The sequence below is a fragment of the Phyllobates terribilis genome, unplaced genomic scaffold (assembly GCF_046119375.1).
Source record: "Phyllobates terribilis strain yellow unplaced genomic scaffold, ASM4611937v1 Scaffold_9__5_contigs__length_417890890, whole genome shotgun sequence".
NCBI classification, from domain to species: Eukaryota; Metazoa; Chordata; class Amphibia; order Anura; family Dendrobatidae; genus Phyllobates; species Phyllobates terribilis.
In genome coordinates this window covers 360,201,566-360,273,654 of record NW_027362769.1, presented here as the reverse complement: position 1 = coordinate 360,273,654, position 72,089 = coordinate 360,201,566, and the positions used below count along the sequence as shown (strand labels likewise).

Here is a 72,089-nt window from a genome sequence, read left to right as displayed (position 1 = left end):
TGTACAGGCAGCTCTATATACTGTACACACAGCTCTATATACTGTACAGGCAGCTCTATATACTGTACAGGCTGCTCTATATACTGTACACTCTGCTCTATATACTGTACAGGCTGCTATATATACTGTATAGGCTGCTCTATATACTGTACACCCTGCTCTATATACTGCACACGCTGCTCTATATACTGTACAGGCTGCTCTATATACTGTACAGGCTGCTCTATGTACTGTACATACTGCTCTATATAATGTACAGGCTGCTCTATATACTGTACACACTGCTCTATATACTGTACACACTGCTCTATATACTGTACAGGCTGCTCTATAAACTATACACACTGCTCTATATACTGTACACACTGCTCTATATACTGAACAGGCTGCTCTATATACTGTACATGTGTAGCACCCTGAGGATTCGGCTGCTACAGGGGTATTGCACCTCAAGCCAGAGGTGTGATATTCCACTCCCGGGTAAGGATGGAGTGTGGAACTGAGCTCAGTAGGCTGCATGCACTACATACATCCCATTTCCGGGGGACAGATCGACGGTACTCCCACTAGTTTATGTGCAGGTACGATAGTGTCTGTCCCTGGCTGGAGTGGGAGGGGGGGTTGAACATCCCAGTAGTGTAGGGGCAGATAGGGGGAGCAGTCTGGGTAAGGCTAGGAGCTCATTGGGTGCTGGTCACCTGAGCTCACACATAGAGGGAGTATATAAGGTGGGCACCATCTTAGGACAGGGTCTTTTGTAGAGTCAGAGGAGCAGAGCAGAGAAGCTCAGCCAGAAGGGCTGACAGGGAGTTGTGGTTCCGGCTGGGCCCAGCTCCAAGGCCAAGAGAGAGAGAGGAGTCAGAAGGACCCAGAGAGAAGGAGAAGGAACCCCAAGACCCCAGAATACAAGCAACAGGGTGAAGGGTTGGCACCTAGGGTACCGGATCCCAAGCTGGCAGAGAGAAAAGCACACCTTAGCCAGAGACCGGAGGTCGTGGGCAGGATCTGCCACGACCCTCACCAAATCCACCAGGAAGGCAGACCAAGTATAGGGTCAGGGAACCCAGAAGAGGTGTACCCACCAAGAGACCCGAGGGAGCCGGACATAGGTGGATCCCTGGTGAGAACGGCCAGAAGAGAGGGAAAGTCAGACAGGAGCTCAGGACCACGCTCCAGAATTACTTGGGGGTTGGCCGAGTCCAGGACCTGGTGGACGCAGCACGGCTCGGGTGGTCGCTTCAGGCCAGAGTGACCATAAGAACACCCGTAAGTAAAAACCCCTGAACTGCACAGCCCGACTCTGAGTCTTCTTGCTGATTCATCCTGCACCTGCACAACCACCATCCTCTACACCTGACCCGCTGAGGCAATACCCCTCCCGTTGGGGGTTATACTACCAGAGCTGCACACACACCACCAGCCTCAGCGGACCCTTCTGCAGCGGCGGCCTTGTGACCGCAAATCAACGGGTGGCGTAGTCGACATTAAGGACCTTTAACAACATCTGTAAAGACTGCCACACACTGAGTTTGACACCCTGGGCACGGACCGGGTCACCGCCACTCGGAGACTACAATCCCCATCTGATCCGGCTCCGGGTAATCCCCAAACAGCACTGGCCCAGGGGGCGCGTCACATGCTGCTCTATATACTGTACACATTGCTCTATATACTGTACATGCTGCTCTATATACTGTACACACTGCTCTATATAATGTACAGGCTGCTCTATATACTGTACACACTGCTCTATATACTGCACACGCTGCTCTATATACTGTACAGGCTGCTCTATATACTGTACAGGCAGCTCTATATAGTATACACACTGCTCTATATACTGTACACACTGCTCTATATACTGTACAGGCTGCTCTATATACTATACACACTGCTCTATATACTGTACACTCTGCTCTATATACTGTACAGGCAGCTCTATATACTATACACACTGCTTTATATACTGTACAGGCAGCTCTATATACTGTACACACTGCTATATATACTGTACAGGCTGCTCTATATACAGTACACCCTGCTCTACAAACTGTACAGGCTGCTCTATATACTGTACACACTGCTCTATATACCGTACAGGCAGCTCTATATACTATACACACTGCTCTATATACTATACACACTGCTCTATATACTGTACAGGCAGCTCTATATACTATACACACTGCTCTATATACTGTACACACTGCTCTATATACTGTACACGCTGCTCTATATACTGTACAGGCTGCTCTATATACTGTACAGGCAGCTCTATATAGTATACACACTGTTCTATATACTGTACACACTGCTCTATATACTGTACAGGCTGCTCTATATACTATACACACTGCTCTATATACTGTAGACTCTGCTCTATATACTGTACAGGCAGCTCTATATACTATACACATTGCTCTATATACTGTACACGCTGCTCTATATACTGTACACACTGCTCTATATAATGTACAGGCTGCTCTATATACTGTACACACTGCTCTATATACTGCACACGCTGCTCTATATACTGTACAGGCTGCTCTATATACTGTACAGGCAGCTCTATATAGTATACACACTGCTCTATATACTGTACACACTGCTCTATATACTGTACAGGCTGCTCTATATACTATACACACTGCTCTATATACTGTACACTCTGCTCTATATACTGTACAGGCAGCTCTATATACTATACACACTGCTCTATATACTGTACAGGCAGCTCTATATACTGTACACACTGCTGTATATACTGTACAGGCTGCTCTATATACAGTACACCCTGCTCTACAAACTGTACAGGCTGCTCTATATACTGTACACACTGCTCTATATACTGTACAGGCAGCTCTATATACTATACACACTGCTCTATATACTATACACACTGCTCTATATACTGTACAGGCAGCTCTATATACTATACACACTGCTCTATATACTGTACACGCTGCTCTATATACTGTACAGGCTGCTCTATATACTGTACAGGCAGCTCTATATAGTATACACACTGCTCTATATACTGTACACACTGCTCTATATACTGTAAAGGCTGCTCTATATACTATACACACTGCTCTATATACTGTACACTCTGCTCTATATACTGTACAGGCAGCTCTATATACTATACACACTGCTCTATATACTGTACAGGCAGCTCTATATACTGTACACACTGCTGTATATACTGTACAGGCTGCTCTATATACAGTACACCCTGCTCTACAAACTGTACAGGCTGCTCTATATACTGTACACACTGCTCTATATACTGTACAGGCAGCTCTATATACTATACACACTGCTCTATATACTATACACACTGCTCTATATACTGTACAGGCAGCTCTATATACTATACACACTGCTCTATATACTGTACACACTGCTCTATATACTGTACACACTGCTCTATATAATGTACACACTGCTCTATATACTGTACAGGCTGCTCTATATACTGTACACTCTGCTCTATATTCTGTACAGGCTGCTCTATATACTGTACAGGCTGCTCTATATACTGTACACACTGCTCTATATAATGTACAGGCTGCTCTATATACTGTACACACTGCTCTATACACAGTACAGACTGCTCTATATACTGTACACACTGCTCCATATACTGTACAGGCTGCTCTATATACTGTACACACTGCTCTATATACTGTACAGGCAGCTCTTTATACTGTACACACTGCTCTATATACTGTACAGGCTGCTCTATATACTGTACATGCAGCTCTATATACTGTACAGGCTGCTCTATATACTGTACACACTGCTCTATACACTGTATATACTGCTCTATATACTGTACACACTGCTCTATATACTGTACAGGCAGCTCAATATTCTATACACACTGCTCTATATACTGCACACGCTGCTCTATATACTGTACAGGCTGCTCTATATACTGTACAGGCAGCTCTATATAGTATACACACTGCTCTATATACTGTATACACTGCTCTATATACTGTACAGGCTGCTCTATATACTATACACACTGCTCTATATACTGTACAGGCTGCTCTATATACTGTACACACTGCTCTATATAATGTACAGGCTGCTCTATATACTGTACACACTGCTCTATATACTGTACAAACTGCTCTATATACTGTACAAACTGCTTTATATACTGTATACACTGCGCTATATACTGTACACACTGCTCTATATACTGTACAGGCTGCTCTATATACTATACACACTGCTCTATATACTGTACACTCTGCTCTATATACTGTACAGGCTGCTCTATATACTGTACACACTGCTCTATATAATGTACAGGCTGCTATATATACTGTACACACTGCTCTATATACTGTACAAACTGCTCTATATACTGTACACACTGCTCTATATACTGTACAAACTGCTCTATATACGGTACACACTGCTCTATATACTGTACAGGCTGCTCTATATACTGTACAAACTGCTCTATATACTGTACACACTGCTCTATATACTGTACCTGCAGCTCTATATAATATACACACTGCTCTATATACTGTACACACTGCTCTATATAATGTACAGGCTGCTCTATATACTGTACACACTGCTCTATATACTGTACAAACTGCTCTATATACTGTACACACTGCTCTATATACTGTACAGGCAGCTCTATATACTATACACACTGCTCTATATACTGTACACACTGCTCTATATACTGTACACACTGCTCTATATACTGTACAAACTGCTTTATATACTGTGCACACTGCTCTATATACTGTACAGGCAGCTCTATATACTATACACACTGCTCTATATACTGTACACACTGCTCTATATACTGTACACACTGCTCTATATAATGTACAGGCTGCTCTATATACTGTACACACTGCTCTATATACTGTACAGGCAGCTCTATATACTGGACAGGCTGCTCTATATACTGTACAGGCAGCTCTATATACTGTACAGGCTGCTCTATATACTGTACAAACTGCTCTATATACTGTACACACTGCTCTATATAATGTACACACTGCTCTATATAATGTACAGGCTGCTCTATATACTGTACACACTGCTCTATATACTGTACAGGCTGCTCTATATACTGTAAACACTGCTCTATATACTGTACAGGCAGCTCTATATACTGTACAGGCTGCTCTATATACTGTACAGGCTGCTCTATATACTGTACACACTGCTCTATATAATGTACAGGCTGCTCTATATACTGTACAGGCTGCTCTATATACTGTACACACTGCTCTATATACTGTACAGGCTGCTCTATATACTGTACAGGCAGCTCTATATACTGTACACACAGCTTTATATACTGTACAGGCAGCTCTATATACTGTACACTCTGCTCTATATACTGTACAGGCTGCTCTATATACTGTATAGGCTGCTCTATATACTGTACACACTGCTCTATATACTGTACAGGCTGCTCTATATACTGTACATGCTGCTCTATATACTGTACACACTGCTCTATATACTGTACACGCTGCTCTATATACTGTACACACTGCTCTATATAATGTACAGGCTGCTCTATATACTGTACACACTGCTCTATATACTGTACAGGCTGCTCTATATACTGTACATGCTGTTCTATATTCTGTACACACTGCTCTATATACTGTACACGCTGCTCTATATACTGTACACACTGCTCTATATAATGTACACGCTGCTCTATATACTGTACAGGCTGCTCTATATACTGTACAGGCAGCTCTATATAGTATACACACTGCTCTATATACTGTACACACTGCTCTATATACTGTACAGGCAGCTCTATATACTATACACACTGCTCTATATACTGTACAGGCAGCTCTATATACTGTACACACTGCTGTATATACTGTACACACTGCTCTATATACTGTACAGGCTGCTCTATATACTGTACACCCTGCTCTACATACTGTACAGGCTGCTCTATATACTGTACACACTGCTCTATATACTGTACAGGCAGCTCTATATACTATACACACTGCTCTATATACTGTACACACTGCTCTATATACTGTACACGCTGCTCTATATACTGTACAGGCTGCTCTATATACTGTACACTCTGCTCTATATACTGTACATGCTGCTCTATATACTGTACAGGCTGCTCTATATACTGTACACACTGCTCTATATAATGTACAGGCTGCTCTATATACTGTACACACTGCTCTATACACAGTACATACTGCTCTATATACTGTACACACTGCTCCAGATACTGTACAGGCTGCTCTATATACTGTACACACTGCTCTATATACTGTACAGGCAGCTCTTTATACTGTACACACTGCTCTATATACTGTACAGGCTGCTCTATATACTGTACATGCAGCTCTATATACTGTACAGGCTGCTCTATATACTGTAAACACTGCTCTATACACTGTATATACTGCTCTATATACTGTACACACTGCTTTATATACTGTACAGGCAGCTCAATATACTATACACACTGCTCTATATACTGTACACACTGCTCTATATACTGAAAAAGCTGCTCTATATACTGTGCACACTGCTCTATATACTGTACATGCAGCTCTATATACTGTACAGGCTGCTCTATATACTGTACACACTGCTCTATATACTGTACAGGCAGCTCTATATACTATACACACTGCTCTATATACTGTACACTCTGCTCTATATACTGTACAGGCTGCTCTATATACTATACACACTGCTCTATATACTGTACACGCTGCTCTATATACTGTACACACTGCTCTATATACTGTACAGGCTGCTCTATATATTATACACACTGCTCTATATACTGTACAGGCTGCTCTATATACTGTACACGCTGCTCTATAAACTGTACACACCGCTCTATATACTGTACAGGCAGCTCTATATACTGTAAACACTGCTCTATATACTGTACAGGCTGCTCTATATACTGTACACACTGCTCTATATACTGTACAGGCAGGTCTATATACTGTACACACTGCTCTATATACTGTACAGGCAGCTCTATATACTGTACACACTGCTCTATATACTATACAGGCTGCTCTATATACTGTACACCCTGCTCTATATACTGTACAGGCTGCTCTATATAATGTACAGGCTGCTCTATATACTGTACAGGCAGCTCTATATACTGTACACACAGCTCTATATACTGTACACACTGCTCTATATACTGTACACTCTGCTCTATATACTGTACAGGCTGCTCTATATACTGTACAGGCTGCTCTATATACTGTACACACTGCTCTATATAATGTACAGGCTGCTCTATATACTGTACACACTGCTCTATACACAGTACATACTGCTCTATATACTGTACACACTGCTCCAGATACTGTACAGGCTGCTCTATATACTGTACAGGCAGCTCTATATACTGTACACACAGCTCTATATACTGTACACACTGCTCTATATACTGTACACTCTGCTCTATATACTGTACAGGCTGCTCTATATACTGTACACACTGCTCTATATAATGTACAGGCTGCTCTATATACTGTACACACTGCTCTATATACTGTACAAACTGCTCTATATACTGTACACACTGCTCTATATACTGTACAAACTGCTCTATATACTGTACACACTGCTCTATATACTGTACAGGCTGCTCTATATACTGTACAAACTGCTCTATATACTGTACACACTGCTCTATATACTGTACAGGCAGCTCTATATAATATACACACTGCTCTATATACTGTACACACTGCTCTATATAATGTACAGGCTGCTCTATATACTGTACACACTGCTCTATATACTGTACAAACTGCTCTATATACTGTACACACTGCTCTATATACTGTACAGGCAGCTCTATATACTATACACACTGCTCTATATACTGTACACACTGCTCTATATAATGTACAGGCTGCTCTATATACTGTACACACTGCTCTATATACTGTACAGGCAGCTCTATATACTGTACAGGCTGCTCTATATACTGTACAGGCAGCTCTATATACTGTACAGGCTGCTCTATATACTGTACAAACTGCTCTATATACTGTACACACTGCTCTATATAATGTACACACTGCTCTATATAATGTACAGGCTGCTCTATATACTGTACACACTGCTCTATATACTGTACAGGCTGCTCTATATACTGTACACACTGCTCTATATACTGTACAGGCAGCTCTATATACTGTACAGGCTGCTCTATATACTGTACAGGCAGCTCTATATACTGTACACACAGCTCTATATACTGTACAGGCAGCTCTATATACTGTACAGGCTGCTCTATATACTGTACACACTGCTCTATATAATGTACAGGCTGCTCTATATACTGTACAGGCTGCTCTATATACTGTACACACTGCTCTATACACTGTACAGGCTGCTCTATATACTGTACAGGCAGCTCTATATACTGTACACACAGCTTTATATACTGTACAGGCAGCTCTATATACTGTACACTCTGCTCTATATACTGTACAGGCTGCTCTATATACTGTATAGGCTGCTCTATATACTGTACACCCTGCTCTATATACTGCACACGCTGCTCTATATACTGTACAGGCTGCTCTATATACTGTACAGGATGCTCTATATACTGTACACACTGCTCTATATAATGTACAGGCTGCTCTATATACTGTACAGGCTGCTCTATATACTGTACACACTGCTCTATATACTGTACAGGCTGCTCTATATACTGTACAGGCAGCTCTATATACTGTACACACAGCTTTATATACTGTACAGGCAGCTCTATATACTGTACACTCTGCTCTATATACTGTACAGGCTGCTCTATATACTGTATAGGCTGCTCTATATACTGTACACCCTGCTCTATATACTGCACACGCTGCTCTATATACTGTACAGGCTGCTCTATATACTGTACAGGCTGCTCTATATACTGTACACACTGCTCTATATAATGTACAGGCTGCTCTATATACTGTACACACTGCTCTATATACTGTACAGGCTGCTCTATATACTATACACACTGCTCTATATACTGTACACACTGCTCTATATACTGTACAGGCTGCTCTATATACTGTACATGCTGCTCTATATACTGTACACACTGCTCTATATACTGTACACGCTGCTCTATATACTGTACACACTGCTCTATATAATGTACAGGCTGCTCTATATACTGTACACACTGCTCTATATACTGCACACGCTGCTCTATATACTGTACAGGCTGCTCTATATACTGTACAGGCAGCTCTATATAGTATACACACTGCTCTATATACTGTACACACTGCTCTATATACTGTACAGGCTGCTATATACTATACACACTGCTCTATATACTGTACACTCTGCTCTATATACTGTACAGGCAGCTCTATATACTATACACACTGCTCTATATACTGTACAGGCAGCTCTATATACTGTACACACTGCTCTATATACTGTACAGGCTGCTCTATATACTGTACACCCTGCTCTACATACTGTACAGGCTGCTCTATATACTGTACACACTGCTCTATATACTGGACAGGCAGCTCTATATACTATACACACTGCTCTATATACTATACACACTGCTCTATATACTGTACAGGCAGCTCTATATACTATACACACTGCTCTATATACTGTACACACTGCTCTATATACTGTACACGCTGCTCTATATACTGTACAGGCTGCTCTATATACTGTACACTCTGCTCTATATACTGTACAGGCTGCTCTATATACTGTACAGGCTGCTCTATATACTGTACACACTGCTCTATATAATGTACAGGCTGCTCTATATACTGTACACACTGCTCTATACACAGTACAGACTGCTCTATATACTGTACACACTGCTCCAGATACTGTACAGGCTGCTCTATATACTGTACACACTGCTCTATATACTGTACAGGCACCTCTTTATACTGTACACACTGCTCTATATACTGTACAGGCTGCTCTATATACTGTACATGCAGCTCTATATACTGTACAGGCTGCTCTATATACTGTAAACACTGCTCTATACACTGTATATAGTGCTTTATATACTGTACACACTGCTTTATATACTGTACAGGCAGCTCAATATACTATACACACTGCTCTATATACTTTACACACTGCTCTATATACTGTACAAGCTGCTCTATATACTGTGCACACTGCTCTATATACTGTACATGCAGCTCTATATACTGTACAGGCTGCTCTATATACTGTACACACTGCTCTATATACTGTACACACTGCTCTATATACTGTACAGGCTGCTCTATATACTGTACATGCTGCTCTATATACTGTACACACTGCTCTATATACTGTACACGCTGCTCTATATACTGTACACACTGCTCTATATAATGTACAGGCTGCTCTATATACTGTACACACTGCTCTATATACTGCACACGCTGCTCTATATACTGTACAGGCTGCTCTATATACTGTACAGGCAGCTCTATATAGTATACACACTGCTCTATATACTGTACACACTGCTCTATATACTGTACAGGCTGCTCTATATACTATACACACTGCTCTATATACTGTACACTCTGCTCTATATACTGTACAGGCTGCTCTATATACTGTACACACTGCTCTATATACTGTACAGGCAGCTCTATATACTATACACACTGCTCTATATACTGTACACACTGCTCTATATACTGTACACGCTGCTCTATATACTGTACAGGCTGCTCTATATACTGTACACTCTGCTCTATATACTGTACAGGCTGCTCTATATACTGTACAGGCTGCTCTATATACTGTACACTCTGCTCTATATACTGTACAGGCAGCTCTATATACTGTACACCCTGCTCTACATACTGTACAGGCTGCTCTATATACTGTACACACTGCTCTATATACTGTACAGGCAGCTCTATATACTGTACAGGCTGCTCTATATACTGTACACACTGCTCTATATACTGTACAGGCAGCTCTATATACTGCACAGGCTGCTCTATATACTGTACACACTGCTCTATATACTGTACAGGCAGCTCTATATACTGTACACCCTGCTCTACATACTGTACAGGCTGCTCTATATACTGTACACACTGCTCTATATACTGTACAAACTGCTCTATATACTGTACACACTGCTCTATATACTGTACAGGCAGCTCTATATACTGTACACCCTGCTCTACATACTTTACAGGCTGCTCTATATACTGTACACACTGCTCTATATACTGTACAGGCAGCTCTATATACTGTACAGGCTGCTCTATATACTGTACACACTGCTCTATATACTGTACAGGCAGCTCTATATACTGCACAGGCTGCTCTATATACTGTACACCCTGCTCTACATACTGTACAAACTGCTCTATATACTGTAAACACTGCTCTATATACTGTACACACTGCTCTATATACTGTACAGGCTGCTCTGTATACTGTACACACTGCTCTATATACTGTACAGGCAGCTCTATATACTGTACAGGCTGCTCTATATACTGTACAGGCAGCTCTATATACTGTACACACAGCTCTATATACTGTACAGGCAGCTCTATATACTGTACAGGCTGCTCTATATACTGTACACACTGCTCTATATACTGTACACACTGATCTATATAATGTACAGGCTGCTCTATATACTGTACAGGCTGCTCTATATACTGTACACACTGCTCTATATACTGTACAGGCAGCTCTATATACTGTTCACACTGCTCTATATACTGTACACACTGCTCTATATACTGTACAGGCTGCTCTATATACTGTACAGGCAGCTCTATATACTGTACACACTGCTCTATATACTGTACAGGCAGCTCTATATACTGTACACACTGCTCTATATACTGTACACCCTGCTCTATATACTGTACACACTGCTCTATATACTGTACAGGCTGCTCTATATACTGTACAGGCAGCTCTATATACTGTACACACAGCTCTATATACTGTACAGGCAGCTCTATATACTGTACACACTGCTCTATATACTGTACAGGCTGCTCTATATACTGTACAGGCAGCTCTATATACTGTACACACAGCTCTATATACTGTACAGGCAGCTCTATATACTGTACAGGCTGCTCTATATACTGTACACTCTGCTCTATATACTGTACAGGCTGCTATATATACTGTATAGGCTGCTCTATATACTGTACACCCTGCTCTATATACTGCACACGCTGCTCTATATACTGTACAGGCTGCTCTATATACTGTACAGGCTGCTCTATGTACTGTACATACTGCTCTATATAATGTACAGGCTGCTCTATATACTGTACACACTGCTCTATATACTGTACACACTGCTCTATATACTGTACAGGCTGCTCTATAAACTATACACACTGCTCTATATACTGTACACACTGCTCTATATACTGAACAGGCTGCTCTATATACTATACACACTGCTCTATATACTGTACAGGCTGCTATATATACTGTATAGGCTGCTCTATATACTGTACACCCTGCTCTATATACTGCACACGCTGCTCTATATACTGTACAGGCTGCTCTATATACTGTACAGGCTGCCCTATGTACTGTACATACTGCTCTATATAATGTACAGGCTGCTCTATATACTGTACACACTGCTCTATATACTGTACACACTGCTCTATATACTGTACAGGCTGCTCTATAAACTATACACACTGCTCTATATACTGTACACACTGCTCTATATACTGAACAGGCTGCTCTATATACTGTACATGTGTAGCACCCTGAGGATTCGGCTGCTACAGGGGTATTGCACCTCAAGCCAGAGGTGTGATATTCCACTCCCGGGTAAGGATGGAGTGTGGAACTGAGCTCAGTAGGCTGCATGCACTACATACATCCCATTTCCGGGGGACAGATCGACGGTACTCCCACTAGTTTATGTGCAGGTACGATAGTGTCTGTCCCTGGCTGGAGTGGGAGGGGGGGTTGAACATCCCAGTAGTGTAGGGGCAGATAGGGGGAGCAGTCTGGGTAAGGCTAGGAGCTCATTGGGTGCTGGTCACCTGAGCTCACACATAGAGGGAGTATATAAGGTGGGCACCATCTTAGGACAGGGTCTTTTGTAGAGTCAGAGGAGCAGAGCAGAGAAGCTCAGCCAGAAGGGCTGACAGGGAGTTGTGGTTCCGGCTGGGCCCAGCTCCAAGGCCAAGAGAGAGAGAGGAGTCAGAAGGACCCAGAGAGAAGGAGAAGGAACCCCAAGACCCCAGAATACAAGCAACAGGGTGAAGGGTTGGCACCTAGGGTACCGGATCCCAAGCTGGCAGAGAGAAAAGCACACCTTAGCCAGAGACCGGAGGTCGTGGGCAGGATCTGCCACGACCCTCACCAAATCCACCAGGAAGGCAGACCAAGTATAGGGTCAGGGAACCCAGAAGAGGTGTACCCACCAAGAGACCCGAGGGAGCCGGACATAGGTGGATCCCTGGTGAGAACGGCCAGAAGAGAGGGAAAGTCAGACAGGAGCTCAGGACCACGCTCCAGAATTACTTGGGGGTTGGCCGAGTCCAGGACCTGGTGGACGCAGCACGGCTCGGGTGGTCGCTTCAGGCCAGAGTGACCATAAGAACACCCGTAAGTAAAAACCCCTGAACTGCACAGCCCGACTCTGAGTCTTCTTGCTGATTCATCCTGCACCTGCACAACCACCATCCTCTACACCTGACCCCCTGAGGCTATACCCCTCCCGTTGGGGGTTATACTACCAGAGATGCACACACACCACCAGCCTCAGCGGACCCTTCTGCAGCGGCGGCCTTGTGACCGCAAATCAACGGGTGGCGTAGTCGACATTAAGGACCTTTAACAACATCTGTAAAGACTGCCACACACTGAGTTTGACACCCTGGGCACGGACCGGGTCACCGCCACTCGGAGACTACAACCCCCATCTGATCCGGCTCCGGATAATCCCCAAACAGCACTGGCCCAGGGGGCGCGTCACATGCTGCTCTATATACTGTACACATTGCTCTATATACTGTACACGCTGCTCTATATACTGTACACACTGCTCTATATAATGTACAGGCTGCTCTATATACTGTACACACTGTTCTATATACTGCACACGCTGCTCTATATACTGTACAGGCTGCTCTATATACTGTACAGGCAGCTCTATATAGTATGCACACTGCTCTATATACTGTACACACTGCTCTATATACTGTACAGGCTGCTCTATATACTATACACACTGCTCTATATACTGTACACTCTGCTCTATATACTGTACAGGCAGCTCTATATACTATACACACTGCTCTATATACTGTACAGGCAGCTCTATATACTGTACACACTGCTGTATATACTGTACAGGCTGCTCTATATACAGTACACCCTGCTCTACAAACTGTACAGGCTGCTCTATATACTGTACACACTGCTCTATATACCGTACAGGCAGCTCTATATACTATACACACTGCTCTATATACTATACACACTGCTCTATATACTGTACAGGCAGCTCTATATACTATACACACTGCTCTATATACTGTACACACTGCTCTATATACTGTACACGCTGCTCTATATACTGTACAGGCTGCTCTATATAATGTACAGGCAGCTCTATATAGTATACACACTGCTCTATATACTGTACACACTGCTCTATATACTGTACAGGCTGCTCTATATACTATACACACTGCTCTATATACTGTACACTCTGCTCTATATACTGTACAGGCAGCTCTATATACTATACACATTGCTCTATATACTGTACACGCTGCTCTATATACTGTACACACTGCTCTATATAATGTACAGGCTGCTCTATATACTGTACACACTGCTCTATATACTGCACACGCTGCTCTATATACTGTACAGGCTGCTCTATATACTGTACAGGCAGCTCTATATAGTATACACACTGCTCTATATACTGTACACACTGCTCTATATACTGTACAGGCTGCTCTATATACTATACACACTGCTCTATATACTGTACACTCTGCTCTATATACTGTACAGGCAGCTCTACATACTATACACACTGCTCTATATACTGTACAGGCAGCTCTATATACTGTACACACTGCTGTATATACTGTACAGGCTGCTCTATATACAGTACACCCTGCTCTACAAACTGTACAGGCTGCTCTATATACTGTACACACTGCTCTATATACTGTACAGGCAGCTCTATATACTATACACACTGCTCTATATACTATACACACTGCTCTATATACTGTACAGGCAGCTCTATATACTATACACACTGCTCTATATACTGTACACGCTGCTCTATAAACTGTACAGGCTGCTCTATATACTGTACAGGCAGCTCTATATAGTATACACACTGCTCTATATACTGTACACACTGCTCTATATACTGTACAGGCTGCTCTATATACTATACACACTTCTCTATATACTGTACACTCTGCTCTATATACTGTACAGGCAGCTCTATATACTATACACACTGCTCTATATACTGTACAGGCAGCTCTATATACTGTACACACTGCTGTATATACTGTACAGGCTGCTCTATATACAGTACACCCTGCTCTACAAACTGTACAGGCTGCTCTATATACTGTACACACTGCTCTATATACTGTACAGGCAGCTCTATATACTATACACACTGCTCTATATACTATACACACTGCTCTATATACTGTACAGGCAGCTCTATATACTATACACACTGCTCTATATACTGTACACACTGCTCTATATACTGTACACGCTGCTCTATATACTGTACAGGCTGCTCTATATACTGTACACTCTGCTCTATATTCTGTACAGGCTGCTCTATATACTGTACAGGCTGCTCTATATACTGTACACACTGCTCTATATAATGTACAGGCTGCTCTATATACTGTACACACTGCTCTATACACAGTACAGACTGCTCTATATACTGTACACACTGCTCCATATACTGTACAGGCTGCTCTATATACTGTACACACTGCTCTATATACTGTACAGGCAGCTCATTATACTGTACACACTGCTCTATATACTGTACAGGCTGCTCTATATACTGTACATGCAGCTCTATATACTGTACAGGCTGCTCTATATACTGTACACACTGCTCTATACACTGTATATACTGCTCTATATACTGTACACACTGCTCTATATACTGTACAGGCAGCTCAATATTCTATACACACTGCTCTATATACTGCACACGCTGCTCTATATACTGTACAGGCTGCTCTATATACTGTACAGGCAGCTCTATATAGTATACACACTGCTCTATATACTTTATACACTGCTCTATATACTGTACAGGCTGCTCTATATACTATACACAATGCTCTATATACTGTACAGGCTGCTCTATATACTGTACACACTGCTCTATATAATGTACAGGCTGCTCTATATACTGTACACACTGCTCTATATACTGTACAAACTGCTCTATATACTGTACAAACTGCTTTATATACTGTATACACTGCGCTATATACTGTACACACTGCTCTATATACTGTACAGGCTGCTCTATATACTATACACACTGCTCTATATACTGTACACTCTGCTCTATATACTGTACAGGCTGCTCTATATACTGTACACACTGCTCTATATAATGTACAGGCTGCTCTATATACTGTACACACTGCTCTATATACTGTACAAACTGCTCTATATACTGTACACACTGCTCTATATACTGTACAAACTGCTCTATATACGGTACACACTGCTCTATATACTGTACAGGCTGCTCTATATACTGTACAAACTGCTCTATATACTGTACACACTGCTCTATATACTGTACCTGCAGCTCTATATAATATACACACTGCTCTATATACTGTACACACTGCTCTATATAATGTACAGGCTGCTCTATATACTGTACACACTGCTCTATATACTGTACAAACTGCTCTATATACTGTACACACTGCTCTATATACTGTACAGGCAGCTCTATATACTATACACACTGCTCTATATACTGTACACACTGCTCTATATACTGTACAAACTGCTCTATATACTGTGCACACTGCTCTATATACTGTACAGGCAGCTCTGTATACTATACACACTGCTCTATATACTGTACACACTGCTCTATATACTGTACACACTGCTCTATATACTGTACAGGCAGCTCTATATACTGGACAGGCTGCTCTATATACTGTACAGGCAGCTCTATATACTGTACAGGCTGCTCTATATACTGTACAAACTGCTCTATATACTGTACACACTGCTCTATATAATGTACACACTGCTCTATATAATGTACAGGCTGCTCTATATACTGTACACACTGCTCTATATACTGTACAGGCTGCTCTATATACTGTAAACACTGCTCTATATACTGTACAGGCAGCTCTATATACTGTACAGGCTGCTCTATATACTGTACAGGCAGCTCTATATACTGTACACACAGCTCTATATACTGTACAGGCAGCTCTATATACTGTACAGGCTGCTCTATATACTGTACACACTGCTCTATATAATGTACAGGCTGCTCTATATACTGTACAGGCTGCTCTATATACTGTACACACTGCTCTATATACTGTACAGGCTGCTCTATATACTGTACAGGCAGCTCTATATACTGTACACACAGCTTTATATACTGTACAGGCAGCTCTATATACTGTACACTCTGCTCTATATACTGTACAGGCTGCTCTATATACTGTATAGGCTGCTCTATATACTGTACACACTGCTCTATATACTGTACAGGCTGCTCTATATACTGTACATGCTGCTCTATATACTGTACACACTGCTCTATATACTGTACACGCTGCTCTATATACTGTACACACTGCTCTATATAATGTACAGGCTGCTCTATATACTGTACACACTGCTCTATATACTGTACAGGCTGCTCTATATACTGTACATGCTGCTCTATATACTGTACACACTGCTCTATATACTGTACACGCTGCTCTATATACTGTACACACTGCTCTATATAATGTACATGCTGCTCTATATACTGTACAGGCTGCTCTATATACTGTACAGGCAGCTCTATATAGTATACACACTGCTCTATATACTGTACACACTGCTCTATATACTGTACAGGCTGCTCTATATACTATACACACTGCTCTATATACTGTACACTCTGCTCTATATACTGTACAGGCAGCTCTATATACTATACACACTGCTCTATATACTGTACAGGCAGCTCTATATACTGTACACACTGCTGTATATACTGTACACACTGCTCTATATACTGTACAGGCTGCTCTATATACTGTACACCCTGCTCTACATACTGTACAGGCTGCTCTATATACTGTACACACTGCTCTATATACTGTACAGGCAGCTCTATATACTATACACACTGCTCTATATACTATACACACTGCTCTATATACTGTACAGGCAGCTCTATATACTATACACACTGCTCTATATACTGTACATACTGCTCTATATACTGTACACGCTGCTCTATATACTGTACAGGCTGCTCTATATACTGTACACTCTGCTCTATATACTGTACAGGCTGCTCTATATACTGTACAGGCTGCTCTATATACTGTACACACTGCTCTATATAATGTACAGGCTGCTCTATATACTGTACACACTGCTCTATACACAGTACATACTGCTCTATATACTGTACACACTGCTCCAGATACTGTACAGGCTGCTCTATATACTGTACACACTGCTCTATATACTGTACAGGCAGCTCTTTATACTGTACACACTGCTCTATATACTGTACAGGCTGCTCTATATACTGTACATGCAGCTCTATATACTGTACAGGCTGCTCTATATACTGTAAACACTGCTCTATACACTGTATATACTGCTCTATATACTGTACACACTGCTTTATATACTGTACAGGAAGCTCAATATACTATACACACTGCTCTATATACTGTACACACTGCTCTATATACTGAAAAAGCTGCTCTATATACTGTGCACACTGCTCTATATACTGTACATGCAGCTCTATATACTGTACAGGCTGCTCTATATACTGTACACACTGCTCTATATACTGTACAGGCAGCTCTATATACTATACACACTGCTCTATATACTGTACACACTTCCCTATATACTGTACACTCTGCTCTATATACTGTACAGGCTGCTCTATATACTATACACACTGCTCTATATACTGTACACGCTGCTCTATATACTGTACACACTGCTCTATATACTGTACAGGCTGCTCTATATATTATACACACTGCTCTATATACTGTACAGGCTGCTCTATATACTGTACACGCTGCTCTATAAACTGTACACACTGCTCTATATACTGTACAGGCAGCTCTATATACTGTACACACTGCTCTATATACTGTACAGGCTGCTCTATATACTGTACACACTGCTCTATATACTGTACAGGCAGCTCTATATACTATACACACTGCTCTATATACTATACACACTGCTCTATATACTGTACAGGCAGCTCTATATACTATACACACTGCTCTATATACTGTACACACTGCTCTATATACTGTACACGCTGCTCTATATACTGTACAGGCTGCTCTATATACTGTACACTCTGCTCTATATTCTGTACAGGCTGCTCTATATACTGTACAGGCTGCTCTATATACTGTACACACTGCTCTATATAATGTACAGGCTGCTCTATATACTGTACACACTGCTCTATACACAGTACAGACTGCTCTATATACTGTACACACTGCTCCATATACTGTACAGGCTGCTCTATATACTGTACACACTGCTCTATATACTGTACAGGCAGCTCATTATACTGTACACACTGCTCTATATACTGTACAGGCTGCTCTATATACTGTACATGCAGCTCTATATACTGTACAGGCTGCTCTATATACTGTACACACTGCTCTATACACTGTATATACTGCTCTATATACTGTACACACTGCTCTATATACTGTACAGGCAGCTCAATATTCTATACACACTGCTCTATATACTCCACACGCTGCTCTATATACTGTACAGGCTGCTCTATATACTGTACAGGCAGCTCTATATAGTATACACACTGCTCTATATACTTTATACACTGCTCTATATACTGTACAGGCTGCTCTATATACTATACACAATGCTCTATATACTGTACAGGCTGCTCTATATACTGTACACACTGCTCTATATAATGTACAGGCTGCTCTATATACTGTACACACTGCTCTATATACTGTACAAACTGCTCTATATACTGTACAAACTGCTTTATATACTGTATACACTGCGCTATATACTGTACACACTGCTCTATATACTGTACAGGCTGCTCTATATACTATACACACTGCTCTATATACTGTACACTCTGCTCTATATACTGTACAGGCTGCTCTATATACTGTACACACTGCTCTATATAATGTACAGGCTGCTCTATATACTGTACACACTGCTCTATATACTGTACAAACTGCTCTATATACTGTACACACTGCTCTATATACTGTACAAACTGCTCTATATACGGTACACACTGCTCTATATACTGTACAGGCTGCTCTATATACTGTACAAACTGCTCTATATACTGTACACACTGCTCTATATACTGTACCTGCAGCTCTATATAATATACACACTGCTCTATATACTGTACACACTGCTCTATATAATGTACAGGCTGCTCTATATACTGTACACACTGCTCTATATACTGTACAAACTGCTCTATATACTGTACACACTGCTCTATATACTGTACAGGCAGCTCTATATACTATACACACTGCTCTATATACTGTACACACTGCTCTATATACTGTACACACTGCTCTATATACTGTACAAACTGCTCTATATACTGTGCACACTGCTCTATATACTGTACAGGCAGCTCTGTATACTATACACACTGCTCTATATACTGTACACACTGCTCTATATACTGTACACACTGCTCTATATAATGTACAGGCTGCTCTATATACTGTACACACTGCTCTATATACTGTACAGGCAGCTCTATATACTGGACAGGCTGCTCTATATACTGTACAGGCAGCTCTATATACTGTACAGGCTGCTCTATATACTGTACAAACTGCTCTATATACTGTACACACTGCTCTATATAATGTACACACTGCTCTATATAATGTACAGGCTGCTCTATATACTGTACACACTGCTCTATATACTGTACAGGCTGCTCTATATACTGTAAACACTGCTCTATATACTGTACAGGCAGCTCTATATACTGTACAGGCTGCTCTATATACTGTACAGGCAGCTCTATATACTGTACACACAGCTCTATATACTGTACAGGCAGCTCTATATACTGTACAGGCTGCTCTATATACTGTACACACTGCTCTATATAATGTACAGGCTGCTCTATATACTGTACAGGCTGCTCTATATACTGTACACACTGCTCTATATACTGTACAGGCTGCTCTATATACTGTACAGGCAGCTCTATATACTGTACACACAGCTTTATATACTGTACAGGCAGCTCTATATACTGTACACTCTGCTCTATATACTGTACAGGCTGCTCTATATACTGTATAGGCTGCTCTATATACTGTACACACTGCTCTATATACTGTACAGGCTGCTCTATATACTGTACATGCTGCTCTATATACTGTACACACTGCTCTATATACTGTACACGCTGCTCTATATACTGTACACACTGCTCTATATAATGTACAGGCTGCTCTATATACTGTACAGGCAGCTCTATATACTGTACACACAGCTTTATATACTGTACAGGCAGCTCTATATACTGTACACTCTGCTCTATATACTGTACAGGCTGCTCTATATACTGTATAGGCTGCTCTATATACTGTACACACTGCTCTATATACTGTACAGGCTGCTCTATATACTGTACATGCTGCTCTATATACTGTACACACTGCTCTATATACTGTACACGCTGCTCTATATACTGTACACACTGCTCTATGTAATGTACAGGCTGCTCTATATACTGTACACACTGCTCTATATACTGTACAGGCTGCTCTATATACTGTACATGCTGCTCTATATACTGTACACACTGCTCTATATACTGTACACGCTGCTCTATATACTGTACACACTGCTCTATATAATGTACATGCTGCTCTATATACTGTACAGGCTGCTCTATATACTGTACAGGCAGCTCTATATAGTATACACACTGCTCTATATACTGTACACACTGCTCTATATACTGTACAGGCTGCTCTATATACTATACACACTGCTCTATATACTGTACACTCTGCTCTATATACTGTACAGGCAGCTCTATATACTATACACACTGCTCTATATACTGTACAGGCAGCTCTATATACTGTACACACTGCTGTATATACTGTACACACTGCTCTATATACTGTACAGGCTGCTCTATATACTGTACACCCTGCTCTACATACTGTACAGGCTGCTCTATATACTGTACACACTGCTCTATATACTGTACAGGCAGCTCTATATACTATACACACTGCTCTATATACTATACACACTGCTCTATATACTGTACAGGCAGCTCTATATACTATACACACTGCTCTATATACTGTACATACTGCTCTATATACTGTACACGCTGCTCTATATACTGTACAGGCTGCTCTATATACTGTACACTCTGCTCTATATACTGTACAGGCTGCTCTATATACTGTACAGGCTGCTCTATATACTGTACACACTGCTCTATATAATGTACAGGCTGCTCTATATACTGTACACACTGCTCTATACACAGTACATACTGCTCTATATACTGTACACACTGCTCCAGATACTGTACAGGCTGCTCTATATACTGTACACACTGCTCTATATACTGTACAGGCAGCTCTTTATACTGTACACACTGCTCTATATACTGTACAGGCTGCTCTATATACTGTACATGCAGCTCTATATACTGTACAGGCTGCTCTATATACTGTAAACACTGCTCTATACACTGTATATACTGCTCTATATACTGTACACACTGCTTTATATACTGTACAGGAAGCTCAATATACTATACACACTGCTCTATATACTGTACACACTGCTCTATATACTGAAAAAGCTGCTCTATATACTGTGCACACTGCTCTATATACTGTACATGCAGCTCTATATACTGTACAGGCTGCTCTATATACTGTACACACTGCTCTATATACTGTACAGGCAGCTCTATATACTATACACACTGCTCTATATACTGTACACACTTCCCTATATACTGTACACTCTGCTCTATATACTGTACAGGCTGCTCTATATACTATACACACTGCTCTATATACTGTACACGCTGCTCTATATACTGTACACACTGCTCTATATACTGTACAGGCTGCTCTATATATTATACACACTGCTCTATATACTGTACAGGCTGCTCTATATACTGTACACGCTGCTCTATAAACTGTACACACTGCTCTATATACTGTACAGGCAGCTCTATATACTGTACACACTGCTCTATATACTGTACAGGCTGCTCTATATACTGTACACACTGCTCTATATACTGTACAGGCAGCTCTATATACTATACACACTGCTCTATATACTATACACACTGCTCTATATACTGTACAGGCAGCTCTATATACTATACACACTGCTCTATATACTGTACACACTGCTCTATATACTGTACACGCTGCTCTATATACTGTACAGGCTGCTCTATATACTGTACACTCTGCTCTATATTCTGTACAGGCTGCTCTATATACTGTACAGGCTGCTCTATATACTGTACACACTGCTCTATATAATGTACAGGCTGCTCTATATACTGTACACACTGCTCTATACACAGTACAGACTGCTCTATATACTGTACACACTGCTCCATATACTGTACAGGCTGCTCTATATACTGTACACACTGCTCTATATACTGTACAGGCAGCTCATTATACTGTACACACTGCTCTATATACTGTACAGGCTGCTCTATATACTGTACATGCAGCTCTATATACTGTACAGGCTGCTCTATATACTGTACACACTGCTCTATACACTGTATATACTGCTCTATATACTGTACACACTGCTCTATATACTGTACAGGCAGCTCAATATTCTATACACACTGCTCTATATACTCCACACGCTGCTCTATATACTGTACAGGCTGCTCTATATACTGTACAGGCAGCTCTATATAGTATACACACTGCTCTATATACTTTATACACTGCTCTATATACTGTACAGGCTGCTCTATATACTATACACAATGCTCTATATACTGTACAGGCTGCTCTATATACTGTACACACTGCTCTATATAATGTACAGGCTGCTCTATATACTGTACACACTGCTCTATATACTGTACAAACTGCTCTATATACTGTACAAACTGCTTTATATACTGTATACACTGCGCTATATACTGTACACACTGCTCTATATACTGTACAGGCTGCTCTATATACTATACACACTGCTCTATATACTGTACACTCTGCTCTATATACTGTACAGGCTGCTCTATATACTGTACACACTGCTCTATATAATGTACAGGCTGCTCTATATACTGTACACACTGCTCTATATACTGTACAAACTGCTCTATATACTGTACACACTGCTCTATATACTGTACAAACTGCTCTATATACGGTACACACTGCTCTATATACTGTACAGGCTGCTCTATATACTGTACAAACTGCTCTATATACTGTACACACTGCTCTATATACTGTACCTGCAGCTCTATATAATATACACACTGCTCTATATACTGTACACACTGCTCTATATAATGTACAGGCTGCTCTATATACTGTACACACTGCTCTATATACTGTACAAACTGCTCTATATACTGTACACACTGCTCTATATACTGTACAGGCAGCTCTATATACTATACACACTGCTCTATATACTGTACACACTGCTCTATATACTGTACACACTGCTCTATATACTGTACAAACTGCTCTATATACTGTGCACACTGCTCTATATACTGTACAGGCAGCTCTGTATACTATACACACTGCTCTATATACTGTACACACTGCTCTATATACTGTACACACTGCTCTATATAATGTACAGGCTGCTCTATATACTGTACACACTGCTCTATATACTGTACAGGCAGCTCTATATACTGGACAGGCTGCTCTATATACTGTACAGGCAGCTCTATATACTGTACAGGCTGCTCTATATACTGTACAAACTGCTCTATATACTGTACACACTGCTCTATATAATGTACACACTGCTCTATATAATGTACAGGCTGCTCTATATACTGTACACACTGCTCTATATACTGTACAGGCTGCTCTATATACTGTAAACACTGCTCTATATACTGTACAGGCAGCTCTATATACTGTACAGGCTGCTCTATATACTGTACAGGCAGCTCTATATACTGTACACACAGCTCTATATACTGTACAGGCAGCTCTATATACTGTACAGGCTGCTCTATATACTGTACACACTGCTCTATATAATGTACAGGCTGCTCTATATACTGTACAGGCTGCTCTATATACTGTACACACTGCTCTATATACTGTACAGGCTGCTCTATATACTGTACAGGCAGCTCTATATACTGTACACACAGCTTTATATACTGTACAGGCAGCTCTATATACTGTACACTCTGCTCTATATACTGTACAGGCTGCTCTATATACTGTATAGGCTGCTCTATATACTGTACACACTGCTCTATATACTGTACAGGCTGCTCTATATACTGTACATGCTGCTCTATATACTGTACACACTGCTCTATATACTGTACACGCTGCTCTATATACTGTACACACTGCTCTATATAATGTACAGGCTGCTCTATATACTGTACACACTGCTCTATATACTGTACAGGCTGCTCTATATACTGTACATGCTGCTCTATATACTGTACACACTGCTCTATATACTGTACACGCTGCTCTATATACTGTACATACTGCTCTATATAATGTACATGCTGCTCTATATACTGTACAGGCTGCTCTATATACTGTACAGGCAGCTCTATATAGTATACACACTGCTCTATATACTGTACACACTGCTCTATATACTGTACAGGCTGCTCTATATACTATACACACTGCTCTATATACTGTACACTCTGCTCTATATACTGTACAGGCAGCTCTATATACTATACACACTGCTCTATATACTGTACAGGCAGCTCTATATACTGTACACACTGCTGTATATACTGTACACACTGCTCTATATACTGTACAGGCTGCTCTATATACTGTACACCCTGCTCTACATACTGTACAGGCTGCTCTATATACTGTACACACTGCTCTATATACTGTACAGGCAGCTCTATATACTATACACACTGCTCTATATACTATACACACTGCTCTATATACTGTACAGGCAGCTCTATATACTATACACACTGCTCTATATACTGTACATACTGCTCTATATACTGTACACGCTGCTCTATATACTGTACAGGCTGCTCTATATACTGTACACTCTGCTCTATATACTGTACAGGCTGCTCTATATACTGTACAGGCTGCTCTATATACTGTACACACTGCTCTATATAATGTACAGGCTGCTCTATATACTGTACACACTGCTCTATACACAGTACATACTGCTCTATATACTGTACACACTGCTCCAGATACTGTACAGGCTGCTCTATATACTGTACACACTGCTCTATATACTGTACAGGCAGCTCTTTATACTGTACACACTGCTCTATATACTGTACAGGCTGCTCTATATACTGTACATGCAGCTCTATATACTGTACAGGCTGCTCTATATACTGTAAACACTGCTCTATACACTGTATATACTGCTCTATATACTGTAAACACTGCTCTATACACTGTATATACTGCTCTATATACTGTACACACTGCTTTATATACTGTACAGGAAGCTCAATATACTATACACACTGCTCTATATACTGTACACACTGCTCTATATACTGAAAAAGCTGCTCTATATACTGTGCACACTGCTCTATATACTGTACATGCAGCTCTATATACTGTACAGGCTGCTCTATATACTGTACACACTGCTCTATATACTGTACAGGCAGCTCTATATACTATACACACTGCTCTATATACTGTACACACTTCCCTATATACTGTACACTCTGCTCTATATACTGTACAGGCTGCTCTATATACTATACACACTGCTCTATATACTGTACACGCTGCTCTATATACTGTACACACTGCTCTATATACTGTACAGGCTGCTCTATATATTATACACACTGCTCTATATACTGTACAGGCTGCTCTATATACTGTACACGCTGCTCTATAAACTGTACACACTGCTCTATATACTGTACAGGCAGCTCTATATACTGTACACACTGCTCTATATACTGTACAGGCTGCTCTATATACTGTACACACTGCTCTACATACTGTACAGGCAGGTCTATATACTGTACACACTGCTCTATATACTGTACAGGCAGCTCTATATACTGTACACACTGCTCTATATACTGTACAGGCTGCTCTATATACTGTACACCCTGCTCTATATACTGTACAGGCTGCTCTATATACTGTACAGGCTGCTCTATATAATGTACAGGCTGCTCTATATACTGTACAGGCAGCTCTATATACTGTACACACAGCTCTATATACTGTACACACTGCTCTATATACTGTACAGGCTGCTCTATATACTGTAAACACTGCTCTATATAATGTACAGGCTGCTCTATATACTGTACAGGCAGCTCTATATACTGTACACACAGCTCTATATACTGTACACACTGCTCTATATACTGTACAGGCTGCTCTATGTACTGTACACACTGCTCTATATAATGTACAGGCTGCTCTATATACTGTACACACTGCTCTATATACTGTACAAACTGCTCTATATACTGTACACACTGCTCTATATACTGTACAAACTGCTCTATATACTGTACACACTGCTCTATATACTGTACAGGCTGCTCTATATACTGTACAAACTGCTCTATATACTGTACACACTGCTCTATATACTGTACAGGCAGCTCTATATAATATACACACTGCTCTATATACTGTACACACTGCTCTATATAATGTACAGGCTGCTCTATATACTGTACACACTGCTCTATATACTGTACAAACTGCTCTATATACTGTACACACTGCTCTATATACTGTACAGGCAGCTCTATATACTATACACACTGCTCTATATACTGTACACACTGCTCTATATAATGTACAGGCTGCTCTATATACTGTACACACTGCTCTATATACTGTACAGGCAGCTCTATATACTGTACAGGCTGCTCTATATACTGTACAGGCAGCTCTATATACTGTACAGGCTGCTCTATATACTGTACAAACTGCTCTATATACTGTACACACTGCTCTATATAATGTACACACTGCTCTATATAATGTACAGGCTGCTCTATATACTGTACACACTGCTCTATATACTGTACAGGCTGCTCTATATACTGTACACACTGCTCTATATACTGTACAGGCAGCTCTATATACTGTACAGGCTGCTCTATATACTGTACAGGCAGCTCTATATACTGTACACACAGCTCTATATACTGTACAGGCAGCTCTATATACTGTACAGGCTGCTCTATATACTGTACACACTGCTCTATATAATGTACAGGCTGCTCTATATACTGTACAGGCTGCTCTATATACTGTACACACTGCTCTATATACTGTACAGGCTGCTCTATATACTGTACAGGCAGCTCTATATACTGTACACACAGCTTTATATACTGTACAGGCAACTCTATATACTGTACACTCTGCTCTATATACTGTACAGGCTGCTCTATATACTGTATAGGCTGCTCTATATACTGTACACCCTGCTCTATATACTGCACACGCTGCTCTATATACTGTACAGGCTGCTCTATATACTGTACAGGATGCTCTATATACTGTACACACTGCTCTATATAATGTACAGGCTGCTCTATATACTGTACAGGCTGCTCTATATACTGTACACACTGCTCTATATACTGAACAGGCTGCTCTATATACTGTACAGGCAGCTCTATATACTGTACACACAGCTTTATATACTGTACAGGCAGCTCTATATACTGTACACTCTGCTCTATATACTGTACAGGCTGCTCTATATACTGTATAGGCTGCTCTATATACTGTACACCCTGCTCTATATACTGCACACGCTGCTCTATATACTGTACAGGCTGCTCTATATACTGTACAGGCTGCTCTATATACTGTACACACTGCTCTATATAATGTACAGGCTGCTCTATATACTGTACACACTGCTCTATATACTGTACAGGCTGCTCTATATACTATACACACTGCTCTATATACTGTACACACTGCTCTATATACTGTACAGGCTGCTCTATATACTGTACATGCTGCTCTATATACTGTACACACTGCTCTATATACTGTACACGCTGCTCTATATACTGTACACACTGCTCTATATAATGTACAGGCTGCTCTATATACTGTACACACTGCTCTATATACTGAACACGCTGCTCTATATACTGTACAGGCTGCTCTATATACTGTACAGGCAGCTCTATATAGCATACACACTGCTCTATATACTGTACACACTGCTCTATATACTGTACAGGCTGCTCTATATACTATACACACTGCTCTATATACTGTACACTCTGCTCTATATACTGTACAGGCAGCTCTATATACTATACACACTGCTCTATATACTGTACAGGCAGCTCTATATACTGTACACACTGCTGTGTATACTGTACACACTGCTCTATATACTGTACAGGCTGCTCTATATACTGTACACCCTGCTCTACATACTGTACAGGCTGCTCTATATACTGTACACACTGCTCTATATACTGTACAGGCTGCTCTATATACTATACACACTGCTCTATATACTGTACACTCTGCTCTATATACTGTACAGGCAGCTCTATATACTATACACACTGCTCTATATACTGTACAGGCAGCTCTATATACTGTACACACTGCTGTATATACTGTACACACTGCTCTATATACTGTACAGGCTGCTCTATATACTGTACACCCTGCTCTACATACTGTACACGCTGCTCTATATACTGTACAGGCTGCTCTATATACTGTACACTCTGCTCTATATACTGTACAGGCTGCTCTATATATTGTACACACTGCTCTATATAATGTACAGGCTGCTCTATATACTGTACACACTGCTCTATACACAGTACAGACTGCTCTATATACTGTACACACTGCTCCAGATACTGTACAGGCTGCTCTATATACTGTACACACTGCTCTATATACTGTACAGGCAGCTCTTTATACTGTACACACTGCTCTATATACTGTACAGGCTGCTCTATATACTGTACATGCAGCTCTATATACTGTACAGGCTGCTCTATATACTGTAAACACTGCTCTATACACTGTATATACTGCTCTATATACTGTACACACTGCTTTATATACTGTACAGGCAGCTCAATATACTATACACACTGCTCTATATACTGTACACACTGCTCTATATACTGTACAAGCTGCTCTATATACTGTGCACACTGCTCTATATACTGTACATGCAGCTCTATATACTGTACAGGCTGCTCTATATACTGTACACACTGCTCTATATACTGTACACACTGCTCTATATACTGTACAGGCTGCTCTATATACTGTACATGCTGCTCTATATACTGTACACACTGCTCTATATACTGTACAAGCTGCTCTATATACTGTACACACTGCTCTATATAATGTACAGGCTGCTCTATATACTGTACACACTGCTCTATATACTGCACACGCTGCTCTATATACTGTACAGGCTGCTCTATATACTGTACAGGCAGCTCTATATAGTATACACACTGCTCTATATACTGTACACACTGCTCTATATACTGTACAGGCTGCTCTATATACTATACACACTGCTCTATATACTGTACACTCTGCTCTATATACTGTACAGGCAGCTCTATATACTATACACACTGCTCTATATACTGTACAGGCAGCTCTATATACTGTACACACTGCTGTATATACTGTACACACTGCTCTATATACTGTACAGGCTGCTCTATATACTGTACACCCTGCTCTACATACTGTACAGGCTGCTCTATATACTGTACACACTGCTCTATATACTGTACAGGCAGCTCTATATACTATACACACTGCTCTATATACTATACACACTGCTCTATATACTGTACAGGCAGCTCTATATACTATACACACTGCTCTATATACTGTACACACTGCTCTATATACTGTACACGCTGCTCTATATACTGTACAGGCTGCTCTATATACTGTACACTCTGCTCTATATACTGTACAGGCTGCTCTATATACTGTACAGGCTGCTCTATATACTGTACACACTGCTCTATATAATGTACAGGCTGCTCTATATACTGTACACACTGCTCTATACACAGTACAGACTGCTCTATATACTGTACACACTGCTCCAGATACTGTACAGGCTGCTCTATATACTGTACACACTGCTCTATATACTGTACAGGCAGCTCTTTATACTGTACACACTGCTCTATATACTGTACAGGCTGCTCTATATACTGTACATGCAGCTCTATATACTGTACAGGCTGCTCTATATACTGTAAACACTGCTCTATACACTGTATATACTGCTCTATATACTGTACACACTGCTTTATATACTGTACAGGCAGCTCAATATACTATACACACTGCTCTATATACTGTACACACTGCTCTATATACTGTACAAGCTGCTCTATATACTGTGCACACTGCTCTATATACTGTACATGCAGCTCTATATACTGTACAGGCTGCTCTATATACTGTACACACTGCTCTATATACTGTACAGGCAGCTCTATATACTATACACACTGCTCTATATACTGTACACACTGCTCTATATACTGTACACTCTGCTCTATATACTGTACAGGCTGCTCTATATACTATACACACTGCTCTATATACTGTACACGCTGCTCTATATACTGTACACACTGCTCTATATACTGTACAGGCTGCTCTATATATTATACACACTGCTCTATATACTGTACAGGCTGCTCTATATACTGTACACGCTGCTCTATAAACTGTACACACTGCTCTATATACTGTACAGGCAGCTCTATATACTGTACACACTGCTCTATATACTGTACAGGCTGCTCTATATACTGTACACACTGCTCTATATTCTGTACAGGCAGGTCTATATACTGTACACACTGCTCTATATACTGTACAGGCAGCTCTATATACTGTACACACTGCTCTATATACTGTACAGGCTGCTCTATATACTGTACACCCTGCTCTATATACTGTACAGGCTGCTCTATATAATGTACAGGCTGCTCTATATACTGTACAGGCAGCTCTATATACTGTACACACTGCTCTATATACTGTACAGGCTGCTCTATATACTGTACACACTGCTCTATATAATGTACAGGCTGCTCTATAGACTGTACAGGTAGCTCTATATACTGTACACAGAGCTCTATATACTGTACACACTGCTCTATATACTGTACAGGCTGCTCTATATACTGTACACACTGCTCTATATAATGTACAGGCTGCTCTATATACTGTACAGGCTGCTCTATATACTGTACAGGCAGCTCTATATACTGTACACACTGCTCTATATACTGTACAGGCTGCTCTATATACTGTACACACTGCTCTATATAATGTACAGGCTGCTCTATATACTGTACAGGCAGCTCTATATACTGTACAGGCTGCTCTATATACTGTACACACTGCTCTATATACTGTACAGGCTGCTCTATATACTGTACAAACTGCTCTATATACTGTACACACTGCTCTATATAATGTACAGGCTGCTCTATATACTGTACACACTGCTCTATATACTGTACACTCTGCTCTATATACTGTACACCCTGCTCTATATACTGTACAGGCTGCTCTATATACTGTAGAGGCTGCTCTATATACTGTACACCCTGCTCTATATTCTGCACACGCTGCTCTATATAGTGTACAGGCTGCTCTATATACTGTACAGGCAGCTCTATATACTGTACAGGCTGCTCTATATACTGTACACACTGCTCTATATACTGTACAGGCAGCTCTTTATACTGTACACACTGCTCTATATACTGTACAGGCTGCTCTATATACTGTATAGGCAGCTCTATATAGTATACACATTGCTCTATATACTGTACACACTGCTCTATATACTGTACAGGCTGCTCTATATACTGTACACACTGCTCTATATAATGTACAGGCTGCTCTATATACTGTACACCCTGCTCTATATACTGTACAGGCTGCTCTATATACTGTACAGGCAGCTCTATATAGTATACACACTGCTCTATATACTGTACACACTGCTCTATATACTGTACAGGCTGCTCTATATACTATACACACTGCTCTATATACTGTACACTCTGCTCTATATACTGTACAGGCTGCTCTATATACTGTACACACTGCTCTATATAATGTACAGGCTGCTCTATATACTGTACGCACTGCTCTATATACTGTACAAACTGCTCTATATACTGTACACACTGCTCTATATACTGTACAGGCTGCTCTATATACTGTACAAACTGCTCTATATACTGTACACACTGCTCTATATACTGTACAGGCAGCTCTATATACTGTACACACTGCTCTATATAATGTACAGGCTGCTCTATAAACTGTACACACTGCTCTATATACTGTACACACTGCTCTATATACTGTACAGGCTGCTCTATATACTGTACAAACTGCTCTATATACTGTACACACTGCTCTATATAATGTACAGGCTGCTCTATATACTGTACACACTGCTCTATATACTGTACACTCTGCTCTATATACTGTACACCCTGCTCTATATACTGTACAGGCTGCTCTATATACTGTAGAGGTTGCTCTATATACTGTACACCCTGCTCTATATTCTGCACACGCTGCTCTATATAGTGTACAGGCTGCTCTATATACTGTACAGGCAGCGCTATATACTGTACACACTGCTCTATATAATGTACAGGCTGCTCTATATACTGTACAGACTGCTCTATATAATGTGCAGGCTGCTCTATATACTGTACACACTGCTCTATATACTGTACAGGCTGCTCTATATACTGTACAAACTGCTCTATATACTGTACACACTGCTCTATATAATGTACAGGCTGCTCTATATACTGTACACACTGCTCTATATACTGTACACTCTGCTCTATATACTGTACACCCTGCTCTATATACTGTACAGGCTGCTCTATATACTGTAGAGGCTGCTCTATATACTGTACACCCTGCTCTATATTCTGCACACGCTGCTCTATATAGTGTACAGGCTGCTCTATATACTGTACAGGCAGCTCTATATACTGTACAGGCTGCTCTATATACTGTACACACTGCTCTATATACTGTACAGGCAGCTCTTTATACTGTACACACTGCTCTATATACTGTACAGGCTGCTCTATATACTGTATAGGCAGCTCTATATAGTATACACATTGCTCTATATACTGTACACACTGCTCTATATACTGTACAGGCTGCTCTATATACTGTACACACTGCTCTATATAATGTACAGGCTGCTCTATATACTGTACACCCTGCTCTATATACTGTACAGGCTGCTCTATATACTGTACAGGCAGCTCTATATAGTATACACACTGCTCTATATACTGTACACACTGCTCTATATACTGTACAGGCTGCTCTATATACTATACACACTGCTCTATATACTGTACACTCTGCTCTATATACTGTACAGGCTGCTCTATATACTGTACACACTGCTCTATATAATGTACAGGCTGCTCTATATACTGTACGCACTGCTCTATATACTGTACAAACTGCTCTATATACTGTACACACTGCTCTATATACTGTACAGGCTGCTCTATATACTGTACAAACTGCTCTATATACTGTACACACTGCTCTATATACTGTACAGGCAGCTCTATATACTGTACACACTGCTCTATATAATGTACAGGCTGCTCTATAAACTGTACACACTGCTCTATATACTGTACACACTGCTCTATATACTGTACAGGCTGCTCTATATACTGTACAAACTGCTCTATATACTGTACACACTGCTCTATATAATGTACAGGCTGCTCTATATACTGTACACACTGCTCTATATACTGTACACTCTGCTCTATATACTGTACACCCTGCTCTATATACTGTACAGGCTGCTCTATATACTGTAGAGGTTGCTCTATATACTGTACACCCTGCTCTATATTCTGCACACGCTGCTCTATATAGTGTACAGGCTGCTCTATATACTGTACAGGCAGCTCTATATACTGTACAGGCTGCTCTATATACTGTACACACTGCTCTATATACTGTACAGGCAGCTCTTTATACTGTACACACTGCTCTATATACTGTACAGGCAGCTCTATATAGTATACACATTGCTCTATATACTGTACACACTGCTCTATATACTGTACAGGCTGCTCTATATACTGTACACACTGCTCTATATAATGTACAGGCTGCTCTATATACTGTACACCCTGCTCTATATACTGTACAGGCTGCTCTATATACTGTACAGGCAGCTCTATATAGTATACACACTGCTCTATATACTGTACACACTGCTCTATATACTGTACAGGCTGCTCTATATACTATACACACTGCTCTATATACTGTACACACTGCTCTATATACTGTACACTCTGCTCTATATACTGTACAGGCTGCTCTATATACTGTACACACTGCTCTATATAATGTACAGGCTGCTCTATATACTGTACACACTGCTCTATATACTGTACAAACTGCTCTATATACTGTACACACTGCTCTGTATACTGTACAGGCTGCTCTATATACTGTACAAACTGCTCTATATACTGTACACACTGCTCTATATACTGTACAGGCAGCTCTATATACTGTACACACTGCTCTATATACTGTACAGGCTGCTCTATATACTGTACACACCGCTCTATATACTGTACACATTGCTCTATATACTGTACAGGCAGCTATATATACTACACACACTGCTCTATATACTGTACACACTGCTCTATATAATGTACAGGCTGCTCTATATACTGTACACACTGCTCTATATACTGTACAGGCAGCTCTATATACTATACACACTGCTCTATATACTGTACACACTGCTCTATATAATGTACAGACTGCTCTATATACTGTACACACTGCTCTATATACTGTACAGTCAGCTCTATATACTGTACAGGCTGCTCTATATACTGTACAGGCAGCTCTATATACTGTACAGGCTGCTCTATATACTGTACACACTGCTCTATATACTGTACACACTGCTCTATATAATGTACACACTGCTCTATATAATGTACAGGCTGCTCTATATACTGTACACACTGCTCTATATACTGTACAGGCAGCTCTATATACTGTACAGGCTGCTCTATATACTGTACAGGCAGCTCTATATACTGTACAGGCTGCTCTATATACTGTACACACTACTCTATATAATGTACAGGCTGCTCTATATACTGTACAGACAGCTCTATATACTGTACAGGCTGCTCTATATACTGTACACACTGCTCTATATACTGTACAGGCTGCTCTATATACTGTACAGGCAGCTCTATATACTGTACACACAGCTCTATATACTGTACAGGCAGCTCTATATACTGTACAGGCTGCTCTATATACTGTACACTCTGCTCTATATACTGTACAGGCTGCTCTATATACTGTACACACTGCCCTATATACTGTACACACTGCTCTATATAATGTACAGGCTGCTCTATATACTGTACACCCTGCTCTATATACTGCACACGCTGCTCTATATACTGTACAGGCTGCTCTATATACTGTACAGGCAGCTCTATATACTGTACACACTGCTCTATATACTGTACAGGCTGCTCTATATACTGTACACACTGCTCTATATACTGTACAGGCAGGTCTATATACTGTACACACTGCTCTATATACTGTACAGGCAGCTCTATATACTGTACACACTGCTCTATATACTGTACAGGCTGCTCTATATACTGTACACCCTGCTCTATATACTGTACAGGCTGCTCTATATAATGTACAGGCTGCTCTATATACTGTACAGGCAGCTCTATATACTGTACACACAGCTCTAGATACTGTACACACTGCTCTATATACTGTACAGGCTGCTCTATATACTGTACACACTGCTCTATATAATGTACAGGCTGCTCTATATACTGTACAGGCAGCTCTATATACTGTACACACAGCTCTATATACTGTACACACTGCTCTATATACTGTACACTCTGCTCTATATACTGTACAGGCTGCTCTATATACTGTACATACTGCTCTATATAATGTACAGGCTGCTCTATATACTGTACACACTGCTCTATATACTGTACAAACTGCTCTATATACTGTACACACTGCTCTATATACTGTACAAACTGCTCTATATATGGTACACACTGCTCTATATACTGTACAGGCTGCTCTATATACTGTACAAACTGCTCTATATACTGTACACACTGCTCTATATACTGTACAGGCAGCTCTATATAATATACACACTGCTCTATATACTGTACACACTGCTCTATATAATGTACACACTGCTCTATATACTGTACATACTGCTCTATATACTGTACAAACTGCTCTATATATGGTACACACTGCTCTATATACTGTACAGGCTGCTCTATATACTGTACAAACTGCTCTATATACTGTACACACTGCTCTATATACTGTACAGGCAGCTCTATATAATATACACACTGCTCTATATAATGTACACACTGCTCTATATACTGTACACACTGCTCTATATACTGTACACACTGCTCTATATACTATACACACTGCTCTATATACTGTACACACTGCTCTATATAATGTACAAGCTGCTCTATATACTGTACACACTGCTCTATATACTGTACAGGCAGCTCTATATACTGTACAGGCTGCTCTATATACTGTACAGGCTGCTCTATATACTGTACAAACTGCTCTATATACTGTACACACTGCTCTATATAATGTACACACTGCTCTATATAATGTACAGGCTGCTCTATATACTGTACACACTGCTCTATATACTGTACAGGCTGCTCTATATACTGTACAGGCAGCTCTATATACTGTACAGGCTGCTCTATATACTGTACAGGCAGCTCTATATACTGTACACACAGCTCTATATACTGTACAGGCAGCTCTATATACTGTACAGGCTGCTCTATATACTGTACACACTGCTCTATATAATGTACAGGCTGCTCTATATACTGTACAGGCTGCTCTATATACTGTACACACTGCTCTATATACTGTACAGGCTGCTCTATATACTGTACAGGCAGCTCTATATACTGTACACACAGCTTTATATACTGTACAGGCAGCTCTATATACTGTACACTCTGCTCTATATACTGTACAGGCTGCTCTATATACTGTATAGGCTGCTCTATATACTGTACACCCTGCTCTATATACTGCACACGCTGCTCTATATACTGTACAGGCTGCTCTATATACTGTACAGGCTGCTCTATATACTGTACACACTGCTCTATATAATGTACAGGCTGCTCTATATACTGTACAGGCTGCTCTATATACTGTACACACTGCTCTATATACTGTACATGCTGCTCTATATACTGTACAGGCAGCTCTATATACTGTACACACAGCTTTATATACTGTACAGGCAGCTCTATATACTGTACACTCTGCTCTATATACTGTACAGGCTGCTCTATATACTGTATAGGCTGCTCTATATACTGTACACCCTGCTCTATATACTGCACACGCTGCTCTATATACTGTACAGGCTGCTCTATATACTGTACAGGCTGCTCTATATACTGTACACACTGCTCTATATAATGTACAGGCTGCTCTATATACTGTACACACTGCTCTATATACTGTACAGGCTGCTCTATATACTATACACACTGCTCTATATACTGTACACACTGCTCTATATACTGTACAGGCTGCTCTATATACTGTACATGCTGCTCTATATACTGTACACACTGCTCTATATACTGTACACACTGCTCTATATAATGTACAGGCTGCTCTATATACTGTACACACTGCTCTATATACTGCACACGCTGCTCTATATACTGTACAGGCTGCTCTATATACTGTACAGGCAGCTCTATATAGTATACACACTGCTCTATATACTGTACACACTGCTCTATATACTGTACAGGCTGCTCTATATACTATACACACTGCTCTATATACTGTACACTCTGCTCTATATACTGTACAGGCAGCTCTATATACTATACACACTGCTCTATATACTGTACAGGCAGCTCTATATACTGTACACACTGCTGTATATACTGTACACACTGCTCTATATACTGTACAGGCTGCTCTATATACTGTACACCCTGCTCTACATACTGTACAGGCTGCTCTATATACTGTACAGGCAGCTCTATATACTATACACACTGCTCTATATACTATACACACTGCTCTATATACTGTACACACTGCTCTATATACTGTACACACTGCTCTATATACTGTACAGGCTGCTCTATATACTGTACACTCTGCTCTATATACTGTACAGGCTGCTCTATATACTGTACACACTGCTCTATATAATGTACAGGCTGCTCTATATACTGTACACACTGCTCTATACACAGTACAGACTGCTCTATATACTGTACACACTGCTCCAGATACTGTACAGGCTGCTCTATATACTGTACACACTGCTCTATATACTGTACAGGCAGCTCTTTATACTGTACACACTGCTCTATATACTGTACAGGCTGCTCTATATACTGTACATGCAGCTCTATATACTGTACAGGCTGCTCTATATACTGTAAACACTGCTCTATACACTGTATATACTGCTCTATATACTGTACACACTGCTTTATATACTGTACAGGCAGCTCAATATACTGTACACACTGCTCTATATACTGTACACACTGCTCTATATACTGTACAAGCTGCTCTATATACTGTGCACACTGCTCTATATACTGTACATGCAGCTCTATATACTGTACAGGCTGCTCTATATACTGTACACACTGCTCTATATACTGTACACACTGCTCTATATACTGTACAGGCTGCTCTATATACTGTACATGCTGCTCTATATACTGTACACACTGCTCTATATACTGTACACGCTGCTCTATATACTGTACACACTGCTCTATATAATGTACAGGCTGCTCTATATACTGTACACACTGCTCTATATACTGCACACGCTGCTCTATATACTGTACAGGCTGCTCTATATACTGTACAGGCAGCTCTATATAGTATACACACTGCTCTATATACTGTACACACTGCTCTATATACTGTACAGGCTGCTCTATATACTATACACAATGCTCTATATACTGTACACTCTGCTCTATATACTGTACAGGCAGCTCTATATACTATACACACTGCTCTATATACTGTACAGGCAGCTCTATATACTGTACACACTGCTGTATATACTGTACACACTGCTCTATATACTGTACAGGCTGCTCTATATACTGTACACCCTGCTCTACATACTGTACAGGCTGCTCTATATACTGTACACACTGCTCTATATACTGTACAGGCAGCTCTATATACTATACACACTGCTCTATATACTATACACACTGCTCTATATACTGTACAGGCAGCTCTATATACTATACACACTGCTCTATATACTGTACACACTGCTCTATATACTGTACACGCTGCTCTATATACTGTACAGGCTGCTCTATATACTGTACACTCTGCTCTATATACTGTACAGGCTGCTCTATATACTGCACAGGCTGCTCTATATACTGTACACACTGCTCTATATAATGTACAGGCTGCTCTATATACTGTACACACTGCTCTATACACAGTACAGACTGCTCTATATACTGTACACACTGCTCCAGATACTGTACAGGCTGCTCTATATACTGTACACACTGCTCTATATACTGTACAGGCAGCTCTTTATACTGTACACACTGCTCTATATACTGTACAGGCTGCTCTATATACTGTACATGCAGCTCTATATACTGTACAGGCTGCTCTATATACTGTAAACACTGCTCTATACACTGTATATACTGCTCTATATACTGTACACACTGCTCTATATACTGTACACACTGCTCTATATACTGTACAAGCTGCTCTATATACTGTGCACACTGCTCTATATACTGTACATGCAGCTCTATATACTGTACAGGCTGCTCTATATACTGTACACACTGCTCTATATACTGTACAGGCAGCTCTATATACTATACACACTGCTCTATATACTGTACACACTGCTCTATATACTGTACACTCTGCTCTATATATTGTACAGGCTGCTCTATATATTATACACACTGCTCTATATACTGTACAGGCTGCTCTATATACTGTACACGCTGCTCTATAAACTGTACACACTGCTCTATATACTGTACAGGCAGCTCTATATACTGTACACACTGCTCTATATACTGTACAGGCAGCTCTATATACAGTACACACTGCTCTATATACTGTACAGGCTGCTCTATATACTGTACACCCTGCTCTATATACTGTACAGGCTGCTCTATATACTGTACAGGCTGCTCTATATACTGTACAGGCAGCTCTATATACTGTACACACAGCTCTATATACTGTACACACTGCTCTATATACTGTACAGGCTGCTCTATATACTGTACACACTGCTCTATATAATGTACAGGCTGCTCTATATACTGTACAGGCAGCTCTATATACTGTACACACAGCTCTATATACTGTACACACTGCTCTATATACTGTACAGGCTGCTCTATATACTGTACACACTGCTCTATATACTGTACAGGCTGCTCTATATACTGTACAGGCAGCTCTATATACTGTACAGGCTGCTCTATATACTGTACAGGCTGCTCTATATACTGTACAGGCTGCTCTATATACTGTACAAACTGCTCTATATACTGTACAGGCTGCTCTATATACTGTACAGGCAGCTCTATATAATGTACAGGCTGCTCTATATACTGTACAGGCAGCTCTATATACTGTACAGGCTGCTCTATATACTGCACACACTGCTCTATATACTGTACAGGCAGCGCTATATACTGTACACACTGCTCTATATAATGTACAGGCTGCTCTATATACTGTACACACTGCTCTATATAATGTACAGGCTGCTCTATATACTGTACACACTGCTCTATATACTGTACAGGCTGCTCTATATACTGTACAGGCTGCTCTACATACTGTACACACTGCTCTATATACTGTACACTCTGCTCTATATACTGTACACCCTGCTCTATATACTGTACAGGCTGCTCTATATACTGTAGAGGCTGCTCTATATACTGTACACCCTGCTCTATATTCTGCACACGCTGCTCTATATAGTGTACAGGCTGCTCTATATACTGTACAGGCAGCTCTATATACTGTACAGGCTGCTCTATATACTGTACACACTGCTCTATATACTGTACAGGCAGCTCTTTATACTGTACACACTGCTCTATATACTGTACAGGCTGCTCTATATACTGTATAGGCAGCTCTATATAGTATACACATTGCTCTATATACTGTACACACTGCTCTATATACTGTACAGGCTGCTGTATATACTGTACACACTGCTCTATATAATGTACAGGCTGCTCTATATACTGTACACCCTGCTCTATATACTGTACAGGCTGCTCTATATACTGTACAGGCAGCTCTATATAGTATACACACTGCTCTATATACTGTACACACTGCTCTATATACTGTACAGGCTGCTCTATATACTATACACACTGCTCTATATACTGTACACTCTGCTCTATATACTGTACAGGCTGCTCTATATACTGTACACACTGCTCTATATAATGTACAGGCTGCTCTATATACTGTACACACTGCTCTATATACTGTACAAACTGCTCTATATACTGTACACACTGCTCTATATACTGTACAGACTGCTCTATATACTGTACAAACTGCTCTATATACTGTACACACTGCTCTATATACTGTACAGGCAGCTCTATATACTGTACACACTGCTCTATATAATGTACAGGCTGCTCTATATACTGTACACACTGCTCTATATACTGTAAACACTGCTCTATATACTGTACAGGCTGCTCTATATACTGTACAAACTGCTCTATATACTGTACACACTGCTCTATATAATGTACAGGCTGCTCTATATACTGTACACACTGCTCTATATACTGTACACTCTGCTCTATATACTGTACACCCTGCTCTATATACTGTACAGGCTGCTCTATATACTGTAGAGGCTGCTCTATATACTGTACACCCTGCTCTATATTCTGCACACGCTGCTCTATATAGTGTACAGGCTGCTCTATATACTGTACAGGCAGCTCTATATACTGTACAGGCTGCTCTATATACTGTACACACTGCTCTATATACTGTACAGGCAGCTCTTTATACTGTACACACTGCTCTATATACTGTACAGGCTGCTCTATATACTGTACAGGCAGCTCTATATAGTATACACACTGCTCTATATACTGTACACACTGCTCTATATACTGTACAGGCTGCTCTATATACTGTACACACTGCTCTATATAATGTACAGGCTGCTCTATATACTGTACACCCTGCTCTATATACTGTACAGGCTGCTCTATATACTGTACAGGCAGCTCTATATAGTATACACACTGCTCTATATACTGTACACACTGCTCTATATACTGTACAGGCTGCTCTATATACTATACACACTGCTCTATATACTGTACACTCTGCTCTATATACTGTACAGGCTGCTCTATATACTGTACACACTGCTCTATATAATGTACAGGCTGCTCTATATGCTGTACACACTGCTCTATATACTTTACAAACTGCTCTATATACTGTACACACTGCTCTATATACTGTACAGGCTGCTCTATATACTGTACAAACTGCTCTATATACTGTACACACTGCTCTATATACTGTACAGGCAGCTCTATATACTGTACACACTGCTCTATATACTGTACAGGCTGCTCTATATACTGTACACACTGCTCTATATAATGTACAGGCTGCTCTATATACTGTACACCCTGCTCTATATACTGTACAGGCTGCTCTATATACTGTACAGGCAGCTCTATATAGTATACACACTGCTCTATATACTGTACACACTGCTCTATATACTGTACAGGCTGCTCTATATACTATACACACTGCTCTATATACTGTACACTCTGCTCTATATACTGTACAGGCTGCTCTATATACTGTACACACTGCTCTATATAATGTACAGGCTGCTCTATATACTGTACACACTGCTCTATATACTGTACAAACTGCTCTATATACTGTACACACTGCTCTATATACTGTACAGGCTGCTCTATATACTGTACAAACTGCTCTATATACTGTACACACTGCTCTATATACTGTACAGGCAGCTCTATATACTGTACACACTGCTCTATATAATGTACAGGCTGCTCTATATACTGTACACACTGCTCTATATACTGTACACACTGCTCTATATACTGTACAGGCTGCTCTATATACTGTACAAACTGCTCTATATACTGTACACACTGCTCTATATAATGTACAGGCTGCTCTATATACTGTACACACTGCTCTATATACTGTACACTCTGCTCTATATACTGTACACCCTGCTCTATATACTGTACAGGCAGCTCTATATACTGTACAGGCTGCTCTATATACTGTACACACTGCTCTATATACTGTACAGGCAGCTCTTTATACTGTACACACTGCTCTATATACTGTACAGGCTGCTCTATATACTGTACAGGCAGCTCTATATAGTATACACATTGCTCTATATACTGTACACACTGCTCTATATACTGTACAGGCTGCTCTATATACTGTACACACTGCTCTATATAATGTACAGGCTGCTCTATATACTGTACACCCTGCTCTATATACTGTACAGGCTGCTCTATATACTGTACAGGCAGCTCTATATAGTATACACACTGCTCTATATACTGTACACACTGCTCTATATACTGTACAGGCTGCTCTATATACTATACACACTGCTCTATATACTGTACACTCTGCTCTATATACTGTACAGGCTGCTCTATATACTGTACACACTGCTCTATATAATGTACAGGCTGCTCTATATACTGTACACACTGCTCTATATACTGTACAAACTGCTCTATATACTGTACACACTGCTCTATATACTGTACAGGCTGCTCTATATACTGTACAAACTGCTCTATATACTGTACACACTGCTCTATATACTGTACAGGCAGCTCTATATACTGTACACACTGCTCTATATACTGTACAGGCTGCTCTATATACTGTACACACCGCTCTATATACTGTACACATTGCTCTATATACTGTACAGGCAGCTATATATACTACACACACTGCTCTATATACTGTACACACTGCTCTATATAATGTACAGGCTGCTCTATATACTGTACACACTGCTCTATATACTGTACAAACTGCTCTATATACTGTACACACTGCTCTATATACTGTACAGGCTGCTCTATATACTGTACAAACTGCTCTATATACTGTACACACTGCTCTATATACTGTACAGGCAGCTCTATATACTGTACACACTGCTCTATATAATGTACAGGCTGCTCTATATACTGTACACACTGCTCTATATACTGTACAGGCAGCTCTATATACTATACACACTGCTCTATATACTGTACACACTGCTCTATATAATGTACACACTGCTCTATATACTGTACAGGCAGCTCTATATACTGTACAGGCTGCTCTATATACTGTACAGGCAAGCTCTATATACTGTACAGGCTGCTCTATATACTGTACAAACTGCTCTATATACTGTACACACTGCTCTATATAATGTACACACTGCTCTATATAATGTACAGGCTGCTCTATATACTGTACACACTGCTCTATATACTGTACAGGCAGCTCTATATACTGTACAGGCTGCTCTATATACTGTACAGGCAGCTCTATATACTGTACAGGCTGCTCTATATACTGTACACACTGCTCTATATAATGTACAGGCTGCTCTATATACTGTACAGACAGCTCTATATACTGTACAGGCTGCTCTATATACTGTACACACTGCTCTATATACTGTACAGGCTGCTCTATATACTGTACAGGCAGCTCTATATACTGTACACACAGCTCTATATACTGTACAGGCAGCTCTATATACTGTACAGGCTGCTCTATATACTGTACACTCTGCTCTATATACTGTACAGGCTGCTCTATATACTGTACACACTGCCCTATATACTGTACACACTGCTCTATATAATGTACAGGCTGCTCTATATACTGTACACCCTGCTCTATATACTGCACACGCTGCTCTATATACTGTACAGGCTGCTCTATATACTGTACAGGCAGCTCTATATACTGTACACACTGCTCTATATACTGTACAGGCTGCTCTATATACTGTACACACTGCTCTATATACTGTACAGGCAGGTCTATATACTGTACACACTGCTCTATATACTGTACAGGCAGCTCTATATACTGTACACACTGCTCTATATACTGTACAGGCTGCTCTATATACTGTACACCCTGCTCTATATACTGTACAGGCTGCTCTATATAATGTACAGGCTGCTCTATATACTGTACAGGCAGCTCTATATACTGTACACACTGCTCTATATACTGTACACTCTGCTCTATATACTGTACAGGCTGCTCTATATACTGTACACACTGCTCTATATAATGTACAGGCTGCTCTATATACTGTACAGGCAGCTCTATATACTGTACACACAGCTCTATATACTGTACACACTGCTCTATATACTGTACACTCTGCTCTATATACTGTACAGGCTGCTCTATATACTGCACACACTGCTCTATATACTGTACAGGCAGCTCTATATACTGTACACACTGCTCTATATACTGTACAGGCTGCTCTATATACTGTACACACTGCTCTATATACTGTACAGGCAGCTCTATATACTGTACAGGCTGCTCTATATACTGTACAGGCAGCTCTATATACTGTACACACAGCTCTATATACTGTACAGGCAGCTCTATATACTGTACAGGCTGCTCTATATACTGTACACACTGCTCTATATAATGTACAGGCTGCTCTATATACTGTACAGGCTGCTCTATATACTGTACACACTGCTCTATATACTGTACAGGCTGCTCTATATACTGTACAGGCAGCTCTATATACTGTACACACAGCTTTATATACTGTACAGGCAGCTCTATATACTGTACACTCTGCTCTATATACTGTACAGGCTTCTCTATATACTGTATAGGCTGCTCTATATACTGTACACCCTGCTCTATATACTGCACACGCTGCTCTATATACTGTACAGGCTGCTCTATATACTGTACAGGCTGCTCTATATACTGTACACACTGCTCTATATAATGTACAGGCTGCTCTATATACTGTACAGGCTGCTCTATATACTGTACACACTGCTCTATATACTGTACAGGCTGCTCTATATACTGTACAAACTGCTCTATATACTGTACACACTGCTCTATATACTGTACAGGCAGCTCTATATACTGTACACACTGCTCTATATAATGTACAGGCTGCTCTATATACTGTACACACTGCTCTATATACTGTACACACTGCTCTATATACTGTACAGGCTGCTCTATATACTGTACAAACTGCTCTATATACTGTACACACTGCTCTATATAATGTACAGGCTGCTCTATATACTGTACACACTGCTCTATATACTGTACACTCTGCTCTATATACTGTACACCCTGCTCTATATACTGTACAGGCAGCTCTATATACTGTACAGGCTGCTCTATATACTGTACACACTGCTCTATATACTGTACAGGCAGCTCTTTATACTGTACACACTGCTCTATATACTGTACAGGCTGCTCTATATACTGTACAGGCAGCTCTATATAGTATACACATTGCTCTATATACTGTACACACTGCTCTATATACTGTACAGGCTGCTCTATATACTGTACACACTGCTCTATATAATGTACAGGCTGCTCTATATACTGTACACCCTGCTCTATATACTGTACAGGCTGCTCTATATACTGTACAGGCAGCTCTATATAGTATACACACTGCTCTATATACTGTACACACTGCTCTATATACTGTACAGGCTGCTCTATATACTATACACACTGCTCTATATACTGTACACTCTGCTCTATATACTGTACAGGCTGCTCTATATACTGTACACACTGCTCTATATAATGTACAGGCTGCTCTATATACTGTACACACTGCTCTATATACTGTACAAACTGCTCTATATACTGTACACACTGCTCTATATACTGTACAGGCTGCTCTATATACTGTACAAACTGCTCTATATACTGTACACACTGCTCTATATACTGTACAGGCAGCTCTATATACTGTACACACTGCTCTATATACTGTACAGGCTGCTCTATATACTGTACACACCGCTCTATATACTGTACACATTGCTCTATATACTGTACAGGCAGCTATATATACTACACACACTGCTCTATATACTGTACACACTGCTCTATATAATGTACAGGCTGCTCTATATACTGTACACACTGCTCTATATACTGTACAAACTGCTCTATATACTGTACACACTGCTCTATATACTGTACAGGCTGCTCTATATACTGTACAAACTGCTCTATATACTGTACACACTGCTCTATATACTGTACAGGCAGCTCTATATACTGTACACACTGCTCTGTATAATGTACAGGCTGCTCTATATACTGTACACACTGCTCTATATACTGTACAGGCAGCTCTATATACTATACACACTGCTCTATATACTGTACACACTGCTCTATATAATGTACACACTGCTCTATATACTGTACAGGCAGCTCTATATACTGTACAGGCTGCTCTATATACTGTACAGGCAAGCTCTATATACTGTACAGGCTGCTCTATATACTGTACAAACTGCTCTATATACTGTACACACTGCTCTATATAATGTACACACTGCTCTATATAATGTACAGGCTGCTCTATATACTGTACACACTGCTCTATATACTGTACAGGCAGCTCTATATACTGTACAGGCTGCTCTATATACTGTACAGGCAGCTCTATATACTGTACAGGCTGCTCTATATACTGTACACACTGCTCTATATAATGTACAGGCTGCTCTATATACTGTACAGACAGCTCTATATACTGTACAGGCTGCTCTATATACTGTACACACTGCTCTATATACTGTACAGGCTGCTCTATATACTGTACAGGCAGCTCTATATACTGTACACACAGCTCTATATACTGTACAGGCAGCTCTATATACTGTACAGGCTGCTCTATATACTGTACACTCTGCTCTATATACTGTACAGGCTGCTCTATATACTGTACACACTGCCCTATATACTGTACACACTGCTCTATATAATGTACAGGCTGCTCTATATACTGTACACCCTGCTCTATATACTGCACACGCTGCTCTATATACTGTACAGGCTGCTCTATATACTGTACAGGCAGCTCTATATACTGTACACACTGCTCTATATACTGTACAGGCTGCTCTATATACTGTACACACTGCTCTATATACTGTACAGGCAGGTCTATATACTGTACACACTGCTCTATATACTGTACAGGCAGCTCTATATACTGTACACACTGCTCTATATACTGTACAGGCTGCTCTATATACTGTACACCCTGCTCTATATACTGTACAGGCTGCTCTATATAATGTACAGGCTGCTCTATATACTGTACAGGCAGCTCTATATACTGTACACACTGCTCTATATACTGTACACTCTGCTCTATATACTGTACAGGCTGCTCTATATACTGTACACACTGCTCTATATAATGTACAGGCTGCTCTATATACTGTACAGGCAGCTCTATATACTGTACACACAGCTCTATATACTGTACACACTGCTCTATATACTGTACACTCTGCTCTATATACTGTACAGGCTGCTCTATATACTGCACACACTGCTCTATATACTGTACAGGCAGCTCTATATACTGTACACACTGCTCTATATACTGTACAGGCTGCTCTATATACTGTACACACTGCTCTATATACTGTACAGGCAGCTCTATATACTGTACAGGCTGCTCTATATACTGTACAGGCAGCTCTATATACTGTACACACAGCTCTATATACTGTACAGGCAGCTCTATATACTGTACAGGCTGCTCTATATACTGTACACACTGCTCTATATAATGTACAGGCTGCTCTATATACTGTACAGGCTGCTCTATATACTGTACACACTGCTCTATATACTGTACAGGCTGCTCTATATACTGTACAGGCAGCTCTATATACTGTACACACAGCTTTATATACTGTACAGGCAGCTCTATATACTGTACACTCTGCTCTATATACTGTACAGGCTTCTCTATATACTGTATAGGCTGCTCTATATACTGTACACCCTGCTCTATATACTGCACACGCTGCTCTATATACTGTACAGGCTGCTCTATATACTGTACAGGCTGCTCTATATACTGTACACACTGCTCTATATAATGTACAGGCTGCTCTATATACTGTACAGGCTGCTCTATATACTGTACACACTGCTCTATATACTGTACATGCTGCTCTATATACTGTACAGGCAGCTCTATATACTGTACACACAGCTTTATATACTGTACAGGCAGCTCTATATACTGTACACTCTGCTCTATATACTGTACAGGCTGCTCTATATACTGTATAGGCTGCTCTATATACTGTACACCCTGCTCTATATACTGCACACGCTGCTCTATATACTGTACACGCTGCTCTATATACTGTACAGGCTGCTCTATATACTGTACACTCTGCTCTATATACTGTACAGGCTGCTCTATATACTGTACAGGCTGCTCTATATACTGTACACACTGCTCTATATAATGTACAGGCTGCTCTATATACTGTACACACTGCTCTATACACAGTACAGACTGCTCTATATACTGTACACACTGCTCTATATACTGTACAGGCAGCTCTTTATACTGTACACACTGCTCTATATACTGTACAGGCTGCTCTATATACTGTACATGCAGCTCTATATACTGTACAGGCTGCTCTATATACTGTAAACACTGCTCTATACACTGTATATACTGCTCTATATACTGTACACACTGCTTTATATACTGTACAGGCAGCTCAATATACTATACACACTGCTCTATATACTGTACACACTGCTCTATATACTGTACAAGCTGCTCTATATACTGTGCACACTGCTCTATATACTGTACATGCAGCTCTATATACTGTACAGGCTGCTCTATATACTGTACACACTGCTCTATATACTGTACAGGCTGCTCTATATACTGTACATGCTGCTCTATATACTGTACACACTGCTCTATATACTGTACACGCTGCTCTATATACTGTACACACTGCTCTATATAATGTACAGGCTGCTCTATATACTGTACACACTGCTCTATATACTGCACACGCTGATCTATATACTGTACAGGCTGCTCTATATACTGTACAGGCAGCTCTATATACTGTACACACTGCTCTATATAATGTACAGGCTGCTCTATATACTGTACACACTGCTCTATATACTGCACACGCTGCTCTATATACTGTACAGGCTGCTCTATATACTGTACAGGCAGCTCTATATACTGTACACACTGCTCTATATAGTATACACACTGCTCTATATACTGTACACACTGCTCTATATACTGTACAGGCTGCTCTATATACTATACACACTGCTCTATATACTGTACACTCTGCTCTATATACTGTACAGGCAGCTCTATATACTATACACACTGCTCTATATACTGTACAGGCAGCTCTATATACTGTACACACTGCTGTATATACTGTACACACTGCTCTATATACTGTACAGGCTGCTCTATATACTGTACACCCTGCTCTACATACTGTACAGGCTGCTCTATATACTGTACACACTGCTCTATATACTGTACAGGCAGCTCTATATACTATACACACTGCTCTATATACTGTACAGGCAGCTCTATATACTATACACACTGCTCTATATACTGTACACACTGCTCTATATACTGTACACGCTGCTCTATATACTGTACAGGCTGCTCTATATACTATACACACTGCTCTATATACTGTACAGGCAGCTCTATATACTATACACACTGCTCTATATACTGTACAGGCAGCTCTATATACTATACACACTGCTCTATATACTGTACACACTGCTCTATATACTGTACACGCTGCTCTATATACTGTACAGGCAGCTCTATATACTATACACACTGCTCTATATACTGTACACACTGCTCTATATACTGTACACGCTGCTCCATATACTGTACAGGCTGCTCTATATACTGTACACTCTGCTCTATATACTGTACAGGCTGCTCTATATACTGCACAGGCTGCTCTATATACTGTACACACTGCTCTATATAATGTACAGGCTGCTCTATATACTGTACACACTGCTCCAGATACTGTACAGGCTGCTCTATATACTGTACACACTGCTCTATATACTGTACAGGCAGCTCTTTATACTGTACACACTGCTCTATATACTGTACAGGCTGCTCTATATACTGTACATGCAGCTCTATATACTGTACAGGCTGCTCTATATACTGTAAACACTGCTCTATACACTGTATATACTGCTCTATATACTGTACACACTGCTCTATATACTGAACACACTGCTTTATATACTGTACAGGCAGCTCAATATACTATACACACTGCTCTATATACTGTACACACTGCTCTATATACTGTACAAGCTGCTCTATATACTGTGCACACTGCTCTATATACTGTACATGCAGCTCTATATACTGTACAGGCTGCTCTATATACTGTACACACTGCTCTATATACTGTACAGGCAGCTCTATATACTATACACACTGCTCTATATACTGTACACACTGCTCTATATACTGTACACTCTGCTCTATATACTGTACAGGCTGCTCTATATACTATACACACTGCTCTATATACTGTACACGCTGCTCTATATACTGTACACACTGCTCTATATACTGTACAGGCTGCTCTATATATTATACACACTGCTCTATATACTGTACAGGCTGCTCTATATACTGTACACACTGCTCTATATACTGTACAGGCTGCTCTATATACTGTACACACTGCTCTATATACTGTACAGGCAGCTCTATATACTGTACACACTGCTCTATATACTGTACAGGCTGCTCTATATACTGTACACACTGCTCTATATACTGTACAGGCAGCTCTATATACTATACACACTGCTCTATATACTGTACAGGCAGCTCTATATACTGTACACACTGCTGTATATACTGTACACACTGCTCTATATACTGTACAGGCTGCTCTATATACTGTACACCCTGCTCTACATACTGTACAGGCTGCTCTATATACTGTACACACTGCTCTATATACTGTACAGGCAGCTCTATATACTATACACACTGCTCTATATACTGTACAGGCAGCTCTATATACTATACACACTGCTCTATATACTGTACACACTGCTCTATATACTGTACACGCTGCTCTATATACTGTACAGGCTGCTCTATATACTGTACACTCTGCTCTATATACTGTACAGGCTGCTCTATATACTGCACAGGCTGCTCTATATACTGTACACACTGCTCTATATAATGTACAGGCTGCTCTATATACTGTACACACTGCTCTATACACAGTACAGACTGCTCTATATACTGTACACACTGCTCCAGATACTGTACAGGCTGCTCTATATACTGTACACACTGCTCTATATACTGTACAGGCAGCTCTTTATACTGTACACACTGCTCTATATACTGTACAGGCTGCTCTATATACTGTACATGCAGCTCTATATACTGTACAGGCTGCTCTATATACTGTAAACACTGCTCTATACACTGTATATACTGCTCTATATACTGAACACACTGCTTTATATACTGTACAGGCAGCTCAATATACTATACACACTGCTCTATATACTGTACACACTGCTCTATATACTGTACAAGCTGCTCTATATACTGTGCACACTGCTCTATATACTGTACATGCAGCTCTATATACTGTACAGGCTGCTCTATATACTGTACACACTGCTCTATATACTGTACAGGCAGCTCTATATACTATACACACTGCTCTATATACTGTACACACTGCTCTATATACTGTACACTCTGCTCTATATACTGTACAGGCTGCTCTATATACTATACACACTGCTCTATATACTGTACACGCTGCTCTATATACTGTACACACTGCTCTATATACTGTACAGGCTGCTCTATATACTGTACACACTGCTCTATATACTGTACAGGCAGCTCTATATACTGTACACACTGCTCTATATACTGTACAGGCTGCTCTATATACTGTACACACTGCTCTATATACTGTACAGGCTGCTCTATATACTGTACACACTGCTCTATATACTGTACAGGCTGCTCTATATACTGTACAGGCTGCTCTATATACTGTAGAGGCAGCTCTATATAGTATACACATTGCTCTATATACTGTACAGGCTGCTCTATATACTGTACACCCTGCTCTATATTCTGCACACGCTGCTCTATATAGTGTACAGGCTGCTCTATATACTGTACAGGCAGCTCTATATACTGTACAGGCTGCTCTATATACTGTACACACTGCTCTATATACTGTACAGGCAGCTCTTTATACTGTACACACTGCTCTATATACTGTACAGGCTGCTCTATATACTGTACAGGCAGCTCTATATAGTATACACATTGCTCTATATACTGTACACACTGCTCTATATACTGTACAGGCTGCTCTATATACTGTACACACTGCTCTATATAATGTACAGGCTGCTCTATATACTGTACACCCTGCTCTATATACTGTACAGGCTGCTCTATATACTGTACAGGCAGCTCTATATAGTATACACACTGCTCTATATACTGTACACACTGCTCTATATACTGTACAGGCTGCTCTATATACTATACACACTGCTCTATATACTGTACACTCTGCTCTATATACTGTACAGGCTGCTCTATATACTGTACACACTGCTCTATATAATGTACAGGCTGCTCTATATGCTGTACACACTGCTCTATATACTGTACAAACTGCTCTATATACTGTACACACTGCTCTATATACTGTACAGGCTGCTCTATATACTGTACAAACTGCTCTATATACTGTACACACTGCTCTATATACTGTACAGGCAGCTCTATATACTGTACACACTGCTCTATATACTGTACAGGCTGCTCTATATACTGTACACACCGCTCTATATACTGTACACATTGCTCTATATACTGTACAGGCAGCTATATATACTACACACACTGCTCTATATACTGTACACACTGCTCTATATAATGTACAGGCTGTTCTATATACTGTACACACTGCTCTATATACTGTACAAACTGCTCTATATACTGTACACACTGCTCTATATACTGTACAGGCAGCTCTATATACTGTACAGGCTGCTCTATATACTGTACACACTGCTCTATATAATGTACAGGCTGCTCTATATACTGTACAGACAGCTCTATATACTGTACAGGCTGCTCTATATACTGTACACACTGCTCTATATACTGTACAGGCTGCTCTATATACTGTACAGGCAGCTCTATATACTGTACACACAGCTCTATATAATGTACAGGCTGCTCTATATACTGTACACTCTGCTCTATATACTGTACAGGCTGCTCTATATACTGTACACACTGCCCTATATACTGTACACACTGCTCTATATACTGGACAGGCTGCTCTATATACTGTACAGGCAGCTCTATATAGTATACACACTGCTCTATATACTGTACACACTGCTCTATATACTGTACAGGCTGCTCTATATACTATACACACTGCTCTATATACTGTACACACTGCTCTATATACTGGACAGGCTGCTCTATATACTGTACACACTGCTCTATATACTGTACACGCAGCTCTATATACTGTACACGCTGCTCTATATACTGGACACGCTGCTCTATATACTGCACACGCTGCTCTATATAATGTACAGGCTGCTCTATATACTGTACACACTGCTCTATATACTGTACAGGCTGCTCTATATACTATACACACTGCTCGATATACTGTACACTCTGCTCTATATACTGTACAGGCTGCTCTATATACTGTACACACTGCTCTATATAATGTACAGGCTGCTCTATATACTGTACACACTGCTCTATATACTGTACATGCTGCTCTATATACTGTACACACTGCTGTATATAATGTACAGGCAGCTCTATATACTATACACACTGCTCTATATACTGTACAAAACTGCTCTATATACTGTACACACTGCTCTATATACTGTACAGGTTGCTCTATATACTGTACACACTGCTCTATATACTGTGCACACTGCTCTATATACTGTACACACTGCTCTATATACTGTACACACTGCTCTATATACTGTACACACTGCTCTATATACTGTACAAACTGCTCTATATACTGTACACACTGCTCTATATACTGTACAGGCTGCTCTGTACACTCACTGCAGCAAAGCAAACATACTTCACATCTCTCATATCCTCCCTGTCTCACAACCCCAAACAACTATTCAACACCTTCAATTCTCTCCTCCGTCCCCCAGTGCCTCCTTCCTCTCCTCTTATTTCAGCCGAAGACTTTGCCTCATTCTTCAAACAGAAGATTGACACCATCAGACAAAGCTTTTGCCTAAAGCCCCCACAGCCCCTCCCCACACCTACTCAACCTTCCTCCTTCAAAACCACACTCTCCACCATTACGGAAGATCAACTTTCCTCTTTGCTTTCCAAATCACACCTCACCACCTGTAAACTTGACCCAATCCCGTCCCACCTCATCCCAAACCTTACCACTATCTTCATCCCAGCGCTATCCCTCCTCTTCAACTTGTCACTAACAACTGGTGTCTTACCCTCATGCTTCAAACATGCCTCAATCACACCCATCCTCAAAAAGCCCTCCCTTGACCCATCCTCTCTGTCTAGCTATCGCCCCATATCACTTCTCCCCTATGCCTCAAAACTACTGGAACAACACGTCCATTCTGAGCTGTCCTCCCACCTCTCCTCCTGCTCCCTCTTCGACCACCTACAATCTGGTTTCCGACCGCACCATTCTACTGAAACTGCACTGACCAAAGTTACCAACGACCTACTAACCGCCAAATATAAGCGACACTATTCTGTCCTCCTCCTCTTAGACCTGTCATCTGCCTTCGACACAGTGGACCATTCCCTCTTACTAAAAACTCATCTCTCGGCATCACAAACTGGGCCCTATCCTGGATCTCCTCATATCTAACAGACAGGACATTCAGTGTGTCTCACACACAGACCACCTCCTCATCTCACCCCCTATCTGTCGGTGTCCCCCAAGGTTCAGTTCTAGGACCCCTGCTCTTCTCCATCTACACCTTAGGCCTGGGACAGCTCATAGAGTCTCATGGCTTTCATTATCACCTCTATGCTGAAGACACACAGATCTGCCTCTCTGGACCTGATATCACCTCCTTACTAACCAAAATCCCACAATGTCTGTCTGCTATTTCATCCTTCTTCTCTGCTAGATTTCTAAAACTGAACATGGACAAAACAGAATTCATCATCTTTCCGCCATCTCATTCAACCCCCCCAACTGACCTATCAACGTCAATGGCTGCCCACTCTCCCCAGTCCATCAAGCTCGCTGCCTTGGGGTAACCCTGGACTCTGAACTCTCCTTCAAACCACATATCCAAGTCCTTTCCACTTCCTGCCGACTCCAACTCAAAAATATCTCCCGGATCCGCACATTCCTCAACCATGAATCTGCAAAAACACTAGTGCACGCTCTCATCATCTCCCGCCTTGACTACTGCAACCTCCTGCTCTGTGGCCTCACTTCCAACACTCTCGCACCCCTCCAATCCACTTTTCCCCCAGCCTCTCCTCTCTGTCAATCTCTTCACTGGCTCCCCATCGCCCAGAGACTCCAGTTAAAAACCCTAACCATGACATACAAAGCCATTCACAACCTGTCTCCTCCACATATATCTTGCCTACTCTCCCGCAACATACCCGCACGCAACCTCCGATCCTCACAAGATCTCCTTCTTTACTCCCCTCTTATCGCCCCTTCCCACAATCACATACAATATTTCCCCCGTGCATCTCCCCTACTCTGGAACTTTCTATCCCAACACATCAGACTCTCGTCGACCGTGGAAACCTTCAAAAAGAGCCTGAAGACCCACCTCTTCCGACAAGCCTACAACCTGCAGTAACCACCACTCCACAAATAATGCTGCACGACCAGCTCTACCCTCACCCATCACTTGTAGACTGAGCCATCGCAGGCAGGGTCCTCGCTCCTTCTGTACCAGTCGCCCTCACATTGTGTTCCAAGATTATTGTAATTGTTCTTGTATGTATACCCCTTTTTCACATGTAAAGTGCCATGGAATAAATGGCGCTATAATAATAATAATCTGATGTGGAAATATGTAGTAGAGTCACATTCTTCTCACTGCAGGACCTCGATCCAATGTTCTGTAGTAACCGCGGATCAGTGTTATCTCACTAGTGTTAGAATTACTGTCCGCCGTTCTCCACAATATGGGAAGCACAAAACTTACACTGATGAGAACCGGACACCTGAGCGATCTACCAGCCAGAATACAGAGATCACCAGTGCACAGCAGAGATCAGCTCCCGGCACAGCAACAGGAGATTGTAGCCTCTCACTTAGAAGATGTGGTGGCTCTGAAAAGAGCCTTTGGGTTGTCAGGATGGAGCAGAGAATACAATTAACCTCCGAAGCCGTAGAGAGTGCGGCCCTGGCGCTTGAGCGCGTACACCACGTCCATAGCGGTGACGGTCTTCCTCTTGGCGTGCTCGGTGTAGGTGACGGCGTCACGGATCACGTTCTCCAGGAAGACTTTCAGGACACCGCGAGTCTCTTCATAGATGAGGCCGGAGATGCGCTTGACGCCTCCTCTGCGAGCGAGACGGCGGATGGCAGGCTTGGTGATGCCCTGGATGTTATCACGGAGCACCTTCCTGTGCCGCTTGGCACCGCCCTTCCCGAGACCTTTCCCTCCTTTACCGCGACCAGACATCTTCCAAATAATCAGTAGAAAAATGACTAAACCGCACCGACTCTTCTTTTATATAGCGTATAAGTGGACCAGAGAGAAGACTGCAGAGATGCCGCGTTTCCAGGGCGGGTCTTACAGAATCTACATTAGCTCCTCCTTCCTCTGCTGATTGGCTGAACACAGAACTGTTGGGGAGTTTGAATTTCCCGCTCATTGTGCAGTTTCCGCAGCGTCTAATATATATCTTTTCCCTGTGATGAGAAATGTGTCAGATACAGTCTATAAATAAAAGGGCAGACACGACACCAACCTCCTGCAAGTGAGATGAAGCTGAGCAGAAGCATCAGATCACTGCTGAATATACAGATAGCGGCACTGACAGTGATTAACCCCCACTTCCATCATACCAGCATATTCCTAACATGCTATTCACATCTCCATGGTCATTTTCGCATCTTACTACTCCCCTCATCATCCCTTGCCATGGCTTCATTCTGTACAATCTACATGTATTAATACATGTGACATTCTGGCTGCTCCCGGTGACTAATCTATAGGATCCTGACTGAGCTCTGTGACGTTTCCAAAACGGGCTTGTCACTTCTGATAGAATTGCTCTTGGGGTGCGGTGATTTGCCAGGAGCAGCAGCATGTGACCATGCCTGGACACGATCAGAGGAGGATTGTGGCAGCCAGGATTATTGCCTCTTCTAAGGACAGTGCAGGGAGGAAGCCGCGGTCAGCAGCACTGCTCAGATACTTAATATTTTGCCACCACTGGGATTTTCCGCTCATCAGAAATGACAATATTTACTTTCTCCTAATAACACTTGTATTGTAATTGACAGAGATCATAAAACTCAGATATCACTTGTTTCTTCATTTGAGGATTTGCACTTAGAGAACATTTGTTATCTTCCTGTAGAAGATAATGACAACAGCTCAGATTGGGCAAATAAAAAAGGAGCCGTATAAATAACATAATCACTGAGCAGCTGATTGATTCTCATTCCAGTGGTCCCATATCCAATGGAGAATACACTGTGATCTGGAAGGTGATTACATGAATGTGCTCAGTGGAGTTTATCTATAGACCGGACACTTCTCTTCACAGCAGAAGTAGTAACACAATTACATGTAGAAGCTGCGGAAACTACAAGGAGCGGGAAATTCAAACTCCCTAACGTCCTGTGTTCAGCCAATCAGCAGAGGAAGGGGAGGAGCTAATGTTAATAGTTACCGAATAGGAAGTTCCCGCTCAGGGGCTGATGGCTTTTTCTGTTCTTTGTCCTTCTGGATCACGTGGTTTCAGGACGGTCGGATATCAGGAAATTTGCTTGTGTTGAGCGATCAATGGTCTCTTGGTTCCATACAGGAATTTCTATCATTTCCAGGATCGAGGGAACAGTATCCGCTTTCTATAACACAAAGTGCAGAACTGATTCTAACAATGGTGACTCCATCACACCAGCAATATTCCGAGTGCCGGGAATATAAAGAAACGAGATACTGCAGTTTACAGAGAACTTTGAAAGAAGGAGGCGGGGATTTTATAAAATGTAGGTTAATATTATCTAGATAAACCTACTACAGAGCTGCAGAGGATATTAGTCTCTTAATCCTGATGCGTTTTCAGGATCAGACCCGTGCGGCTGATAGGAGTCAGCGAGTGTTCACAGGAGATAGCGCTGGATAATGGACGTCCTATAATGATCGCATCATATACACCAAGAAATCTGCGCATTTATCCCTTCAAAACACAGTCCAGACTCCTAATACATTATATAAAGCTGATATTATTGGATGTGCGGCAGGATCGGTGCGAAAACTAGTGGGGATACGAATATTAAGTGGTTGAATGAGTAGAATGTACTTCGTGTAGTCATCAGATCATTTCTACACACCCTTATAACGGCATTGGGGGGAATAATCCCCCCAGATACCAATAGCGGACTGAGCAGAGAACTGAGCGCCCCTGATGTTACTGAGCACAAGTGAATACTCAGCAGAATATGAAGCAGATGTGAGGGATCAGCTCGTTATTATGGAGGATTTGGTGGCTCTGAAAAGACTTTGTGTTATAGTCAGACGTGTAGGACGGATCTAAGCTCTCTCCCCACGGATCCGGCGGGCCAGCTGGATGTCTTTGGGCATGATGGTGACCCTCTTAGCGTGGATCGCGCACAGATTTGTGTCCTCAAACAGCCCCACCAGATAAGCCTCGCTGGCCTCCTGCAGCGCCATGACGGCCGAGCTCTGGAAGCGGAGATCGGTCTTGAAGTCCTGGGCGATCTCTCTCACCAGGCGCTGGAAGGGAAGCTTACGGATCAGCAGCTCGGTGGACTTCTGGTAACGGCGGATCTCACGGAGAGCGACTGTCCCTGGCCGGTAGCGGTGAGGCTTCTTCACTCCGCCAGTGGCGGGAGCGCTTTTCCTGGCGGCCTTAGTGGCCAGCTGCTTGCGGGGAGCTTTCCCTCCGGTGGATTTACGAGCGGTCTGCTTAGTTCTGGCCATAGCTCTGTATAGAGGAGAACAGAAGTGATGAGAGGAGCGGAGAGAGCGGGATATTTATACTCCTCTGCTCCTGTTACCGCGTCATGTGAACACGCCCCCTGCACTGCATTGGTAATAAAAATTAACATGAGCCGCCAAAACAGGTGTGATATCCGCGACCAATCATTATTCACAAAATCATCCCCACGCCCATTAATCCCGCCCTCAAAAAGAGGGGCAGGGTCTCTGTTCTCTCTTTTCTGGCTGCGGATACTGGCACAGGGTCACACCATGTCTACATGCGGCTTCTACAGCAAGAGCCGCCGTCGTCACTGTTCTATGTCACCAGTACACGGAGCTGTACAGGGTCTACTCTATCATCAGTCAAATCACTGGTTCTCCAATTCTCACATCGAAGTAATAACCGCACACTAATCCTTTCACTAATAAAGACGCAGGTTACAAGTGGTGATTGATTAGGATGATGTAGATTTCTGTAGGACATCGGCCCCTTCCCTCCATTGATTACACTGATCGGTCACCTGCACTGGTGTGATCGGGACACAGCGCAGCTCTATGCGGAGATGTGGGGAAAAGCTTATTCATTATAACACTGGAGCCGCTCCATGAAAACACTATAATCTACAAGCGGCAGGATATACGGGCACTGATCATACAGCTCTGCAGGGGACAAGATAATGGCACTGATCATACAGCTCTGCTGGGGACAAGGTGATGGCACTGATCATACAGCTCAGCCGGGGACAAGGTGATGGAACTGATCATACAGCTCTGGCGGGGACAAGGTGGTAGCACTGATCATACAGCTCTGCCGGGGACAAGGTGATGGCACTGATCATACAGCTCTGCAGGGGACAAGGTGGTGGCACTGATCATACAGCTCTGCCGGGGACAAGGTGATGGCACTGATCATACAGCTCAGCCGGGGACAAGGTGATGGCACTGATCATACAGCTCTGCCGGCGACAAGCTGATGGCACTGATCATACAGCTCTGCAGGGGACAAGGTGGTAGCTCTGATCATACAGCTCTGCAGGGGACAAGGTGGTGGCACTGATCATACAGCTCTGCCGGGGACAAGGTGGTGGCTCTGATCATACAGCTCTGCAGGGGACAAGGTGGTGGCACTGATCATACAGCTCTGCCGGGGACAAGGTGGTGGCACTGATCATACAGCTCTGCCGGGGACAAGGTGGTGGCACTGATCATACAGCGCTGCCGGGGACAAGGTGGTTGCACTGATCATACAGCTCTGCAGGGAACAAGGTGGTGGCACTGATCATACAGCTCTGCAGGGGACAAGGTGGTGGCTCTGAAAAGAGCCTTTGTGGGGTAATTAACAGGGCGGCTTTGGCTTATTTCTTAGCTGCGGGCTTCTTGGCTTTAGCTGCCTTCTTAGCAGGACTCTTGGCAGCTTTGGGTTTAGCAGCTTTCTTAGCCGGACTCTTCGTCACCTTCTTGGGCTTCGGAGCGGCCTTTGGCTTCTTGGGGCTCTTGGCCGCCTTCTTGGCAGCTGCTGCGGGCTTCTTGGCCTTTTTCGGGCTCTTCTTGGCCGCGGTCGGAGCCTTCTTGGGCTTCTTCGGAGACTTGGCGGCTTTCTTGGCTGCAGCGGGTTTCTTGGGCTTGGTCGCAGCTGCTGACTTCTTCTTGGCCGCTTTGTCCTTAGTCTCCTGCTGCTTCTTGTTCAGCTTGAAGGACCCGGAGGCGCCGCTGCCCTTCACCTGGAGGAGGGCGCCCTTGGTGACCAGAGACTTGACGGCCAGCTTCAGGCGGCTGTTGTTCTTCTCTACATCGTATCCTCCGGCAGACAGAGCCTTCTTCAGGGCGGCCAGAGACACCCCACTGCGCTCCTTAGAGGCGGACACGGCTTTCACGATCAGATCGGAGACGCCGGGACCGGAGGGTTTCTTGCTTTTCTTGGCGCCCCCGGCGGCGGATTTCTTCGGCTGTTTCTTGGATTTGGCGGCCGGTTCTGCGGGAGGGGGAGCGGCGGCTGGTGCGGTCTCTGTCATCGTGTGCTGCGGAACTAGAACACAAATATCTCCTGATAGGAAAACACTGAGGCCGGAGCTGGAGGCGCCTGTTATATGTACAGGCTTACTGCGCACTGATTGGCTGCTGATCTGCACCGTCCTGAGCATCTATTGGCTGACACTGAGCACAGGCCCCGCCTCCTCCCAGCTGAGCCCGAGTGAAGCGCCGCTCTCCCCTTGTGCTTTCCTGCCCGGGATAAAAGCCCTTTACCGGCTAACACCGGACAGCAGAGCGCGCTATCTCCGTCGCTTCCTCTTCTCCATCATCTCCACTGACCGTTTGTAGCCGTCACCAGCAGAGATGCCGGGAAAGAGCCGAGAGGAGGTCCCGGGATCATCGCCGCCGTCCTCCCGATCTGCGCATCACTGTGTGTCCGGGAAGATAAAACTGCTGCGGGAGCTCGTTCCTCCTATTCCCGGCTCTTGTCACCATCACAGGGATCTTTACTACAATATCCATGATATTAATAGGCTGGAAAGGTGCATGGAAATTGTCCCCTTACCAACAGCTGTCTGCTGTCACTTGGCTGGTTATTAAAAATAGGGAGGCCCCACGTCATTTATTTAGACTATTTTTTATTAAATAGGTTAAATAAGCCTAGACACCCTTTAGTATCATATGAAGGGCACTAAAGAGTGCTACTTTATTATATGTAGGGGGCTTGTGACATTAAATATCTACAGGATATCTATCTATCTATTCTAAGGGTTTTGCTGTGGATTTATTGTACTTGGCTGATGACAATTCCTGTCTTTACTGAGATGTGTGCGAGAAAAAAAGGACGGAGTACGCATGGTCCGTGTGCCGTCCGTTTTTTTTTTCGCACCCATTGACTTGCATTGGTGAGTCTCAGGCGTTCGCATGCTGCAATTTTTTTACTCAACCCATTTCCACCTGACGAAAAAATCTCACAGATGAACACTGCCTTATTGAATCACATTGGTGCAAGTGTAATGCAATTTTTTTTTCTCACATTGGAATCGCCGGATTTACACATAGATGTGAGCGAACCCAAAGGGCTCATAGTCATCTGCATTTAAATCGGACGAGTGCAATTCAATAAAAAATTGGATTGCACTCTGACTAATGTTATTGAATGATTGTGTTCATCTGTGATTTTTTTCTCAGCTCGAATTGGACTGAGAAAAAATTGCAGCATGCTGCGAGTGGCCGCATATATCGGATGAGACTCAGCAATGCAAGGCAGTGGGTGCGAGAAAAAAATCGGCACACAGACCATGAGTGTATATGCACAGTGTGACCCGTCAGAATAGAATAGATAGAATAGATATATGCATAGAATAGATAGAAAGAAGTCAGTGAGATATATAATTAGCGCAGTGCGTGTGTAGCTTACTGTACATGTATTTAACTAGTAAAGAAAGAAAAAATGGCGTGGTGTCCTCCTCATTTTTCTTAATCAGCTTAGGGAAAGCAGACAGCTGGGGTCTGGTGTTATTATGCCGGGAAGGGCTCACTATCCATGAATCTTCCCAGCCTATTAATAACAGCTCACTAGTGATGGGCGAGCACTAAAATGCTCGGCAGCTCGTTGTTCGGGTCGAGCACATTGGAATACTTGGGTGCTCGACCCGAGCAACGAGCACAATGTAAGTCTATGGGAAACTCGAGCATTTTTCAGGTGGCTCCCCCCGCAAGTCTGCAGAGGGCCTAAAAATTGCCCACATCGATGGGAACAGTGTTCAAATGTTATGGGAACAGCATTTCGGACTCCCAGGTCACTGGTGTCAACAACGTTGTCAGAGGTATTACGCCACTTTTACGGACTCACAATAAAACATACAAAAACTAAACCAAAATGCATTTTCCTGTCAAATATGTTAAGGAACATCCTTTCCAGGGTAATGACTTGTATATAAGGCAAAATAAATAACCAAAACCAAAAATACTCCTCCACACCTTGGGCTATGATCACACGTAGCGTTTTTCATGCGTTATTGCACTTTTGCATTGCTTTCAAACATGACAAATGCATTCATTGGGAAATGTCATTTTAACATTTTACAACCATATGTGGCCATGTGGTGTGTGAGACATGATCAGACACATCCTGTTTAATTTATGAAGGAGGGACTCTGAAAGTCGCAAAGCCTATTTTTGTAGGGCCATCAGGCGACCTTTACTATTCTTCTGGTACTGCCCCATTTTTGTAGACCTGTCCGCCTCAGGAATAAGAGATATAAAGTTCTCCTTGTAGCGTGGGTCTAGAAGTGTCACCAACCAGTAATGACTTTCACCTAAAATTTTGAGAACCTGAGGGTCACGGGAAAGGCAGCGTAACATAAACTCAGCCATGTGTGCCATACTGATAACAGGCAAGACTTCCGTGTCCTCTCCAAGACGACAACTGGCCAAGCTATCCTCCTCCTCCTCTCTGTCCTCAGGCCATCCACGCTGAACAGACGGTATGACAGTTGTGTTGGTAGTACCATCTATAGCTCATAAAACTAGCTAGTGTTCTTCTTCCTCCTCCTCTCCCTTATTGTCACCCAGTCCACATTGGGATAAGATGAGGCTGGGCTGTGTATAATCACCCTACATGGTTCATTGATCCATCTCATCGTGCTCCGCCTGCAATGCATCCTCTCTGATTGTGAGAGAAGACAGAGAAGCGGGATGGTGACATTAATTATGGCATCATCGGCGCTCACCATCTTGGTGGAGTCCTCAAAGTTTTGGAGGATGGTACATATGTCTGACATCCATGTCCACTCCTGAGGTCTTATGTGTGGAGTCTGAACTTCATACCGACGGCCTTGATGATGCTGGTACTCAACAACTGCCCTCTTCTACTCACAAATCCTTCCCAACATCTGCAGTGTAGAGTTCCAATGCGTGGGGACATCACACACCAATCTGGGAACCAGAAGCTGCAAACACTGCTGAAGCACGGCAAGGGCGGTGGAAGCTGTAGGTGACTTTCTAAAATGGATACACAGGTGGCATATTTTAACAAGCAGATTCGACAGCTCCAGGTAGGATTTGAGAAACTGCTGAATCACGAGGTTAAGCACATGGGCCAGGCAGGATATGTGTGTGAGCCGTCACTAGGTTACGGACAATTTCATACACGACCATGCCTGGCTGTAGGTTCAGCGGTGTGAGCCACTGATCTGCCTGCTTTTCAGAGCTGTCCGCAACTCTTCAGCATTGTGCGGTTTGTCACCTAAGCATATTGGCTTCAGCACAGCCTGTTGCCGCTTGGCCGAGGCAGTGCTGCAGTGCTTCCAGCTTGTGACTGATGTGGTCATTTCGAAGATGGAGGATGAAGAGGAGGAGGAGGCTGAGGAGGATGAGGTGCAGGAGCTGTAGACTGTGGGGGCAACTCTGATTGACTTAGGGCCCGCAATCCTTGGCGTTGGAAGGACGTGTTCTGTTCGAAGGTCCGACTGGGTCACGACTTCCACTATGTTAACTCAGTGTGCCGTCAGCGAGATGTACCGTCCCTGCCCACAAGCACTTGTCCACGTGTCCGTGGTTAGGTGGACTTTCCCGGTAACTACGTTGTTTAGGGCCCGGCTAATGTTTTGGGACACGTGCTTGTGTAATGTCCCACATTTCGCGACTGCTTGAGCTAGAAATGTTGTCTTTTAGGCTGGTTGAGACGGAAGCATTCTTCAACCTGATGGTGGCGGCCGTTCCTCGGTACTCGGTCTCCATCCGCCACTATTTCTCCTGGTGTGCCGTCCCCGCATTACACAAGCACGTGTCCCAAAACATTAGCCATGCCCTCAACAACGCAGTTACCAGGAAAGTCCACCTAACCACGGAATCGTGGACAAGGGCATGTGGGCAGGGACAGAACATCTCGCTGACAGCACACTGGGTTTACATAGTGGAAGCCGGGACCCAGTCAGACCTTGGGACGGAACAAGTCCTCCCGACGCCAAGGATCGCGGGTCCTAGATTATTCAGGGTTGCCCCCACAGTCTACAGCTAATGCACCTCAGCCTCCATCTCTGAAATTACCACATCAGTCACAATCACAACCTGGAAGCACTGCAGCACTGCCTCGGCCAAGCGGTAACAGGCTGTGTTGAAGCTAATATGCTTAGGTGACAAACCGCGCAATTCTGAAGAGTTGTGGACAGCTCTGAAAGAGCAGGCAGTTCTGCAGCTCACATCGCTGTACCTACAGCCAGGCATGGTCGTTTGTGAAGATTGGCAGAACCTGGTGGCGGATCTGAGGAGAGGCGAACTCACACACGTACCATGCCTGGCCCATGTGCTTAACCTCGTGGTTCAGCGGTTTCTCAAATCCTACCCTGAGCAACCTGATCTCCTTGTCAAAGTATGCTGCCTGTGTTCCCATTTTAGAAAGTCAGCTACATCTTCCGCCGCCCTTGCCGTGCTTCAGCAGGATTTGCAGCTTCCGGCTCACAGACTGGTGTGTGATGTCCCCACGCGTTGTAACTCTACACTGCAGATGTTGGGAAGGATTTGTGAGCAGAAGAGAGCAGTTGTTGAGTACCAGCATCAACAAGGCCGTCTTTATTCAGTACAGACTCCACACATAAGACCTCAGGAGTGGACATGGATGTCAGACATATGTACAATTCTCCAAAACTTTGAGGAAGCCACCAAGATGGTGAGCGGCGATGACGCCATAATTGGCATCACCATCCCACTGCTCTGTCTTCTGAAGCGCTCTCTGCTCACAATCAAAGAGGATGCATTGCAGGCAGAGCACGATGAGATGGAGCAAGGAACCATAAAGGGTGATTACACACAGCCAAGCCTCATCTCATCCCAACATGGATTGGGTGACAATGAGGAAGATGAGGAGGAGGAAGGACAGGAGCCAGTTTCATGCACTTGACGGTACTACCTGCACAGCTGTAATACCGTCTGTTCAGCGTGGATGGCCAGAGGACAGAGAGGAGGAGGAGGAGGAGGAGAGCATGGTCAGTCATCCTCTTGGTGAGGACATGGAAGTCTTGCCTGTTAGTATTCTGGCACACATGACTGAGTTTATGTTATGCTGCCTTTCCCATGACCCTCGCGTTCTCAAAATTTTGGGTGACAGTCATTACTGGTTGGTGACACTTCTAGACCCACGCTACAAGGAGAACTTTATATCTCTTATTCCTGAGGCGGACAGGACTACAAAAATGGGGCAGTACCAGAAGGCACTTGTTGCGGAACTATTAAAAAATTTTCGCTGGACAACGAAGGAGTACAGGTGAGAGAGACACAACTCCAATCCAGCAGAGGCCAGGGAACACTGTCAAAATTCTCGGAGAGTTTTCTCAGACCTTCCCATCGCACAGGCCCTGAGGTGCGGAGTACTCTAACAAGGAGTGCAAAGTTTGGCAAGATGCTGAGGGAGTACCTTGCCGACCGTACCAACGTCCTCCATGATTCCGCTGTGCATTATAATTATTGGGTATCCAAGCTGGATACGTGGAATGAACTGGCTCTCTATGCCTTGGAGGTCCTGGCCTGCCCTGCCGCCAGCGTTTTATCAGAGTGGGTTTTTAGTGCCGCTGGTGGAATTATAACTGATAAGTGCATCCGCCTGTCAACTGAAAATGCTGACATGTTGACTCTTATAAAAATAAACAAGGGATGGATTGGGCAAGACTACTCTACACCAACGAATGATAGCAGCGTAACATAAACTCAAATCCAGTGTCTTTTCTTGAGAGGTGTATTCCCATGCACCTTTTCCCACACATTGGTATACGCTTCCTGATTTTGGCTATTTGCTCTTGTCCTTCTCTTCATCCTCATCCTTCACCACCATATCACCAGGGTGACCGTGGTCCGTGATGCATCACCCACATAATTTTTTTAAAGTGTGTTTATGATGCCCGTAAAAAAAAAAAATGTATACAGTATGTTCATGTGTACCCCCCAGGGGTAAATGTTTGTCAGCTCATACACTTAGTGCATGGGCATTATAAGTATAGGAGGCCCACTTCATTTTAAAGGGAACATTTTTTTTATGAGGCCCTCCTCCACGTCTCTTCCAAGGGGCATTGAAGTGCCTCCATATTTTTGGCAGCCCTTGCATTCACTGCATAGGCCAACACTATGGGAGACTCTCTCCTTTCTAATGAGAATTTGTCTTTACTTTGCCCCTGCTCTATGTGTCTTTAAATTCTTAGTGGGTTTTTTCTTAAAATTGGTCAGCCGTTGGACTCACTGCATACCCTATAACTGTATAGCACACCCTCTCCTTTCTTATGGATACATGTCGTACCTTGTTACTGTGGCCCTGCTCTATGTGTCTTTAAATTCTTAGTGGGGTTTATCCTACAATTGGTCAGCCATTGGACTCACTGAATAACCTATAACTGTATAGCAAACTCTCTCCTTTCTAAATGGAATGTGTCGTTACTGTGGCCCTGTTCTATGTGTCTTTAAATTCTTAGAGGGGTTTTTCACAAATTTTGGCAGCCCTTGCAGTCACAGCATGGGCATTACCACTATAGGAGACCCGCTCCTTTATAATGGGAACATTTTTTTACTGAGACCCTCCTCTATGTCTCTTCAAAGGGATATTGGATTGCGTCCAAATTTTTGGCAGCCCTTGCAGTCACTGGATACGCAATAACAGTATAGGAGACCCACTTGGTAATAATGGGAACAACAACGCATAGCCACCTGACTGCTCTCTTACAATAGCGAGGGCCAACTGCTGGCCTTTTAAGAATAGTAAGGGCGGTCTGATGTCCCTATAAAAATAGGCTTTATGACTTTCAGAGTCCCTCCATCATAAATAAAACAGTATGTTTCTGATGATGTGTCACACAACACATTGCCAGATAAGGTTGTAAAATGTTAAAATGACATTTCTCGGTGAATGCATTTGTCTTAAAAAATAACGTAAAAAAACAAAACAATAGGATCTTTCTTTAGTATAAAAAACAGCATCACCAATTTAACCTCAATGTAATCACAATGTTCAGCTCCTGCACCTCTTCCTCCATCTCCGAAATGACCACATCAGTCACAAGCTGACAGCACTGCAGCACTGCCTTGGCCAAGCGGCAACAGGCTGTGCTGAAGATAACATGCTTAATGCTTAATTGACAAACCGCCCAGCGATGCAGAGTTGTTGAAAGCTGTTACACAGCAGCCTGATCTGTGGCTCTCACCGCTGAAAATACAGCCAGGCATGGTCGTGTGTGACAATGGGCGGAACCTGGTGACGGAGAAATGACAGCCGGGGTAGATACGGATTCCCTCTATGCCAGTACTTTCACCAAGCTAAATACCATTCTCAGCAAAAAAAGATGTGGACTGTCTCTGTACCGTTCCTGGCCACATTCACCTGTCCACGTGTTTGTCGGTAGGCAGTCCTTACCAGTAAGTGCACTGGGGAGGGCACGGGTAATGTTGTGGGACCCGTGCTTGTGGAAGGCGGAGACGATACCGGGAGAAATAGTGGTGGCTGGGGACCAAGCATGGACACCCAGCTGCCGCCGGCATGAGGTTGTGAAAAGCATCCGCCTCCACGAGTCTAAAAGGCCACATTTCAAGTGCAAGCAGCTGTCAAAAATTTGGCAGTATAGTATTGCAGCCTGTAGGTGGGTGGGTGGGTGGCTGGCTGCATACTTGTGCTTGCATTCCAAGGAATGGGGTAGGGACAACTTGACTCGCCCCATGGGCCGTGGGGCACTCGGGACCGGGCTTCAGGGCAATGCTGGGAGTAGTAGTGGCGACCCGGTCCCGTGGCTCAGGGTGGTCAGACCAGTGGCAGTCCTTTTATATGTTTTAGGTAATGTCCGACTATGCCACCCGTGGATTGAGGCCAGGGAGGACCGCCGCTGCAAGGCAGACCGCTGAGGC

At 42.1% G+C, this 72,089-nt stretch overlaps 3 protein-coding genes across 3 annotated transcripts; all 3 read right to left on the bottom strand.

Annotated features, from left to right (window-relative positions):
- Nucleotides 1–59,432: 59,432 nt before the first annotated feature.
- Nucleotides 59,433–60,170, bottom strand: LOC141161364 (histone H4-like). Its single transcript, XM_073646171.1, has 3 exons — nt 60,157–60,170; nt 59,860–59,974; nt 59,433–59,744 (listed from the first exon to the last, which is right to left on the bottom strand). Exons 1-3 carry the CDS (start codon nt 60,168–60,170, stop codon nt 59,433–59,435), a joined length of 441 nt encoding a protein of 146 aa, XP_073502272.1.
- A 1,633-nt stretch (nt 60,171–61,803) lies between these two features.
- On the bottom strand, nt 61,804–62,257 carry LOC141161073 (histone H3). The gene has a single exon (XM_073645854.1). The coding sequence runs from the start codon at nt 62,235–62,237 to the stop codon at nt 61,827–61,829; it is 411 nt and encodes a 136-aa protein (XP_073501955.1). The 5' UTR covers nt 62,238–62,257; the 3' UTR covers nt 61,804–61,826.
- A 1,335-nt stretch (nt 62,258–63,592) lies between these two features.
- On the bottom strand, nt 63,593–64,264 carry LOC141161072 (histone H1.11R-like). The gene has a single exon (XM_073645853.1). It carries the CDS (start codon nt 64,247–64,249, stop codon nt 63,593–63,595), a length of 657 nt encoding a protein of 218 aa, XP_073501954.1. The 5' UTR covers nt 64,250–64,264.
- Between the last annotated feature and the right edge of the window lie 7,825 nt (nt 64,265–72,089).

What these genes read in the sequence shown, in the direction of transcription:
- LOC141161364 (XM_073646171.1), bottom strand. An exon ending in GAGGAGCTAATGTAGATTCT is followed by an intron (nt 59,745 to 59,859) that starts GTAAGACCCGCC and finishes ATTATTTGGAAG; the next exon opens with ATGTCTGGTCGCGGTAAAGG.
- LOC141161073 (XM_073645854.1), bottom strand. Translation starts at nt 62,237, where the DNA reads ATGGCCAGAACTAAGCAGACCGCTCGTAAATCCACCGGAGGGAAAGCT.
- LOC141161072 (XM_073645853.1), bottom strand. Translation starts at nt 64,249, where the DNA reads ATGACAGAGACCGCACCAGCCGCCGCTCCCCCTCCCGCAGAACCGGCC.